This window comes from Eretmochelys imbricata, chromosome 1 (genome assembly GCF_965152235.1).
Source record: "Eretmochelys imbricata isolate rEreImb1 chromosome 1, rEreImb1.hap1, whole genome shotgun sequence".
Classification (NCBI taxonomy): Eukaryota; Metazoa; Chordata; order Testudines; family Cheloniidae; genus Eretmochelys; species Eretmochelys imbricata.
This window is the reverse complement of record NC_135572.1, coordinates 253,962,305-254,034,393: the sequence shown is the minus strand read 5'-3', so window position 1 is coordinate 254,034,393 and position 72,089 is coordinate 253,962,305. Positions and strand designations below refer to the sequence as shown.

The 72,089-nt window shown below is 43.4% G+C and overlaps 1 protein-coding gene across 1 annotated transcript; it reads left to right on the top strand.

Moving 5' to 3' along the window:
- The first annotated feature begins 37,619 nt into the window (after positions 1 to 37,619).
- FAM180A (family with sequence similarity 180 member A) lies at positions 37,620 to 68,544 on the top strand. The gene is made up of 3 exons (XM_077807523.1): positions 37,620 to 37,695; positions 67,074 to 67,177; positions 68,200 to 68,544. Exons 1-3 carry the CDS (start codon positions 37,620 to 37,622, stop codon positions 68,542 to 68,544), a joined length of 525 nt encoding a protein of 174 aa, XP_077663649.1.
- Positions 68,545 to 72,089: the final 3,545 nt, after the last annotated feature.

Genomic DNA, 72,089 nt, shown 5'->3' with positions numbered 1-72,089 from the left:
CTTTTTGAAGGTGGATTCACATGAGTCCCACTTGTAGACCAGGCCTGGGGCAGTCCCCTGGTACTAGCCATGATTACTCAGCAGTTCTGACTTAGCCTCAAAATGCTGTTTAGCTATTGAATTCCACTGTCACTGCTCCTGGAGCGAACAAAGTCCAGTCTGAAGCTATGTCTGCACAACAAGTGCTATGAGGCACCACTGCAGCTATGCCACCGTAGCGTCAATGCTTGCTACCATGATGGAAGGGGGTTTTCCATTGCTGTAGTAAATCCACCTCCTCAAGAGGCAGTTGCTGGATTGAAGGAAGAATTCCTCCATCAGCCTAGCAGCGGCTATCCCAGGGCTTAGGCTGGTTTAACCGTCTCTCAGGGGTGTGAATTTTTCACAGCCCTCAGCAACGTAGCTGGAGTTGATCTAAATTTTCAGCCTTAAATAATACTTTGAGTTATCTCACAACCGAAACATTTCAGAGAAAACAGATCTAATACAGCAAACCACTCTATATCCATGTCTGCCTCACTTTGCTGCTTACCATTCCCTCGACCTGGGGAAGTCCCAACTTTTTCAGACATCTTCTGTAGCACCTCTTTCTGTGTCAGTCTGCCCCGCCCAGATGGTCCCAAACAATTGAGTTCCGTTCTTCTTCCGAGAAGACTTTTTAATTGTTTATAGCTGTTTGACCTATTAGTTCCCAGCATTAGCAGAACAGCTGTGTCAGTTCAGCCTAGTGCCTGGAACCAGGCCGTTATCCTGCCCAATAGTTGCTGGAGGTTGCTTAGCTATAGTATTGTGTTTTCCTGATTGCTTTTCCCCACAGCCCCCCTCTTAAAAGAGATTGATCTGTTTATACAGGAAAGTCTTTGGAAAGAGTGAATTAGGGGTACTGTGAAAGTGGTACCGATTATAGAAAAGCTGAGAGAATCCAGACTAAGATGGTTTGAGGACCTAAAAAGAAAATTGGAAGAATATAAAGGAAACAGGGTGTTAAACTTAGGCCTGGTCTACACTACAGAGTTTCTTTATAAGCATCTGCACTAAAATGTAGCTCTCACTGATGTAACTCACCCACTACACTGACTTAGTAAGTCCACCTTGACAAGAGGCATAGCGCTTTAAATCGCTGTAGTTAGGTTGACGCAGTGTCAGTGTAGACACTGCATTGCTTACATCTGGCTCCTGGTGAGGACGTGCACCATGACACAAGGAACATCGTGTGGATGTGTAAAATCTATTCAATTACTGTGGTGGTTGTACAGCGACATAATTTAGGTCAACTTAATTTTGTAGTATAGTCGTGCCCTTAGAAGTGGAAGGTAAGAGAAGGGTTGGAAGACCCAAAACTAGATGGATGGATGCTATACAAAAGGATTTGATTAGCTGAGGAGTTTCCAAAGTGCTGCCTCAAGGCAGACTGGAATGGAGTAAAAGTATTCAAAGAACCAACCCCAGGTAGATGGGACTAAGGCTAGAAGAAAATAGAGGAAAGTCTTATAACCCAGTGTATGATAACTTCATCTCACTGACCAATTCACATACAGTATTTGTAAAATTATTACATCTCTGTAGTCTTAGATTACATAGGAACTCCATGTCTGTCACTGTAAGAACAACTACATATATTTTAATCCAGCATTTCTCAAATTGTGGGTCAGGACCCCATTTTAATGGGGTCGCCAGAGCTAGCATTAGACTTTTTAGGATCCAGGGCTGAAGCTGAAGCCCAAGATCCACCCCCAACTCGAGTGGTGAGGCTCAGGTTGTGGCCCCCTCTTCCCTCCAGCCGGGGCGGCAGGGCTAGGGTTCCGCTCCCCATTCCCTCCCCCATCCCAGGGTCATGTAGTAACTTTGTTGTCAGAAGGGGGTCACGGTGCAATGAAGTTTCAGAACCCCTGTTCTAATCAATAGATTACTCCTGTCCATTGTATAAAACTGTTGTCTCCTTTGGAGTCTGAGGGTATGTCTACACTATGAAATTAGGTCGAATTTATAGAAGTCGTTTTTTTAGAAATCGTTTTTATATATTCAAGTGTGTGTGTCCCCACAGAAAATGCTCTAAGTGCATTAAGTACATTAACTCAGCAGAGTGCTTCCACAGTACCGAGGCAAGCATCGACTTCTGGAGTGTTGCACTGTGGGTAGCTATCCCACAGTTCCTGCAGTCTCCGCTGTCCATTGGAATTCTGGGTTGAGATCCCAATGCCTGATGGGGCTAAAACATTGTCGCGGGTGGTTCTGGGTACATATCGTCAGGCCCCCGTTCCCTCCCTCCCTCCGTGAAAGCAGCAGCAGACAATCATTTCGCGCCTTTTTTCTTGAGTTACCTGCGCAGATGCCATACCACGGCAAGCATGGAGCCCGCTCAGGTAACCGTCACCATATGTCTCCTGGGTGCTGGCAGATGTGGTACTGCATTGCTACACAGCAGCATCAACCCATTGCCTTGTGGCAGCAAACGGTACAGTAGGACTGGTAGCCATCATCGTCATGTCCGAGGTGCTCCTGGTCACCTCTGTGAGGTCGATCAGGAGCGCCTGGACAGACATGGGCACAGGGACTAAATTTGGAGTGACTTGATCAGGTCATTCTCTTTAGTTTTGCAGTCAGTCCTATTGAACCATCTTATGGTGAGCAGGCAGGCGATACGGATTGCTAGCAGTCGTACTGTACCATCTTCTGCCAGGCAGGCAAGAGATGAGGATGGCTAGCAGTTCTACTGCACCATCTTCTGTCGAGCAGCCATGAGATGTGGATGGCTTGCAGTCCTTCTGCACCGTCTGCTGCCAGCCAAAGATGTAAAAGATAGATGTGGTGGATCAAAACAAGAAATAGACCAGATTTGTTTTGTACTCATTTGCTTCCCCCCCTCCCCCGTCTAGGGGACTCATTCCTCTAGGTCACACTGCAGTCACTCACAGAGAAGGTGTAGTGAGGTAAATCTAGCCATGTATCAATCAGAGGCCAGACCAACCTGCTTGTTCCAATAAGAACAATTACTTAGGTGCACCATTTCTTATTGGAACCCTCCGTGAAGTCCTGCCTGAAATACTCATTGATGTAAAGCCACCCCCTTTGTTGATTTTAATTCCCTGTAAGCCAACCCTGTAAGTCATGTCATCAGTCGCCCCTCCCTCCGTCAGAGCTTTCTGTGCGGACGCCATACCAAGGCAAGCATGGAGGCCACTCAGCTCACTTTGGCATTAGGAGCACATTAAACACCACATGCATTATCCAGCAGTATATGCAGCACCAGAACCTGGCAGAGCGATACCGGGCGAGGAGGTGACGTCAGCGCAGTCACGTGAGTGATCAGGACATGGACACAGATTTCTCTCAAAGCATGCACCCTGCCAATGCATGCATCATGGTGCTAATGGGGCAGGTTCATGCTGTGGAACGCCGATTCTGGGCTCGGGAAACAAGCACAGACTGGTGGGACCGCATAGTGTTGCGGGTCTGGGATGATTCCCAGTGGCTGTGAAACTTTCGCTTGCGTAAGGGCACTTTCATGGAACTTTGTGACTTGCTTTCCCCTGCCCTGAAGCACATGAATACCAAGATGAGAGCAGCCCTCAAAGTTGAGAAGCGAGTGGCAATAGCCCTGTGGAAGCTTGCAACTCCAGACAGCTACCGGTCAGTTGGGAATCAATTTGGAGTGGGCAAATCTACTGTGCGGGCTGCTGTGGTGCAAGTAGCCAACGCAATCAAAGATCTGCTGATATCAAGGGTAGTGACCCTGGGAAATGTGCAGGTCATAGTGGATGGCTTTGCTGCAATGGGATTCCTTAACTGTGGTGGGGCCATAGACGGAACCCATATCCCTATCTTGGCACCGGAGCACCAAGCTGGTGAGTACATAAACCACAAGGGGTACTTTTCAATAGTGCTGCAAGCTCTGGTGGATCACAAGGGACGTTTCACCAACATCAGCGTGGGATGGCTGGGAAAGGTACATGACGCTCGCATCTTCAGGAACTCTGGTCTGTTTCAAAAGCTGCAGGAAGGGACTTTATTCCCAGACCAGAAAATAACTGAAATGCCTATAGTTATTCTTAGGGACCCAGCCTACCCCTTAATGCCATGGCTCATGAAGCCATACACAGGCAGCCTGGACAGTAGTCAGGAGCTGTTCAACTACAGGCTAAGCAAGTGCAGAATGGTGGTAGAATGTGCATTTGGACGTTTAAAGGCACGCTGGCGCAGTTTACTGACTCGCTCTAGACCTCAGCAAAACCAATATTCTCACTGTTATTACTGCTTGCTGTGCGCTCCACAATATCTGTGAGAGTAAGGGGGAGATGTTTATGGTGGGGTGGCAGGTTGAGGCAAATCGCCTGGCTGCTGGTTACGCGCAGCCAGACACCAGGGCGGTTAGAAGAGCACAGGAGGGCGCGGTACGCATCAGAGAAGCTTTGAAAACCAGTTTCATGACTGGCCAGGCTACGGTGTGAAAGTTCTGTTTGTTTCTCCTTGATGAAACCCCCCACCCCTTGGTTCACTCTATTTCACTGTAAGCTAACCACCCTCCCCTCTTCCCTTCGATCACCACTTGCAGAGGCAATAAAGTCATTGTTGCTTCACATTCATGCATTCTTGATTCATTCATCACACAAATAGGGGGATGACTACCAAGGAGGAAGGAAGGAAAATGCCACACAGCACTTTAAATGTTTACAACTTTAAAATTTATTGAATGCCAGCCTTCTGTTTTTTGGGCAATCCTCTGTGGTGGAGTGGCCGGAGGCCCCCCCACCGCATTCCTGGGCGTCTGGGTGTGGAGGCTATGGAACTTGGGGAGGAGGGTGGTTGGTTACACAGGGGCTGTAGTGGCAGTCTGTGCTCCAGCTACCTTTGCTGCAGCTCAACCATACACTGGAGCATACTGGTTTGATCCTCCAGCAGCCTCAGCATTGAATCCTGCCTCCTCTCATCATGCTGTTGCCACATTTGAGCTTCAGCCCTGTCTTCAGCCCGCTACTTACTCTCTTCAGCCCGCCACCTCTCCTCCCGGTCATTTTGTGCTTTTCTGCACTCTGACATTATTTGCCTCCATGCATTCGTCTGTGCTCTGTCAGTGTGGGAGGACAGCATGAGCTCAGAGAACATTTCATCACGAGTGCATTTTTTTCTTTCTTTCTAATCTTCACTAGCCTCTGGGAAGGAGAAGATCCTGTGATCATTGAAACACATGCAGCTGGTGGAAAAAAAAAGGGACAGCGATATTTAAAAAGACACACTTTATAAAAGAGTGGCTACACTCTTTCAGGGTAAACCTTGCTGTTAACATTACATACATAGCACATGTGCTTTTGTTACAAGGTTGCATTTTGCCTCCCTCCACCGCGTCGCTACCCCCTCAACCCCCTCCTCCCCAAAGCTAACAGCGGGGAACATTTCTGTTTAGCTACAGGCAAACAGCCCAGCAGGAACGGGCTCCTCTGAGTGTCCCCTGAAGAAAAGCACCCTATTTCAACCAGGTGACCATGAATGATATCTCACTCTCCTGAGGATAACACAGAGAGGTAAAGAATGGATGTTGTTTGAACGCCAGCAAACATACACTGCAATCTTTGTTGTACAATGATTCCCGAGTACGTGTTACTGGCCTGGAGTGGTAAAGTGTCCTACCATGGAGGACGCAATAAGGCTGCCCTCCCCAGAAACCTTTTGCAAAGGCTTTGGGAGTACATCCAGGAGAGCCGTGAATGCTAGGGCAAAGTAATCCTTTCACATGCTTGCTTTTAAACCATGTATAGTATTTTAAAAGGTACACTCACCGGAGGTCCCTTCTCTGCCTGTCGGGTCCAGGAGGCAGCCTTGGGTGGGTTCGGGGGGTACTGGCTCCAGGTCCAGGGTGAGAAACAGTTCCTGGCTGTTGGGAAAACCGGTTTCTCCGCTTGCTTGCTGTGAGCTATCTGCAACCTCATCATCATCATCATCTTCCTCATCCCCAAAACCTGCTTCTGTGTTGCCTCCATCTCCATTGAAGGAGTCAAACAACACGGCTAGGGTAGTGGTGGCTGAACCCCCTAAAATGGCATGCAGCTCATCATAGAAGCGGCATGTTTGGGGCTCTGAGCCGGAGCGGCCATTTGCCTCTCTGGTTTTCTGGTAGGCTTGCCTCAGCTCCTTCAGTTTCACGCGGCACTGCTTTGGGTCCCTGTTATGGCCTCTGGTTATGGCCTCTGTCCTTCATGCCCTGGGAGATTTTGACAAAGGTTTTGGCATTTCGAAAACTGGAACGGAGTTCTGATAGCACGGATTCCTCTCCCCATACAGTGATCAGATCCCGTACCTCCCGTTCAGTCCATGCTGGAGCTCTTTTGCGATTCTGGGACTCCATCATGGTCACCTCTGCTGATGAGCTCTGCATGGTCACCTGCAGCTTGCCACGCTGGCCAAACAGGAAATGAGATTCAAAAGTTCGCGGTTCTTTTCCTGTCTACCTGGCCAGTGCATCTGAGTTGAGAGTGCTGTCTGGAGTGGTCACAACGGAGCACTCTGGGATAGCTCCCGGAGGCCAATACCGTTGAATTGTGTCCACAGTACCCCAAATTCAACCCGGCAAGGCCAATTTAAGTGCTAATCCACTTGTCGGGGTGGAGTAAGGAAACCGATTTTAAGAGCCCTTTAAGTCGAAAAAAAGGGCTTCATCCTGTGGACAGGTGCAGGTTTACAATCGATTTAACGCTGCTAAATTCGACCTAAAGTGCTAGTGGAAACAGGGCTGACTCTAAAAAGTGCTTAGTTGAAGTATCAGGTTCTTTTGCCTGTACTACTCAAGAAGCCCCACCGTACACTTATATGAACTCTGATCTTGGGGGACCATCTGCATGTGAAAAGGTAGTTTAGCCTCCATGCTGATAAAATACAGGGGATTCCCCATAGGACTATGAATCAGAGGGATATTTGTGGTTCTGCGTTTTGTTTATAACGTACAAAAAATAATCAGACCTTTAAAAGTCCCCGTGTTCTCCCCATGTCTCTTGCTCTCATGAAAACACATTCTGATTCTTTTACTAATGTAGCACCAATCAGTTTCCAGGAAGCAACTACCAGTTTTGTTTCTTTTGGGCTTATTTTTTGTTTTAGCTAAACCCATCTGTTTATCTTCCTAGTCCAGTCTAATTCCTGCAGAATTTAAACTGATTGTTCATGCACTGACCTCTCATGAGGGCTTGTCTTTATTGCAACTGTGCGCTCCAGTTAGTACACTCTAGTTACTCCACTCAAGCTGCCTAGCTCAAGTGAGAGTGACTGCCCTGAAGAGGCAGATTAAGATTTTTTGGGGCCCTGGGCACAAAAAACATTTGGGCACCAGTACCGGTTGGGGAAGGGGGGCCATGCCCTCCCATTTTTTAACATGGACACAGTAGCCTCGGGCAGGTGCAGAGCAGCAGCAGCATGGGAGTAGTTTCGGGGGAGCAGAGGGGCATTGCCCCCCCAAAACTCCAAGCCCTAGGCCAGAGGCTACAGGAGGAGCAGTTCTGCACGTGGTTACTGTCTCGGGCACAAAGGGCAGCAGGGGCAGCCTATCACCAGGAGCACGAGGAACCTGGTGAGGGCAGCCTGGCAGCAGGAGCCAGGTGCAGGCACTGAGCGAGCCTTGTTGGAGTACGGTGGCCACTGAGACTGGAACAATAGCAGCAGGAACTGCACCAGAGGAGCCCTTCCTGCCTGGCTCCTCACTGTCTGTAACCTTCCCAGGGCTCCCTGGTGCATCCCAGCCAGGGCAGGGCCTCCTCTCCCTGCAAAGTGTCTGGAGATCTGGGGAGGGGGCAGGAGGCTGGACTGGAGCCCCTGCCCGTGGGTCCTACCAGCATCAGCATGCCCCGTGGGGCGGGGACTTGGGCCAGGGACAGCTCTTGGGCACCCCAGCCCCTGCCCAGGGCAGGTGGAGGGTCTGGGGCTCCCCACAGTGGCCTGGGCTCCCTGGGTGACTCTTAGCACTGTCTGGTTTCAGCTTCTGGCCTCGCCAGGGGGCTGGGCCCCAGGGAGAAGAGGAGGAGCAGAGGGCAGGACCACAGTTCCAATGCTGGTACCCCACACTTCTACCCAGTTTCCAGTGCTCTTGTGGTGGCCCCCAAATTGGCCAGACCCCAATGGCCCATGTGTTAATCTGCCACTGCTGCCCTGCAAAACACCACTGCAGCTGCACAGAGTGATCTGGATTAGCAGTTGATGGGTTGTTACTCCGCATGTCTATGCTGCTAAAAAAAGATATATTCATAACTTGGGTTAGCTGACCTGCACTAGCCAGCTCTGTTTAAAATAGCAGTAAAGACACAGCAAATTGGCTTTTAACTTGGGTTAGCAGCTCAGCTGCAACCCCAAGCTCTCCTGTAGTCTTTAACTTGAGGTGTTCACCTAAGTTAAAAGCCAACATGCCATGTCTTCACTGCTATTATAATATAAGTTGACTAATGCAGGTCAGCTACACTGAGTTAAAAATACATCTCTTTTTGCAATCCAGACATATCCTCAAGCTGCTGCACTCCCAACTCTAGTGTCAGCTGTGCTCCAGCTTCAACCCACCCATCCCCAATGGGTGAGCTAGTTTGAGCTTAAAGCACCCCTTAACTTGAGCTAATAATTTTTGTGTATGGACAGTAGTGGGGTTAGGGACAAAACTCAAGTTATAGCTCAAACTAACAATGCAGTGAAGACAAACCATCAGTCAAACATCACAGAAGCTTTCCCACCAGCCCCTTCTTCAGGGCAGGCACTTTGTATGGTGTTTACCATAACTGGGCCTTAGTCTTGGTTGGAACCTCTAGTAACAATGCAAATCATAAATAACTTGACTAAGTCCTGGATGGAACAGAACTTCAAGGTCTGAGGCTAATACTGGAGAACTGCAGCCCAGAACATGGCCTCAGAGTAGGAGAATCACATGAGGTCACCCTGAGACAGACAATGACCAGGCAGAACCTCTTTTTGTCTCAATTCCTCCATATCTAGAATGGGGATAACAAAACTGTAGTGTATAGGAACTGCATAATAACCTACTAAATAGTCTGTGAGCCTTCTAGTGGGCCTAACTGTCTTCCTTGCAGAAGCTACCAGAACCTAACAGAGCAGGACTCTATATATGTAGCTAGGCTGTGTATGATTGTATATAGTTAGTAAACATGGTTATTTGGACTCAACTGTGTCTGTGTGGTTTCCTCATATTCTAAATGTTGTGTAAATAGCAAAGACAACACGTACGCATCTTTGTAAAGCATTTTCAGATATACAGTATATGTAAGCCCTGTGGCCTGGAACCCTAGAAAATAGGTAGCTCAGTACTGATTCTTATTGGTGAATTGGATGGCAAGGGGTTAGACTAGATGACCCTTGTGGTCCCTATTAACTCTATGGTTCTATGATTCTAAGAGTAGCCCAGAGCTGCTTGGGAACTCCAGGCAGTCAGGGGCTCCATTGTTGGTGAACAAAGGGAAAGGGCTGAATGGGTCCAGCCTCATTTGCATTTCAGTTATGTGTCTGTTTGGGGCATTTTGGTTAAAATACAGTTCAGTCTTGCATTTTGGGGAAGTATAATGCTATTATCTCTGTTGGGGAAAATGAAAGGCAAGAGATCTGCGCCTAATGTGCCTGGCTGAGGGGTCACTCTGATCATATTACAGTCCAGTACAGTTGGGTAAGGGATGCTGGAGCAGACTCACGAAAGAGTGATGAAGGAAAAGACTTCTTTTATTAGGAAATTCTGTCTGGTTGCAATGATTCTGTTAAAGGTTACTATGTGCACTATGGATCACTTTCTGAAGACTTAGTACAGAGATAGTTTCAAGCCAGCAGATGGTTTTGAGATGGAAGGCTGAGCTGAGGTTCCTTCAAAGTAGGTAATGGTGCTCAGGTAGCTGGGGCTTGAGCTGCAGCTTGTCTGAGGGACTCTGGTGTGGGCTCCCTGCTATCCAGCAATCAAAGCTGAAATCACTTCAGCTGTGTCAGAGGGCAGAGCCCCTGATGTCCAGGCAGCCCTGCTCTTAGTGGGGGTGGAGATTGGCTGGCCTGCAAGAATTCTTGGACTCCACCAGCCCTGCACAATGAAGGGTGAGTGGGGGAGCTGGGAAGGAGGGAAGTGACTAGAATGCGTTAGCCACTCACAAATACAAGAGGAAGACTGAGGTTGGGACTCCTGGAAAGATACCCTGGTTGGGGAGAGGGAGTTTTGTTAAATAGATACTGTTAATTTATTGATTGCTGGCTTGCCCTAGTTTGGTCTGTTGTGCCCCTCTTCCTGCCACCCCCAAGTTCTCTTTGTTTTAAACCTGGGAACTCAGTGCTTGTGAATGGGGAGTATAGACACTCAAGGGTGCCCAGAGTGTATATAGTTTCTCAGGTTTCTGGACAGGGACTCAGGCAGCTGTTCTTTAAGTTTTCAGAAAGACCGCCTAGAAAATTGAACCTGGCTCTTTTTGCTGCCAACTATGTCTGGGTTACATAAGGATGGAAATGTTATATAAGTCCCCAGAATTGCTATAACTATACAAGCCTTGTAAATGTGGCACCATACTGAGCAGAATGAGCTCCATGTAATAATTTCATTATTTCACTTACTATTGAAAAGCGCTATATAAGAGCTAGGTTTTATTATTATTAATTATTTATTCCTACCTGAAAATATTTTCTTCTAAGCCTCCTTCCACTGTATTACTTTCAGGGGTGCTTGTGTAGTTGCAATAAACCAGTTCAGTCGTCAAAGGATCCTTTCCTAGAGTGCTTAGTCAAGACACAAAACATTACACTTTAGGAAGCCACTTACTAAGCCTATGGTTAAGGCCAGGCTGAGAGTTGACAACCACTTTTGGGTGTTGGTTTCTCTATGTACTGTCTCTTGGAAAATCAGTTATGATAAAAGGCATGAGTAGAATTAACACACTCTGTTATTAATCAGCATGTTGGCACATTATCCCCTCTGATCACAAGACGATATCAATGGTGAACCTAGCCAAAATTCCTCTGATCACTGTAGTTTAAAATGTTTAATGTTGGGATAAAACTGTAGCCTGTCTTCTGTGAATACCCTTTTCTACTGCAGAGGGGTCACAAGACAATAGTCTATTTTCTACTCATTGAATTTTTCTACTTATTCTTTTATTTAGCTTCATAAAAAGTAATTTTAAAAATCAGTTTACTGGACACATGAAATGTGCCATCTGGGAGTGAAAATTGACCTGGAATGTGGATGGGGCTTCAAAAGAAAACTTGAACATTTTTTTTAAAAAAAGGGGGACATGGGGGGGATTTGAAACCTAATTCTTCATTTTACCACATCAATAGTGAAAGCAAAAGGCTTGAGGGGGGTTGCTGCTTCCAATTAAAACACAAAATGAGGAAATACTTGAAGGTCAACCACACTAGTGAAATATAAATAATGACCTAACTGCCAGATGAAGTCCCATTTTAGTTTATTTGCTGTACTTTGTTCTAAATTTGTTGTGATGCTTGATTCAGAAAAGCTTGCTGCTAAGAGGCCTTATAAAGATTGTTTTTGTTATGGAACTTAAATTTTGTAATAAAGGCAGTAAGTTGATTTTTACCAAGTGTTTTACTGGGTTCCACAACCATGTCCTCTTGAGGTTAGGATATGGGAGAGTGACACATGTTGCCATGACTTCAAAGCCCACAAAAAAGTGTGAATAAGAAAACATTGCCCTGCTACTATTTATGGGAAAATGCAGTGGTATGAAAAGTGCTCAGTTGATTATGCGTCTCATTCACTGGCATTATCAGAAAAGAAACCCAAAGCTATCAACACGATATTCAGTAGAATGCAAGAACAAAAATCCTCGGAATGGAGAGGAAGTAGAAGGAAAGAATGGCCTAACATACAGAGTTTAGCACAGCACATCTTTGGGTTGACTTCCATAGGCCAGTTGAGACAGGTTTTTAACCAGGTCTGCATTTAACCCTTATATACCCCATTTCATTCTGAAAGCTCTGAAAATGCCTTACAGCTAATACATTTTGGGATCACTTCAGTCCTCACTATAATGCAGCCATCTCTGACATGGAACTTAAAAGCCACTTGTTGACATAAACACGACACTGGAAGAGGATAAAGAACCACAATAAGAATTTTGTTAGGCAGAAAGTAATTATCGAGATAGTAATTTCGCCAGGCCAATGAGATTAGATACCTAAAGTCTTACAAACAGTGCCATGGGAGCTGTAGTGGATAGGAATTGGGAATATCCCTAAAATAGTGGTTTTACTGGTCACTGGTTACAAGGCCTGGTGCTGCCTCAAGAAGCTTTAAATTTCATCCCTGTTTCATTGCCGCCCTGGGACTTGCAGGTGTGTGAATTGGCTGAGATGCAAGTTTGTCATGGCCATGGCCACTATGAAAACAGATTCACATCTTCTCTCCTTTTGCCCATCCCTACTCTACCTCTTTCCCACACTGGAATGCCTGCATAGCTGACGTTGCAAAGAGGTCTTTAGTCTGCACTATGTCCCCATTCTCCCAGCCTAGCTGAACGGGCCTGGGCAGTTCTTAATTTGTAATGAAAGAGATGCCGGGAGGTCAAGCAATTTTTTTACTTTCGTAACTGCTGTGGCAAGCCCAGAGGTTGCCAGGGCTATGAACTATCAAGCTCAAAGGACTGGGCTCAGCACTGGAAAGCCCTGGCACAAACTGAGCACTTGGCCTGGGTAGTGATGTATTGGGTCCAATGTGACCTGCCTAATGTCGTAGCTAGGAATTGTACCTAGATCTCCTGAATCCTAGTCCAGAGCCTTAACCACAATTGCATCCTTCCAAGTTATGGTAGCCTCAGTATAGCTTGTTTAGAAGTGTTTAGTTTCAACACTGTTTATTGTGCTTTGGCTGCTGCAGTTTCCTTGGCTCTCAGTTTAACATTTCACTTTTCTCTTACTACAAAACGCAAACAGAATAAATTACCACAAAAGTCCTAATATACCAGAAATGTGAAGTAAATTCTCTCTCTTTTACTGGGCCTAATGATTTCAGTGCAACAAATAAAAGGAAGATTGGCTTTTTTGCATGTCCAAGTAGATGGACAGTTAATTAACTTGAAATACAAAACATAAGGCGTCTCCCTTAAATAGTGTATCCATCTGAGAAAAATACAAAGCAAGCATCAGAACATGTACTTGCTGCCTGCTGCCGTTTCTTGGTGAGATGTTTCTGCTCTTGCCTGACACAACCCTCTTTGGGTCAGAGGCCAGGCTAAATACAGCAGCGCTGTTTGGGAAATTACCAGGCAAATGGAAATGAATGTTGCCTTTTTGCACAGTTATTAGAGTAAGGGCATGAAGCCAAACCCCAGGTCCAAACAACCTTGGATTCCAGGGAATTTGAAATTCAGGTCTGAACTCTGCTGCTCAGTGCATCACTATTATTAATTAACAATTGCTTTCTCATTACCAATCGCTGAGTCATTCACTTGATGTACAGAGCTCTTTTCTGTAGTTAGCCAAGGAATTATTGATTCTCGAAAACCTTGAGTACCATCAGATGAGGTAAGGGTGGAAGAAAGAGAGCTCTTAAAAAAAATTCTGTTTGAGTTACAGGTCATTGAGATTACTTTGAATTAAAGTGCTCGGGCTCAGCGCTTGTCTGAACTTGAAACACTGCAGATGCCACCTATGCTGATTGGAGGTTGACATAGGTAATCTACCCCTCAGAAAGGTGGTAGCTAGGTCGATGGAAGATGGGGGGCTTAGGCTGGCATAACTACGCCACTGGGGGGTGTAGATTTCACACCACTGAGTGATGTAGTTAAACTGACCTAATTTTCTAGTGTAGACCAGGCCTGAGTAATGAAATAGATCACTATAAGCTTTATTAATTATGTCAACATGGTGTGAGGGTTCAATAGCACTATTCAAACTCTTAAGGCCTGATTCACCCCTGCCTTTCACCTTCTGTAGTCATTTACATCTGTGCAAAGTGGATGTAAAATGCTACCAATTCCAATGGTAGTGTTATACACTTATTTTGCACAGTTGTAAATGACTCCAGAAAGTGCAAGGCAGTCAAGACTCAGGCCTCTGTCACACTGCATGCGGGGCAGGAATTTAGATTGTCTGATGGTGAGTCTCTTCATTAGTTGTTCCAAGGTCCTGGTCCAAATCTGGAGGGAATGTCCCCAGAAAACTACATTTGTGTGTGTTCATGTTCTTTTTAAGGCAATGAGCTCAGCAGAATGCCTTTCTGTCTTGTTTAGGTGTGTGTTGGGATCACACATTTGTGTATTCTGTGCTGTTGTGTCCCTCTTATGAAATTTATTTTCAAATTAAACATGCATGGAGCTTCATTTTTTGACTCTTAACCTTTATCTTGCAAAGTGTTAAGTCCCCCACATTCAGAAAAGTCAAGCATCCCCTCAGGGTCCTCCAGATATTATGAAATATCAAGAGCATATTTGCATGGACTTGGTATGTCTGACACACGAGTATGTATTTGGCTAGATAATTTGTGGTAGTGGACATGTTCTACTGATCTCAGTGTTCCTCAATTTCAGTAAGGACTACTGTTTACATGGGGGATGTGGGGCAAATGGAACAGGAGACTAAGAAACCATTGGTACAGATTAACAAAGGATATGGTAAATTCTCCATCTCTTGCAGTTTTTAAATCAAGACTGGATGCCTATCTAAAAGATCTGAAAGAAGATGGGTGAAGTAGTATCCTTACTGGACCAACTTCTGTTACAAAAGACACTTCTCAGCGCTCTTCTTATTGCTACAATAAGAATGCAAACAACATCTAAAAGATATGCTGTTATTTAACCACAACTCATTGGAGTAGATACAGGAATCACTGGGTGAAACTGTGGCTTGTGCTATGCAGGACATCAGTCTAGAAGACTAAATGGTCCATTCTGGCTTTAAAATCTATTAAGTAAACACTAACAAGAATGTCTAATGCCTATTTTAACATTTTACTGCTGGTTCTCAACCACACACCTCCTTTTCTATTGTTGTTCCATTAATTGTTAAGATACACAAGTATTTAGAAGCACAGCAAGTTCATTAGGGACAAAATTAGAAAGACCAAGGCACAAAACAAGATCAAACTAACTAGAGACATAAAGACTAACAAGAAAACATTCTACACCTACATTAGAAGCAAGAGGAAGACCAAGGACAGGGGCGGGGGAAATAATAACAGAAAATATGGAAATGGCAGAGGTGCTTAATGACTTCTTTGTCTTGGTTTTCACCAAGAAGGTTGGGGGTGATTGGTCATCTAACATAGTGAATGCCACTGAAAATGAGGTAGGATCAGAGGCCAAAATAGGAAAAGAACAAGTTAAAAATTACTTAGACAAATTAGATTTTAACTCACCAGGGTCTGATTAAATGCATCCTAGAATACTCAAGGAGATGACTGAGGAGATATCTGAGCCATTAGCGATTATCTTTGAAAAGTCCTGAAAGATGGTAGAGATTCCAGAAGACTGGAAAATGGCAAATATAATGCCCATCTATAAAAAGGCAAATAAGAACAACCCAGGGAATTACAGACCAGTCAGCTTAACTTCTGTACCCGGAAAGATAATGGAGCAAATAATTAAACAATCAATTTGCAAACACCTAGAAGATAATGATGTGATAAGTAACAGTCGGCATGGATTTGTCAAGAACAAATCATGTCAAATCAACCCAATAGCTTTCTTTGACATGATTACCATTTTCCCCCATCCACAAGGCTTGTTGAGATGGTATATCTTGAATTTAGTAAAGCTTTTGATACTGTCTCACTTGACCTTCTCATAAACAAACTAGAGAAATGCAACCTAGATGGAGCTACTATAAGATGGCTGCAAAACTGGTTGGAAAACAATTCCCAGAGAGTAGTTATCAGTGATTCACAGTCATGCTGGAAGGGCATAATGAGTGGGGTCCTGCAGGGATCAGTTCTGGGTCCGGTTCTGTTCAATATCTTCATCAATGGTTTAGATAATGGCATAGAGAATACACTTATCAAGTTTGCAGACGATACCAAGCTGGAAGAGGTTGCAATTGCTTTGAAGATAGGTCAAAATGATCTGGACAAACTGAAGAAATGGTCTGAAGGAAATAGGATGAAATTCAATAATGACAAATGCAAAATACTCTATTTAGGAAGGAACAATCAGTTGCACACATACAAAATGGGAAATGACTGCCTAGGAAGGAGTACTGGGGGAAGGAATCTGGAGGTCATAGTGGACCACAAGCTAAATATGAGTCAACAGTGTAATACTGTTGCAAAAAAGTGAACATCATTCTGGGATGTATTAGCAGGAGTGTTGTAATCAAGACATGAGAAGTAATTCTTCTGCTCCACTCCGCGCTGATTAGACCTCAGCTGGAGTATTGTGTCCAGTTCTGGATGTCACATTTCAGGAAAGATGTGGACAAATTAGAGAAATTCCAGAGAAGAGGAACAAAAATGATTAAAGGTCTAGAAAGGGAAGATTGAAAAAAATTGGGTTTGTTTAGTCTGGAAAAGAGAAGACAGAGAGGACATGATTACAGTTTTCAAGTACATGAAAGGTTGTTACAAGGAGGAGGGAGAAAAAGTGTTGTTTTTAACCTCTAAGCAATGGGCTTAAATTGCAGCAAGGGAGGTTTAGGTTGGACATGAGGAAAAACTTCCTAACTGTCAGGGTGGTTAAGCACTGGAATAAATTGCCTAGGGAGGTTATGGAATCTCTATCAGTGGAGATTTTTAAGAGCAGATTAGACAAACACCTCTCAGGAATGGTCTAGAGAATACTTAGTCCTGCCATGAGTGCAGGGGACTGGAGTAGATGACTCCCTTCCAGTCCCATGATTCTATGATTATGGGGCTGTCTCTAGAGCACTTGGTAAAGAACAAGTGTGTTAGTTCAGGATGTACCTGGAACATTCAGAAGCACAATATATTGAAACTTGGGAATCTAACAGACTATGTGGCATTGCAGCAAGTGCATAGTATGGGAAATACCTAGAATATTGGGCACAGTGGATGTGCAGTGTGTCATGATGTATCTGGAACATGTAGGAGCAGGAATGAAATAATTTAAAAGAATAGGTACCATCATACTTCATTTACGTCCAGTTCGCTTTGTGGACATTACACTGGCTTTTTAATTAGCTTTTAAAAGTATACATTGTTTCCAGACAGACAAGGTGAGTGAGGTGACTTCAGTGGATCAACTTCAGTAGGTGAAAAAGACAACGGAAATTGGTCCAATAACAGATATTAACTCACCCACCATGTCTGTCTAATATTCTGGAACTGACACAGCTACAACAGCACTGCATACATTATTTCTACTCACTTATTTCAGTACACGTTACAATTTTGGAAGTTTAATAAGTTCCAGCTGATACAAAAGGCTCACTTACTTGTCTTTCTCTTTTTGTTTTACCACAGTACACTTAGGGTGACTTTTTGTCTCAGTCAACTCTTCATAAAAGGGATAATATCAATTTGCAAATCTTAATGTAGTAATTTTTTACAGCCCAAACACAGAATGCAGATCATGTTTTGTGACTAATAAAATATTTGAAATCAGGGCATTTTGATGTTTTAATTATAATTGCAGTGTTTCTCAGGAATTAGACTTAAGTTTTAATGAATGTGCAAAATATGTGTTTTTATCCGGTGCTTGAATGAGAATTCAAATAAATAGCTTTGTTGTTCTATAAAAGGTTTTCTCAAGAGGACTTTAAACTGACAGGAGACAAGTGTATTGATTCTAAAATAATAGGAACACGAGATGTATTTATTTTGTAAAGACAAAAAATAACATTCAGACTGAAATCTAAATTAGTCTTAATCCACTGTTAAAGTTCAGAATTGCTCGGGAGCCAGGAAATGCAGTGTTAAGATTGACATCTCAGCCTTAACTCTGCCCCCATCCTCGTCACTTAAAATTTAGGCCCACTTCTCCTCTCCCACCAGGTTTACACTAGTGTAACTCCATTGACTTCAAAGGGAATTACTTCTGACCCACAGCCATGTAAGTGGGTGGAGAATCAGGTCTTTTACCATGATGAAGTATTTGACAGCTAATATAGTTTACAATATAACACATGCTGGAATCTGTAACACAACCTTCCCTGCACCCTCCTTGCATGGCTAAAGTTAACTGGAATATTGGCATTGACCGTAATGGGACGGATTAACCCCATTGACTTCACCGGTGCTCTTTAAGAAACAGGATACTATCTAACATGAGCAAGAATGGCAAAATCATGGCTGAAGTGATGAGAGGTTGACATGAGGCTACTTGAATACAGGTGATACCTATAATTTCATGTGAGTTAAAAATGAAGGTGACTGTCATTTGCATCAGGCTATGCAAAGAATGGGAATCCCTCAGGCTCCTGGCACAGACCCCCCAGCTAGGTTAATTTAGAGCATCTCTGATATATTTAATTAAAATATCCTGGTATACTTCCCTCTTCTTGTTTCAGCTAGCCCTGGTTGATGCCTGTAGCCAATACTTGAGGTGTGGTGTGTGTAACGCTAACAGGGCATGGGATGTTTCCTAACTTGAGACAAGCTAATGTAAAAGTCCCATGCTGCCACCTGGCTTCACAGATTCTTGCCTGGGAGGCTAAAGAAGGAAGCAGATGTGGATCTCTTTGAACAGTCTGGTGGCTGGGATTTGCTCAGAGCAGAGATCTGAGCAGGTCTCCTTTCTGCTATAAGCCCCTCCTGTCTGCTCCCCTCACAAGACCCTCTATAATTGGGGTCTACAGGGTCCTTACAGAGCCAAAGCATATAGGCTGCCTATTTTGTTAGCTCATTACGTTCCTTGAGGTGTTCCTGCTCTTAGCATTTTTGCAGCTCTAATGAATTTCAAAACATGCCAGTGAAGGAACTGAAGGGAATATTTTGTTAATAATTCTCATCCTTTTACACCATCAGGGAATTATCTATTCCAGCTCACTGATTTTGCTTCTGTCTGCGGGACCTTTCCTGTACTCTGATTCCACTTTGATGAAGGGAGGAGGTGGAAGTAGTTTCATTACTTTTGGCTGGTGGGAAACAGATGCCATGAAGCCCTGTGTTGTCAGCACAACTGTATCGATGTGCCTGTAGCCACCCTCTTAGCTCTTAGTCAAGGATTGTCTTACGAGTAGGCAGTCTTCTGTTGAGATGAAAGGATTCGCTAATGATTAGCGATGCTGATTCTAAAGGCTTGAAAGTCCACTAAAAGTGACAGGAGAGGTCTCACCCAAGTGTGTTAATGTTTGCCATAGAACTGCCTGTTAAATTTAACACCAGTTTGCAATGTGCTAATAGAGATAACCTTAAAATTCAACAAAAACAAGGAGGAGTCCTTGTGGCACCTTAGAGACTAACACATTTATTTGGGCATAAGCTTTCATGGGCTGAAACCCACTTCATCAGATGCATGGAGTGGAACATAGAGTAGGGAGGTATAAATACACAGCATATGAAAAGATGGGAGTTGCCTTACCAAGTGAGGGGGTCAGTGCTAACAAGCCAATTCAATTAAAGTGGAAGTGGGCTATTCTCAATAGTTGACAAGAAGGGGTGGAAATCACTTTTGTCATGCTAATGAGGCCAATGTAAACAAGGTGGCCCATTTCAAACAGTTGACAAGAAGATGTGAGTATCAGCAGGGAGAAATTAGTTTTTGTAGTGACCCATCCACTCCCAGTCTTTATTCAGGCCTAATATGATGGTGTCCAGTTTGAAAATTAATTCCAGTTCTGCAGTTTCTCCCATCTTTTCATCTGCTGTGTATTTATGTCTCCCTACTGTATATTCCACTCCATGCATCTGCTGAAGTGGGTTTTAGCCCATGAAAGCTTATGCCCAAATAAATTTGTTAGTCTCTAAGGTGCCACAAGGACTCCTTGTTGTTTTTGCTGATACAGACTGTCACAGTTCCTTCCCCACTCTGAATTCTGGGGTACAGATGTGTGACCCTGCATGAAAGACCCCCCTGTGCTTATTTTTACCAGCTTAGGTTAAAAACTTCCCCAAGGTACAAACTTTAGCTTGTCCTTGAACAGTATGCTACCACCGCTTTAAACAAAGAACAGGGAAAGAGACCACTTGGAGACGTCTTCCCTGCAAGCCCTTACACCCCCTTTCCTGGGGAGGCTTGAGAATAAACAAGTTGAGCACAGACCAGCTTGGGTTTCTTAGGACCCTAAGAACCCAATCAGATTCTTAAAAAACAGAACTTTATTAGAAGAACAAAACAAAGATAAAAGAGACACTCTGTAAGATTAAATGGAAGATAATCTCACAGGCAGGCAGATTCAAAACATAGAGAATCCCTCTAGGCAAAACCTTAAGTTACAAAAAGACACAAAAACAGGAATACACATTCCTCCGGCACAGCAAATTTTACAAGCCAAAAAACAAAAGAAAATCTAAAGCATTTTCTATCTCGCTTACTTACTAATTTTACAGGAAATTAAAAGCTTGCATCCTTGATCTGTTCCTGGCAATGGTATCACACAGACAGACAAAACTCTTTGTCTCTCCCTCCAGATTTGAAAGTATCTTGTCTCCTCATTGGTCATTTTGGGTCAGGTGCCAGCGAGGTTACCTTAGCTTCTTAACCCTTTATGGGTGAAAGGATTTTGCCTCTGGCCAGGAGGGATTTTATAGCACTGTATACAGAAAGGTGGTTACCCTTCCCTTTATATTTATGACACAGACTAGCACGACTACCACTCTGAAATTTAAAATTCAAGTTAATTGATAATGTCCTATAGATTATTTTGGTTAAATCTGCCATCATCAGTCATGAACTTATTAGTTTTTCCATTGAGGCATCATGCAATGCTGTTTGTCATGCTGATCATAATTGCCTTATTTTTACCTTGTAATCCCCACAACCTGTCAGTTGTATGTCCCTGTTATCTCTCATCTTATGCTTAGATTGTAAAGTCCTGGGGACAGGGACTATCTTTTTGGTGTGAGTTTATACAGCACCTAGCACAAGGATGCCTAAAACACAGCCCTACGATTATGGCATGGCTTGTCCTTCCCATGGCTTTTGCAATACAAATAATGCTATTTATTTGCTGAGCACTGATGGTGCGTTCAGTCTAGTGCAAATACAGTATTCGGGGATGCTTGAAATCGAAATCATTAGACTGATTAATCTGTTTGTGAGGCCCATTGTTCTATCCATAATCTGTCAGACAGTGGAGTTTAAAGTGACTCAAAATCTCTTCTCATTCAGATGCTATCTCTACAACCAGTACATGTTAAAATATCATCTGACAATTGAAAGAACTGGGTGAGTGGAAAAGGCATAAAGAACTCCATGATAGAACATAAACAGAAAAATCACAAAACAATACTTGCACATCCAAATGCACAGTAGTCTGATACTAGGAGAAAAAAAATCCCACTACAATGATGCAAAGACTGTAGGACAAAGTATGTAAATATTACCTACGGCACAGATGAACAAAATCTCTCTCTCTTTCCTAGCCTGAAGGCTCTCCTGGTTTTTCCCTACAAGACAGCACTAGTCAAAAGTTTTTGAAATTCAGAAAGAACCAGAGGGAAAGGTATAATTTTCGTGCCCCTCTGCCTTTTTCAACCAACTATAAAGCAGTTTCTTCTAAAGCAGCTCTGCTCATTAAGTTTTATAATATAGCCCTCAAAGTCTGAGTCCTCTTCCTCCTCCTCTAGTGTCAGTAAAGTCTCTGCCCCTCTAACTTCAGTGGAGCCAGGATAGTAGCCATCTTTTCTTTTGGTGTATTTAGTAAATGTTTTCACATTTCAATTCACCCTTGCTTGAGTAATAGTAAAGTAAGCATTTTCTTTCTGTCAAACAATTTAACCTTTGGCATACTTGATTTCACATAGTGTATGTTAGTTCCTTGTAAACCTTTTCCAGTGTTTATCCAAATACTGATTTATCTGTCACCAAAAGTTTCCTTTCTTTTTACTATGCCCGGGTGTCGCCCTCATATGCGTGCATGTAAATTTTTCCCAATTTTTTAAATAGGGCCTCAGATCTGCACGCAAAATTTTACTCCTGCAATTAATTGTGTGCAAAGTTTTGCATCCACACCACAACTCATTCATTCTTTTGCCTGGGCCTCAGATTGTGAGTGCTGCTATTTATTGTGGTTGCACTATTTAATGGGCAACCAGTTTAAAAATGAAACTCCCGAATTCATTACTGTGTAGACTTCCTTAGAACCTCTGTGAAACAATGCTTCATTACCATGTAAATAGCAACAGCCCTTGGGCCCAGGCTAATAGTCATAACTAAGGCATAATATTGAGAATATTATATTAAATTCCCCAAGATTTATATAACAAATGCAATTTCATACCAGGCAGCAAAATACCCTGCCAACTGCCATAGTTATGGATGCTAAGTATGAAAGGCCTTATTTCCCCACCACAAACAGCCAGCTTAAAGCAAAATATAAAGCTCTCCCTTTAAGAATAAACAGGGTACACTTAAAGGGGATTCCCAGGCTGCATGCCAAGTCTGAGGTTTTGAAGAGTTCATTTGTGGTTGTTTTCAGTGCCTCTCTCTCTCTCTGCCTAAATGCTCTAATTAGTTTTATCCATTTAAAAAAAGCTCTGAACCAATATGAGGCTTCTAGCTGTGGTTCACTGTGGTTTCCTAGACAGCTTACCCCTGTGAAGGACAAGCCATGCCACAATCCCAGGGCTGTTTGTTGGGTAGAGACACATCCCACAAACTATTTTTCCAGGGTTTCCTGATGCCGTAGTTTGTTGTTGCACAGATAGCTGCCGTGAGGACACTTGGAAAGTCATCCACGTTCCCCTCTTAGCCAATAGAAATATGCTTGCGGTAAAAAATCCACAACACTGAGGCGCAGAGGCAGAAAATGGCTGGGAGGATGGGAAAGAGGTAACCTTGGAATGATGAGATGCAGACAATGGCCTTCCCCTTCTTTCAGAGTTGTGGACACCCAAGGAGAGGAAAAACTCAGAATAATAGAGATAGAAGCAAATAGAACATGTGGTGTGTGTGTGTGTGTGTTTACACAATTGCATTTATCAACCATCTCTTGCAGTTATTTTAAATGGTTTTGCTGTTGGGAAGCAGAACTTTCTGCTGTTTTACAGATACTGCCTACAGGCCCCAGCTGAGAAGGGCCCCCATTGTGCTAGGCACTGTACAGAGACACTATAAGTCAGCTGCTCCTCTGAAAAACTTACTATCCAAATAAAAACATTTTGCTTTTCCCTGTCATAGTGTTAAGGGCAAGGCAAAAGCTACTTACATATCAATAGACTTTGGATGAAGCCCTAACTCCTTTCAGCTGAAAACCTGCTTTCCAACAGCCCAAAGAGGAAAAAAATTTCCTTTTTAAAATCTGTGCTTCTTGTTCAAAAAAATCTCAAATTGATCTCAAAATGACTTCAAGTTAATCCCACCACTCTGCCACCATGTCAAGGTTCCTTCCCCACTCTGAACTCTAGGGCACAGATGTGAGGACCTGCATGAAAAAAACCCTAAGCTTATTTTTACCAGTTTAGGTTAAAACTTTCCCAAGGTACGAACTATTTTACCTTTTGCCCTTGGACTTTATTGCTGCCACCACCAAGAGTCTAACAAATATATAACAGAGAAAGAGCCCGCTTGGAAACGTCTTTCCCCCCAAAATCCTCCCAAACCCTATACCCCCTTGCCTGGGGAAGGCTTGATAAAAATCCTCACCAATTTGCATAGGTGAACACAGACCCAAACCCCTGGATCTTAAGAACAACGAAAAAGCAATCAGGTTCTTAAAAGAAGAATTTTAATTGAAGAAAAAGTGAAAGAATCACCTCTGTAAAATCAGGATGGTAAATACCTTACAGGGTAATCAGATTCAAAACAGAGAGAATCCCTATAGGTAAAACCTTAAGTTACAAAAAGACACAAAAACAGGAATATACATTCCATTCAGCACAACTTATTTTATCAGCCATTTAAACAAAACAGAATCTAATGCATATCTAACTAGATTACTTACTAAGTTCTAAGACTCCATTCCTTTTCTGTTCCTAGCGAAAAACAACACACAGACAGAGAGTTTCTCCCCCCCTCCAGCTTTGAAAGTATCTTGTCTCCTCATTGGTCATTTTGGTCAGGTGCCAGTGAGGTTATTCTAGCTTCTTAACCCTTTACAGGTGAAAGGGTTTTTCCTCTGGCCAGGAGGAATTTAAAGGTGTTGACCCTTCCCTTTATATTTATGACAGAGCCTAAGGTGGAAGAGGGCTTTCAGATTTAGAGTGGTGTGATAGGAAACCCCTAGAAAAAGCAAAATATGAATTTCTTAATTTATTTTTCCAGGGGACATTCAATGAAACTGAACGGCAGCAAAGTTAAGGTTGACAAAAGAAAATACTATATCACTCAGTACACAATTAGCCATCAGAACTCAATGCCACATGATATCACAGAGTTTAGCAGGAATCCCGAAGAAAGATTAGACATTTATGTGGATAATAGGAATATCCATAGTTATAATAGTAAAATGTTTTTAAAGAGAGTTTTGGAAGGAAAATAAACTCATGAGTCAAAGCACAAGTCAACCTCTAACCAATGGAGGTTAGGCAGAACCTTTCCTGGAGTCAGTGACCCATAACTACCTTCTTGCACCTTCCTCTGATGTCACCTTGTGCTGGTGGAGACAGGACACTGAATTAGATGGACACAGGTCGGATCCAGTGTGGCAATTCCTCTGTTTCTATATAAAACCTGATTTCCCAGGCTAAAATCTCATTAGCAGCTAAATGTCAATATTGGGGGTGGAAACACACGATCATGTCGCTGATGTTAGATGTGCAAAGAGTGACTTTAAGGTCAGAGAAATGCAGCACAGTTCTTGCCGGCATAGCCACTCGCAGGCTTTTTGCATACCTGATAGAACATTGGCCTGTGTACCACAGGGGTCTTGATTTGAGCCTTAGTTCTGGTAAGGTGAGCGGGTACACACAGAGCAATCCTGGCCACTGAAGAGAGTTTAAATCCATTTTGCTTCATGGCTGCTAGCTAGCAGGCAGACTAATGGACCATAGCCTCTGCTTCAGCATCTCCTTGCTCTCCCTCCACCGCTGCAATCAAGCACAGATGAAAACATGTCATTCCCCACCCAAGTATTGTTAAGAGACCAGAAAACTCTGGTTCTAATCCTGCATACCTTATTCATCAGGATAGCCCTTACTGGGAGAGGAATCCCATTGGCTAAAATGGGACTCCTCTGATAAGTAAGGACCCTTGGCACAAACAAAAAATGCAGGATCAGACCCTATTTTTCTAGAAGAAAATCTGAATAGCTTCAGAGCTATTATCTCCCTGGGACCCATTTATCTTCCAAGCGACATTCTGGTTTCCAACTATTAGACCACAGAATATGCACATAGATGAAGGGGGGAGGGGGGAGAAATAGGAGGAATGAAAGAGTTTCTTGTTATAGAGGCAGTAATCTGAAAAATCTGTAAAGCTGCCTTCCTCTTTTCCCTTTGTTGTTGTATGTTTCAGTAGCCCAACTTGGTGGTTGGTGTTTTCCATTAGGCTTAGTGTCAAAATAAAAATGTGAGATAGTGGGTAAAAAAGGAGAGAGGATCAACCATCTTTATTTTATAATTTCAAAAAGGATTATGTTAAATTTTTGCTTCTCAAGTTGCTAATGTTTCCATTTAATCTCACTCTGAAACTGGCCAGCATCTGTTTTAGCATAATCTCTCTGTTGTTTTGACTGAAATAAAGCACAGACATTAGAATGATCCCTTTAATTTTTTTTTCCAGATTTACTGGTCAGATAGAAAATTACTAAAAGGTCATACTACGGGTATCAGTATACACCATATTTTTGGTGTTGATGTTTATTTCAGTGATCAAAATATTAGAACAGATTGAAATTGGTTTTACAGTGCATCTTTCCTACACCATTTTCCCCAAGTGTTTTACAAAGCCATGAGTTAAAGACTGATGCAGAGACCGTGCATTCAGTAATAGCTCCTGCACAGCGTTGATTTCAGAAGGAAATATGTTTATTCCCTACTCTTTTTGAACAATCACGATAGGTCACCAAAGCTTGTGCTAGTATCAATAATGTCACAGCTTCATTGACTTCAATGGAGCTGCACCAATTGACACCGGCATAAAATCTTGCCCAGGATCTTTAACGTCCAACTTGAAACCCACCAGAGACTGGACCACAGTTAAATGTCACATTTAAAGGATGGCAACAGTGCAGCAGCAATTTAGCATGGCACGTCATGGGTAGCACTGGGTGTGAGACCAAGTCCTGGAATGGGACTGACACCACATCATAATGGCCTAAAGGAGAGAGTGCTACCAACTCGGCCACACTGCCACTATGTGAGTATATGGAATATGAGTGACAAATGGATTTCAGAGGTTCAGTAGGGGTGATCAGCAGGGATATTGGCTATCGGAGGATACACAACATCATATGCATAGAAATGCCTTCTGAAGTATAAAAATGCATGCACACATTTTTAAGGGGCTGATTCAACGCCACATTTCTCTGGGTTACACAGGTGTAACTCCATTTACTACTATTGGTTTAGGCAGTGGGCATCAGACGTGTACTCTAACTGATCTTGTTATCTGTTTTGGAGTATCTGGGGTTAGGAGACATCTGTATTTTTGACCAGCTGGCAAATACTGACATTCAATTCTCTAGCCGCAGAGAGTGGATGCACCACTGGTGGGGCTGACGCATGAATGTAGAGAAGGCAGGGGCAGTTTGCATTGCACCGTCTGCCAAGGTAGCATCATGGTTATTTGTATTTGTTTCCCATCTCCAACAGTACTCTTCATTCTGGCTCAGACCTTTGCTGCTTTATAGGAATTCTTACACTTTCCCTTCTCTATAGAAGCTTGTATCTCTGTTTGTTTGTCGCACCTCTTTTGCTGTGCCTTGCTCCCAGGCTTAGAGTCTGCATTCCAACCTTATGGGAATTCCCCCACTATGTCATCATCTTCTCTTCTGCTCTCCTTATCTCAGGTCTGCACTGCAGCATTACAGGTGCAATGAGAGTTATGAGAAGAGTTATGAGAGACAGACCAGCAATTTGCTTTTGCATTTAATGTATGTAGGTAAAGCTAGCCTTTGTTAATTTAACAAAGTGGTGGAGTTTAATGCCATGATATATAAATCCTATATTCCTATATAGATATAAAATCGCCACTACTTTATATGGACCCTGACATAGCAATGTTAGTTTAAAGAGAGGCCAAAACTGGAACCATTCATCCAACCCTCTGCTTAATTCCTCTGAGCTTTGTGGGCTCAGATAAAATGAGAACCAGATCCAAACCACCTCTGGCTTGATTTTAGAGCACAAAACCCCACCTGATGAGGTTTTTCAAACCTGGTTTTGCTCATCTTATCTCCACTTACGAGGACATAATACACTCCAATAATTTCCCTTGGATTTGTCCTGTTTATAAGAACACTTTAAAAATTGAGACACCCATTTTCCCTCGTCTTCTTTTTAAATATACTTTTGTAGTATACTTCCTGCTTCCTGTTAGTGACTTTTTCCTACATTTCACTTGCTATAAAGCAGGGTCAGCCAGGCCTCCCCTATCATTATGTATTATTTGTTTATTTGTATTACAGTAGTACTTAGGGTAATGGACCAGTGCCCCATTGCACAACAATTGTGATTAGTTCAGCTTGAAAATACAAGGGGACACTGCAATTATCTTGCATTGGCTAGTGCCCTTAGTGTACTAGAGGTCTTTTCATGAGCCTGGTGCTAATCAAACTGTTCTGGTGTCTTGGTGCATGAAAATTCAGTATACAATGCAAAGAGCTGCTGAGGTAGTTTGAAGAGAACAGTGAAAGAGGATGCAAGCTGCAAGGAGGGTAGAGTAGCCGCTGCAGTACGAGATGTTCCATACTACTGTACTTTCCACGTATAAGAACGCCTTTCATTGCTGCTAAGGGTGTTGCTATAAGCACTATACTATATATAAATACTAATTCCACAGGAAAAAGGGAGGTGGGATTTGCTGTTTTTTCCATTACATCTGCTTTCAAGCTCTTGTGCCAAACTGAGGGTGGCTGGGGAGGCAGAGAGAGAATCTGTGTCAAAAATAAGTTAGCCCACACCCTTCTCAGCAATGTGAAAGGTGATTTGGGGGTGTTGCCCCCAGTGGATTGCAGCACTGACCAATGAAACCTATTTGCTACTAAACTAGTCAGTTTGGTTGCCATCACAACAAAACCAGCCAGTTCTTTGAAGGGTTGTGAACACACAGTATGACATGGCATACCACTTTGAATTTCCCCTGAGGTGACATGAATTATGGCACTAGGCAGTATATTCACCCTTTAGGAACTGAGCTAGTAAATGTCCAGCTCTCTACCTCCAACTACTTCTGCTGTACTAGTGACTATACTGGACCAAATTTGGCCTTGGTGTGAGTGAACGCAACTAGAATGTCTATAAACTTGGAAAATTCTGGGTTAGAACTAGGTTAATCATGTCTAATAAATTTTTTAAAGAAATGTAGCCCTCTGCGTACACATTAGCCATTGAGAGATTTAGATTTTTACGAAACTTTCATTATTAGAAAATGTTTCTATAAACACGTTATGCCAGATTCTCCACCAGCCTTTGGCCCCTCCAACAGGCTTTGGCTAGCCTGCCACCACAAAGGGGCCATGAACCAGGTGTGCCTCTAGCTAGCAAAAGATTCTCCCATTATGGGGTATCTGAAGTGATGATATGATCCCCAAGAGAGGGGAATCCTTGGGCTGTGTTAAACAGCCAAAATGTTTAGCTTAGCTTAGCTAAGGACAGGCAGAGGTTGCAACACTCCAGCTGCCAGATGGTCTCTTTGATGCTGTTGTGTTTGAGTGTACTTTAGAGAAGCCTTCAGCCTGCTCCACATTGTGCCAGACCCAGTAACCCATAAGTGGCTTAAAGTGACCTTTGCTTTCCCTCACTTCAATTGTGTGCCATGCTGAATGGCTCTCAGCCACAACCACGAATCTAGCCCGCAATGTCTACATGACTAGGTCCTCATGGTGTCAGCCAAGCAGCTGAAGGCTATGAGCTACTATGCATTTCATTTTTGTTTATCAAAGATAATCTTTGTATGCCTGGGGGGTGGGGAAGAAGAGAGTATAGATTGTCTTGAACTGTCACTTTTCACTTCATGTGCACAGGGCACTGATTTATAGTTTAGTCTGTACAGTCAGCGATATCTAATTGCTGCTGACCACCTTTCCACTTCCAGGCTGCCTGTGTTTTCCCTTTGTTTCTTGCTGTCAGTAGGAGTATGAGATTTGGCTGTAATCATCCTGATCATCAAATTGCCTTTTCTCATGGGGTGACCAGAAACCCTGGAAAACTGGAATGCTGAGGAGGGGTAGGGGAAGGAAGGAGTAGCCACCTGTGGTCACTCTTCCCTGATTTCCCAAAACCCTTCCTGGCATACCTGCCTCTGAGACCGATGTCCTAGTTTTTCATTTGGAAGAGCTGGTCACTCCATTCTTACACCAGTGAGCAGATTTACATGTGGAATATCAATCAGTCTGCCCTGGATTAGAATTTAACCTTTTTTAAAAATTCCTTTTTGCCTCTGGGAACCTTCTGGGTCTCTAAATCCAAAGGCACAGGGTTCTTACAATTAATTGTACTACTGTAGCAGTGAAGGACCTCAATCGAGATCAAGGATCCATTGATCTTGGCATTGTATGCCAAGTAGAGACAGTCTCTGGCTGAAAGAGTTTACAGTTCATTTAGACAAGCAGACAAAGGATGGGGAATAAAGAGTTTTGTCCTATGCCAAAATAAATTTGTTAGTCTCTAAGGTGCTGCAAGTACTCCTAGTTTTTTTTCTCCTTCTTATGTTACAGATGGGGAACTGAGGCTGACAGAGTCAATGCGTTAGTCGAGGTCACACGGGAAGGCATGTGGCAGAGTCAGGAATTGAGCCCTGGCTGCCACTCCAGGCCTGCCACTCTCATGATATAATCTGCCACTAAACTGACAGCCTCGTGCTATACACACAGCACTTTCCTTCTCCATCTCCCAAGTGCTCCTTCCGCTAGTTCAATGGGCTGTCTTGAATCTAGTGCTGTGTTTGCTGCTGAGCAAGAAAATAAATAAAGCTTCCATCCCATTGTTTCTGGTAATGAGACTGTACTTGTCATTCAGTATTTCTCTTTGCTCTAGAAACGGCACCAATTGGTCTGCTTTTCTGTTCTCAAGTCCGGTTTTCTTTGGGTTTGAATTTAAAATGTATGGTGGTGTTTTACTGAAGAGAGACTTCTGAGGAATTAATCCTAAATCCCTCTTCTGCGCATGTACAGGGCTGCGGTTGACTTTCTGGAATGAAAGGCAGGAAATTCTCTGCATAGCTGACCTTTCTTTATGATTTTAGCAGTGGTTTGAGGCACGGCATTCTTGTCTGCTTCAGTCTGGCTCTCACCCTACAATAGCACTACTGATAGCGTTTTCTCTCACTTAACTGCAATTCATGGCCTTGGTGTTTACATTGGCTTCTTGCCATTGCAACCCACTAGCCCCCTGTAAAGAATCTAGAAAAGCAAATAAGATTTTGGAGACTTTTAAACTTAACAGACAAGGGTAATGCTGTATTGTACGTTGAAGTCAATGGAGATACAACTATTTACTTCACCTGAGGGTCTGGCCCAGAGGTCACAAATAAGAGTTAGCTGTGTATATTTTACATAGCGGTGGAGAGGGAGACCAATCAGCCACTTTTTCTCCCTTCACCATCAGTCACTTGCCATAATGAGTAACTCTTGCTACTGTACCTTCAGCCTCCCCTGTCTTTGCTTCCTGTTTGTACTAGTGTCGCAACTGCCATTTTGGCTAACATCCCAGGAACTGTACCAGGGACCTTTAGGGCTCAAAGCATGAATTTCTACAGCTTGAGCTAAAGAGCCAGGCTCTGTAACTGAGACTCACATCCTATGTAAATTGGGAACTTGGGTGGTGGTGGGGCAACATAATAGCTCTACACAAATTGGGGTATATTTGAACTGTGCCATGTTCCTCCCTTCCGGAGGCTATTAATTTTCTCAGACCTAATGTCTCCTTGTCCAACGGATAACAACACTGAAACATAAAGTTAATTCCAGGCCAGAGTCAGCAGGCTTCCCAGAAGTTCTTGCGAGATTTTTGCCTCTGGTTATTGCAAACAGCTGTAAACTACAACAGAAATATTTGAGAGGCTAACAAGAGCCATTACAGATAATGAGAAGCCAGTAATCGCTCAGCTGACAGTAATCTGCTTCTGAAATAACCTTTTTTCCTGAAAGTCAGTGAACTGTTATTTGAAGGGGGAAAAAGGATGACTTTGGTGGGGCTCCTGACTAGAAAGCTCCATAGTGGCTTGGTTCAATCACATTTGGCTTTTGGGGCTTGGCATTGGTGTTGTATGTGCTGGTACTGGAATACATGGGTGTGCCAGAAGAGCAGTTGGCAGTGGCCGTGGTAGTCACAACTCTTGAGTGCTATTCTCACCTCTAGAACTAACTTACTTTGTGAGACCTTGAGCAAGTCATTTAACCTGTCTGTGCCTCAGTTTCTCCACCTGTATAATGGAGATGATGATGATGATAACAGCCTACCTCACAAGAGTGTGTACAGACTTGTTTAATGTTTGTGAAAGTGCTTTGAGATACTCAAGTGAAAGGAGCTTATATAAAAGTACCAATTATTGTGATTATTAGTGACCCAGTATAAATGGACAATGTCAGAATACTAGCATGTGGGAGGCACTGTGGTCTAAGGAACAGGGCCCTGGATTGGGATTCTGGAGATCTCTGACCTTGGGCAAGTCCCTTCACCTCTGTTTGCTCTGTTTATCTATCTCGCCTTTTTAAGACTGCAAGCTCTTCAGGACAGAGGCTGTATCCCACTGTGTGCTTATACAGCACGTAGCACAATGGGCCTTAGCATATATGGGTCATCGTAGACAGTGGCATCTTCAATGTAAATCCCTATCCAATAATGCCTGTGGAATTTGGATTCATCTGAAAGCAAGGTGGTCTCCTATGGGCCCTACCCAGTGGGAACAGTCAAGCTTCAAGGGCTGCCCCTCTCCCATCAGATTGTTTGTGATGGTTGGTGCAAGCAGCACAGAGAGCAGAACATCATCAGGCTGTGGGGATAGATGCCAGATTTCCTCCTTCACTGTAGGAAGCTTCTGCTTCAGTACACGGAAAAGCAGCTGGCAGCTTCTTGGATGTCCCCGGCTCACCTTTCATTCTATTGCTTCTAGTCCCAGAACACAGACTGTGTTGGAGCACCAATGTATATTAACAGTAATTGGTAGCACTGAAGCTGGTATACAGGAACATTTGTCCCAAATGTAAAATGGATTCTCTTGGGCTCCAGTAATACTGTTGCGAGTCCCAGAAATATCAAATTTCCTGCACACTCCTAACACCTGCCAGAGCTAGAAGCTTGGCACATCCTCTCCCTCTCCACCCTCCCCACCGCCCTGGGGCCTGAAGTCTTTCACAGACACTGGGAAAATTGAAAGACTCTCAATCTCAACAACTGACCAGCTCTCAGGAATAAATTATTTGTCCCTGACTGCTTTACAGCTCTAAATTTAGGGGAATATGCTAAACCTTTATTTCAGTATAATTGTCCACACTAGGGAGTTGCACCATTTTACCCATATCTATTTCTAAAGCAGGACAAAAACTGTGTAGAACAAGTTTCAGAGTAGCAGTCGTGTTAGTCTGTATTCGCAAAAAGAAAAAGAGTACTTGTGGCACCTTAGAGACTAACCAATTTATTTGAGCATAAGCTTTCGTGCATCCGATGAAGTGAGCTGTAGCTCATGAAAGCTTATGCTCAAATAAATTGGTTAGTCTCTAAGGTACCACAAGTCCTCCTGTTCTTTTTGTGTAGAACAAGTTGCACTCTCCTGTGTCAAAATTTTTTTTAAACCAGATCTCCTCTGGTGTGACTTCTTTCTTCATAATGGAATATCCTCAAACTGACTCCACCTCTGTTGTAACATTTTCCTGTTTGAAAATTTCAGGGCAAGATAGGGGGTATAACTGTGGTGGATGATGGAGACTTGCCCCAGTTTTAGCCACTAGTGTAGCTGCACTGGTTCAAACCCTTAGTACAGGCAGGGTAAGCTGTGATTTGCATTAGGCTAGAATTGGAGCAAATACCCAGGACAGTCATTAAAATGAATAGAAGATGTGTGGCTATGTTTCCTGTGCTTGTTTGAAAACTGGTTTATCCTGAGGTTTCTTAATAGCAAGGATGGTGTGTGTGTGTGGGTGAGAGAGAGAGAGTATGTGTGTGTGATACCTAATCTCATACTGATTGTTGGGACAATTTATACATTTGTACAGAGTAATTTACACTGGTAGCATTGGAAGGAGAATGGTTCCCTTATGTGCTATTTTTAGGCTGGCACTTCATAACTACAGCTGCATTTTCTTCATTAAAAAACACCCAATTCAGAGATGACAGGCAAATGTGCATCATTTGCGGCCCTATTATAGAATCAGATCTGAAGCTATTTAGAAAAGCTGGACGAGCACAAGTCCATGGGGCCGGATGTGCTACATCCGAGAGTGCTAAACGAGTTGGCGGATGTGATTGTAGAGCCATTGGCCATTATCTTTGAAAACTCATGGCAATTGTGGGCGGTCCCGGACGACTGGAAAAAGGCTAATGTAGTGCCCATCTTTAAAAAAAGGGAAGAAGGACAATCCTGGAAACTACAGGCCAGTCAGCCTCACCTCAGTCCCTGGAAAAATCATGGAACAGGTCCTCAAGGAATCAATTCTGAAGCACTTAGAGGAGAGGAAAGTGATCAGGAACAGTCAGCATGGATTCACCAAGGCAAGTCATGCCTGACTAATCTAATTGCCTTCTATGATGAGATAACTGGCTCTGTGGATGAGGGGAAAGCAGTGCATGTGTTATTCCTTGACTTTAGCAAAGCTTTTGATACAGTCTTCCACAATATTCTTGCCAGCAAGTTTAAGAAGTATGGGCTGGATGAATGGACTATAAGGTGGATAGAAAGCTGGCTAGATCGTCGGGCTCAACAGGTAGTGATCAATGGGTCCATGTCTAGTTGGCAGCCGGTATCAAGCGGAGTGCCCCAAGGGTCGGTCCTGGGGCCAGTTTTGTTCAATATCTTCATTAATGATCTGGAGGATGGCGTGGATTGCACCCTCAGCAAGTTTGCAAATGACACTAAACTGGGGGGAGAGGTAGATACACTGGAGGGTAGGGATAGGATACAGAGGGACCTAGACAAATTGGAGGATTGGGCCAAAAGAAATCTGATGAGGTTCAACAAGGACAAGTGCAGAGTCCTGCACTTGGGATGGAAGAATCCCATGCACTGCTACAGACTAGGGACCGAGCGGCTAGGCAGCAGTTCTGCAGAAAAGGACCTAAGGGGTTACAGTGAACGAGAAGCTGAATATGAGTCAACAGTGTGCCCTTGTTGCCAAGAAGGCTAACGGCATTTTGGGCTGTATAAGTAGGGGTATTGCCAGCAGATCGAGGGACGTGACTGTTCCCCTCCATTCAGCACTGGTGAGGCCTCATCTGGAGTACTGTGTCCAGTTTTGGGCCCCACACTACAAGAAGGATGTGAAAAAGCGTCCAGCGGAGGGCAACAAAAATGATTAGGGGACTGAACACATGACTTATGAGGAGAGGCTGAGGGAACTGGGATTGTTTAGTCTGCAGAAGAGAAGAATGGGGAGGATTTGATAGCTGCTTTCAACTACTTGAAAGGGGGTTCCAAAGAGGATGGATCTAGACTATTCTCAGTGGTAGCAGATGACAGAACAAGGAGTAATGGTCTCAAGTTGCAGTGGGGGAGGTTTAGGTTGGATATTACGAAAAACTTTTTCACTAGGAGGGTGGTGAAGCACTGGAATGCGTTACCTAGGGAGGTGGTGGAATCTCCTTCCTTTGAGGTTTTTAAGGCCAGGTTTGACAAAGCCCTGGCTGGGATGATTTAGTTGGGGATTGGTCCTGCTTTGAGCAGGGGGTTGGACTAAATGAACTCCTGAGGTCCCTTCCAATCCTGATATTCTATGATTCTATGAAAGGTGTTAGTGTGCTCAGAGAGGCTTGCCAGGCTGAACAAACACTGCACTGGGAAAGTGAGCTTTGCAGTGAGGTTGGGGAGAGTTTGTGAGCTCCGAAAAAACGGATCCAAAGGGGTTCAAATAAATGAATCATTGGACAAAAGTCCAAGATGAGCCTAACTTTAATAAATCTATATTAAGTCTAGTAGAAATCTCAGATGATATAATTTCCCCTTATTTCTGACCCTCCTACCCTAAATATACATTAAACAATCTCACTCTCCGGCCCCATCTACACTAAGGGACTTTACACCAGTGTAGCTGTACTGATGTAAGTAAATGGTACAGCTGAATTGATACCAACCTGTAAACTCCATTATGTACTATGCTGGCCTAAAAGAGGGTTTACCCCAAATCAATTTATTTTCTGGATTAAGCTGCATAGGTGTAAAATCCATTTTACACTGGTGCAATGCATTTACATTAGGGGTTAAATTTCCTCGGTGTAGACGTGCCTCAGACTCTTACCACTGTGCAACTTACACACCCAACCCTTTGCCTATCATCTCTGAATTGGGGCCACTAAGAGCCTGATCCACTACTGCATTATCCCTATTTTACATCTGTGATTTCAGTGGTGTTATACTGATATAAAACTGGACCAACGCAAAGATGAATTGGGCCCTCAGAGTCAAAGCTGATGTTCATTGCCACCCCTCACACAACAAGGTTCCAGAAGAAAGGAGGGTTGCAAGACAAGCAATTAACAAGAGAGTGTAAGAATGCATGAGTTACAGTCAGTTATTCTCTGCTTTACTTTGTCTTCCATCTCCTTGGCATGTAAATTACTCCCTTTCAGTCACATATCATTATGTGAGTGTAAATACATCTGAGAAAGTCTGCATCTAGGAAAATTGGAATACAATTTACACCACCTTAAACAACACTACTGAATTTGCCCCATTGTCATTTTCCCCGCCTCCCCACCCCCTTTTCCTTTACAAATAGTTATAACAGTTTGCTTGAATTTGGTACTTGGGCTAGGGAAGGAATTGTAGCCTTGGCTAGAGCATGGTATGAGAGAGACCAGGGCTGGGCAGGTTTCCTCTATGCAGGCCTGCCATGGACATCACTCCTGATTTGAAGTATCCTCTCCTATTCCTTGGCCCTTCCCTGTAACTCTGCTAATCGATGAAATCTGAGCTGGATTCTCTTCTCATGTATGTCAATTTTACCCCAGTGTAACTCCACTCACTTCATTGAAGTTGCTCCTGGCTTACATACGTGTACACGAGAGAAGAATTAGAGCCACAATCTATCTCTGATGAAGTGAGCTGTAGCTCACGAAAGCTCATGCTCAAATAAATTGGTTAGTCTCTAAGGTGCCACAAGTACTCCTTTTCTTTTTGCGAATACAGACTAACACGGCTGTTACTCTGAAACCAATCTATCTCTGTGTCCATCACGGATTTCTAGGCACTAAATAGAAAATTGAGACGCAAACGAATATTTGTATCACGCATTGATCATCTCTTAGTATCCGCATCCCACTACTACTTCCCTCTGTCCTGATCCGTAGCAACCCCCTGATATTTCAATCCTGTGTGATCTCAGTGCACCTTAGTCTTGACCTGAAGGGTGGTGATGGACCATCCTACAACTCTGACAGTATACCTCATTTTTCTTTACCTGTATACCCCCATTTGTTTCCATTCTGGGTCTCTCCTGAGTAGAATCTTTCAGTGATGCCAGATTCAGTGTATTTTGTAGTATGGACCAGCATCATCAAGGAGGCAACTATCAAATACCTTTTCACTTCATGAATGGTGACTCCTTTAGACACTTTCCACCCAAATACACCCTGACTGATGCATTTCATTATTATTTTATTTATTATTATTTATTTGTATTGTGGGAGTGCCTAGGAGCCCCAATCATGGACGAGGACCCCTTTGTATTAGGTGCTGTACAGACACAGAACAAAAAGATGGTCTCTGTTTCAAAGAGCTCACACTCTAAGTATTTTATTTTAGTGTTCTCTATAAATGAGCAATGCCTGTGAATCACAGTGGCAAAATGTTCCTTCAGTGAATATGCCTCACTCCCTGTATTATGCATCCAAGGAATGCAGCACACATCACCACAGAGCTGGCTTTTAGCTGAGCTACATTTTAGCATATGCCCATGCGCATAGCAGAGAAAAAACCTACAGAACAACCATTTAATAGTGTTCTTTCATAAAGTTGCTCCTGTCTGTTTATTTGACTTTAAAAAAATGGCCCTTCTAACAAATGGAACTTGAATACAAAAATGTAATGACATTTACTCTCTCAGCTGCCAGCAAACTCACATGCACCATGAGTCATTCCAGATGTGGATAAAAACAAAGTGTGCCTATGAAAGCAAGTTCACTGATCCCTAGGAGAGTTGGTTTAGGGGAAGAGCTGCTACATTGACTTCAGTTGCACTCAGGAGAACAGACAGGTTCTTCCTTTGGGTTGGGGAGGCAGCTGTCTCTTCCTGAAAAGGAAGCCAGGAAGCAAATAGCTAATATATAGATCTAGAGAGAGATTTTAAAGTAAAGGATGCATTGGAAGACTTTGCTACTGCTGCTTTTCTGTTACAATGCTCATGCCACTGTGAGCCCGAGGTGGAACAGAGGTAAGATTTAAATATTACAAACAAAAAACCATTGATGGGAGAAAGCTGAAATTACAGAATGGTTCTGTTATTTTTTTTTTCTTTTGTCACTCCCAGCTCTTGAATTTTTTATTCCCATTCACAGCAGGTTAATTTTAAAAAAAATCTTCTCACTTTCTTCTCCCTTCTATTAAAATAAAACTAGAGGCATCTTTTTCTGGACATGAAATCCAGACCAAAAGCATTGCCATCCACAAGGGGCATGATTCTATCTTCTTTCCTGGGCAGGTGTTAGGGGTTTAAAAAGAAGAAGCTACATGGGTCAAAACTTAAAATACCTGCAGGATACAGGGCACCTAAGTAATAGGAACTCTGAGACTGCGGGACTAGCATGTTTCTTATACAGAAAGCTGTCAGTATGAAGCTACATGGAATTACCTATGTATATTTATACTTTTTTTCAGTGACTTACAAAGTAAAAAGAAAAGGAGGACTTGTGGCACCTTAGAGACTAACAAATTTATTTGAGCATAAGCTTTCATGAGCTACAGCTTTGTATGTCCAGCCAATTCAGGAATTACCCTATGTGGCCCCATCCAGTATCTTTACTAATTATTTTTTAAAAACTTTCTCTTTTTCTTTATTCTCGCCACTGGAATTTGGTTGTGGTCCTGTGACTGCTTTGGTAGCACGGTCTGGAATGGGGAAAGGAAACACCTCCTAATGGAATTTTTTGGGACTGAACCTAAACCCACAGACTTTTCAAAGGAACTTTGGCACCAATGAAGTACAAGTTCAATTTATTATTCAGTCTCCTCTCCTCCTTCTGTGGGCTTGAGTCCTTTCTAACTGCGTCTGTGCTTTATAACAAGAGTTGGATTTTTGAAGGAGCATCAGTGACTGAAGTTGGATGACACTTTAACTCTTCTCTAGGAGGCAGCGTTGCCTAGTGGCTAGCGCACTGGGCTGAGACTTAGAAGACGTGGGCTCTAGTCCCAGCTCTGTTACTGGCTGCAGGGCATTGAGTAAGTCTCTTCTGCTCTCTGCCTTAGTTTCCCCTTCAGTAAAACGGGGATAGTGATATTGGTATCCTTTGTAAAAAGTGCTTACAGATATACCAGTGAACAGCACTGTACAAGGCATTAGCTCATCTGTGTGTCACGCTGATAAGAAGGGGGTAAAAGGGAAATAACAATTATGCATTGCTCTTTGAAATAAATCCTACCTCTGGGTGTATCGGGGCAGGGAAGTTGGGCATCTTGTCAGGACCGATGTCTTTGAAGTAGAGAGGACAAAAAGAAATCCATCCATTGGTCATGAAATTACTGAGATACATTAATGCCCTTCTTTGTTTTTATTGATTCATTTGCTTTAATTTATCAAATTCATGTAATTACTAAAGTCCAAGGATCATGAACAAAATGTGGAGGGAAAAAGAAGAGGGCCCTGTTCTTCCCCTAGTAGCTTTTAGAGAGTGGTAATGCTGAGAGTTTCAACTCCATTTTCTGGCAGACTTTTGGGGCAAGCATAAGGGTGGCACTTCCTGGTGAGCACTACAGAAAAGAAGTAGGAGATCCAACTCCCACCTGCTGGTGTAGGGGTATCAGCTGGAGGCAAGGGGCTTCAATGGGGAGGACCCGCTGACTGTTCACTGGCACCTGGCCCTCTCAGCTGCAGGAGCTGTTTCCAGGCGCTCTTGCTACCATAGCTGCCCCAGGAATTCCTGCCCTCTCCCACACTCCCCCATGAAATACCAACATGGCAGCCCCTCCCTTAGCAGAAACCTGAGAACAGAGTGTTGAGCCTTACATCTTGCCCTAAAGGTCAACAGACTTGGGCTCTGTTAAAGCAGTGGGGGAACCCAGTTTCAGTCAGGGGCCTTCCAATGAGAACATCCTGTCCTCAGTCCTAGATCGGTAAACCTGGACACTGCTAGCTTGAACACCATCAGCTGTTAAACTCAATGGCCATGACTATGAATGAGGGCAGGGGGTTGGGGTGAGAGCTATCTCAGATGGCCAGGACCCAAACCATTCAGCAAAGCCAATAACCTGCATGGCATCTGGAAGTGAACAGAGTGATGGAATATGCGAGTTGCGGTTAATACCTCTTCACAGAGAAGCAGGCACCTTCCAGCATCTCCTGTAGCTTTCTAGTAGTCTTCCAGGGTGCCCCATGGTGAAGCCCATTTTGCAATCTAGTCTCAAAGGGACAAAGGCATGGATTACAGTAGCAAGATCCTGATGTGAGAGAAATAGTTGCAACCAGATGTAGAGAGGGGAGGGAAAAACCCCCTTGGCCACCAATCTCTGTTTGGGTGTAGGAGCATCTGGGAGTCCAAAGGCAACCCTAATTTATTAATCTCTTGAAAATGTATGGGGAAATTTGTATCAAACATGAGGACAGGACACATCCTTACTATACACTCAGAATCCTTCTCTCAACCCACAAGCATCACCTCAGTCTTTTCTGGGTGAAACCTCAGCCATCTAACTCTCATCCAAGTCCTGATCTAGGCTTGGCACTGGGTATGCAAAGGCAGCACAGCACCTGGATCTGATGAAAACCTAGAGCTGCATATCATCTGCAAACTGACCAGTAGCACAAATTATTTAAAGCAAACACTACCTCACAAAACAAAAAGTCCCTCGTTAGTTTATAGTTGGCCTTTGCAGTAAAGATAAACGTTGGAGGTTTGGGTAAAACAGGACCTGGATCAGAATCCCACTGTCAAGGATTTGGCCAATCTCTGCTCCAAGGTAGTGATGGGCGAAGATGAGAGACATTTAGTTAAATCTCTGAACTTTGAGAGATCTTATAAATGGAACCTAGGATCTGAATCACACTGTAACAGAGCACTGGACCTTAGGTGCATGTGCACACCCAAATGAACCTGTTACAGCCTCTAAGCTCTTGTGAGCACGTGACCTGTAGGAACCCAAATCTAAATCTTTCTTCCCCTGCAACAGGGCAGTAGCGAGGAGAGACTCAGGGAAGCCTTAGGGTGGGTCTCTCCATAGAACTCAGGAATGGCTATCAAAGGGAGATATCATCTCCTCTCCCCTCCCAGCTGTGGTGTAAACTGGGTAAGCCTTAGGAGGTTAGTACTCAGTATCTTGAATTTATTTGCTCTTGTTTTGTAGTGCTTGTTTAAAAATAAAGCCAGACCTGAGGAAAGGGTCTTGGGCTGAATGGGTCTTGGTTGAGAGCTTTATTCTACTTCCCCCTCCTGGTGAGTTTGATCACTGGTTGGTGTGCACCATTCTAGTCTGGACTTTGCCAAAAACCTTTCCTTTCTTCTTTCTCATCCCTATTCTACAGTAATTTTTGTAGCGCCATATAGAATATCACACCCACTCTGCCTCATGTACCTGCCCAAATCCAAGTGTGAGATGGGGAACCTTACAATGCAGGACAAAGATTGACTAGAAGTGACACTCAGAACAGCCCAGTGAGGAGCTTGAATGGAGATGAGGCATATTTCTTTTACACATCTGAAGTTTTCTATAGCCTCAATTCCACTGCCTGGCATTTCTGATTTCACTAATTTACTCTGAGAAACAGCAAGATAATAACAGGTCTTTTGCAGCAAATGTAATTTTGGATCCATAATGAGTGATTCCCCCCCGTCATAAGGTACAAATAAGAGGTGTGATTATTACAGATGAGCTTGAACCAGAACTCTAGAGCTTCATAGATGTGCAAAGTGGCAGCTTCCAGTAACTATGGAAACCATGGGCCAAATTCTGTTGTTTTTTTTTCTGTCTATAAACCAGTATAAATCTGGACTAACTCCATTCACTTCAGTGTAGCTGAGAGCAGAATTTAGCTCATTATCTGTATTCTTGGAATTACTTGGTTTTATAGTAAAAACCCTAAAGCCAGATTTGTTTGCACATTTCAATTCAGTTAGTTTATATATTAGCTTTCAGAGCTTCCTGATCAGAATCAAACACCACACAGCCAACGAGGTGTGTTTGTAGTGTGGTCCTCTGGTTGGTGAAGATTCAATATGATTCCTCAGGGGTGAGCTTCCTTGGACAGTGAGGAAGCAATTGTGTCTGTAATTTCACCCACCATTGAAGGCTGGGGAAGGAGGAATGGAAAGTGTAAGGTTGGAAGAAAGTCAAGGTTTTCTCACTTGGTCCATACACATTGCTATAAATCTCTCCTCCCACTCTCTGCAAAAGTGGATCATCTACAATTCCATAACGCTATAGATGTATTTATTCCCTGGATACATTTCTTGTGTTTGCCCCTGGGGAGAAAGGATCCCCGTCTATCTTGATTTCCCCAGAACAGTCCTAATTCTTAGTGTTTCATCTAGTGTTCTGGCAATATAGGTATTGAACCTGAGTGAATGGCCATTGTTCAAGTCACTCCCATTTTGAGTTACATTCTGCCGCCTATAGTGTTGCCACAGCTGCAGACAACTGGTCACTTTCTGGAGCCAAGTGGGAGGGGGAAGTGTGTCTATGCCCAGCCAGCCATTTCACGCTGGAGGTAGGGTTTAATTCTTCATCTGATCCATGACCGGAGGCCCATGCCAGGTCCATGGTGGTCCTGCCACATGTCTATGTATTCTATCCTGGCAAGGGTACAAGGTGAATCACCAAAACTTTTTATATTACTCTTCTCTTTCCCACCCTGCCCCATATTGCAAATGAAACTTTGCCCACCTCCTTTTTGCAGCAGCCTCTAGGATTCCACTGCTGACAGTAATACTCATCACTTCTGACTTGGATGGTGCAAGCAAAGAGAATCTGGCTTGAATACAACATATAATTACCACACAAATGGACATACACACCCAGCAGCCCCACGTGTACTGGGTCATGGCTTTGGCTTGTATAGAACATGATGATGATGATTGTAAAAGGTCTGGCCCAAGAATCAAAACAAATCACACCAGTTGGCCTTGGAACAAGAGCTTTTTAAATGCAGTGTCCTTTTCACTTGCTCTGATTTCCATAGAGTAGTTATCTGATTCATAAAAAATGTATACAAAACTATGAAGGATTTGAAATATTATGAAACTTGGCCAATTCTATATGCTCATGTGTAAAGTTTTCTCCTTCTTACACAGTAAAGAAAAGACTTTCCTTTTATCTAGCTTCCATGATTGCCTTGAAGAGTGCCTGGATCCCATATTATTTTGCTTGTTTGACATTATTGGGCTAAATTTTTCACTAGTGTAATTCCACTGAACTCTGTGGAGTTATTCCAGCAGAACGTCTGGCCAGTTATATCAGTGGCTCCCACCTATCCTGAATTTCATGGGTTTATTCCAATTCTCGGAGGTCTATGCTTGTTACAAGTATCTGGAGTCTATTAGTAGTGACAATGCAATTCAAAACACCATGACCGTGTTTAAAGAAAGCAGTGTGGGCTAGTGGCTAGAACATTGGACTGTGACTCAGGAGACCTGGATTCTACTCCTAGCTCACCACTCGGTGACCTGGGGCAAGTCACCTGACCTCTCTCTGTGGCTCAGTTTTCCCATCTGTAAAATGAGAATAATGATTCTTCTTCTCCTTTGAAAAGTGCTTTGAAATGTACTGATGAAAAGTGCTATATAAGAGCAAGTTTTTAAAATTTTATGGCATACAAACAGTGTCTCTACAAACACTTACTAGACTTAAATAATAGACTTGAAGATTTAAATAAAGAATAAATAAATTTAAAATAAAGAATGGCCAAAAGCAGATAGAGTGAGTACAGAAAAGAAAAGAGAAGAAAAGAAAAGAAAAATGGGGTGGGGAATGTATTTTCAGGTGGACTCTGAAAACAGAGTGAGAGTTGATGAGGTGAAGATCTTCAGGGAGGCTGTCCCACATGGCAGATGGTTCAGAGGAGAAGCCTCTTGCACCAGCAGGGGTGAGAATGTGAGTTTGTAAAGAAACTATTGCAGAGGGAGCAGGCAAGGGACTAAAGAGATCCTGAGGTAGAGGTAGAGCAAGCCCAGACAAGGTTAAAAACAGGCCAGATCCTGATCCCCATTCAGGCCACTTTGTACCACCCCAGCAGCAGAAAGTATTGGAAAGCCAGTGGACTTAATCCTTGGAGAGTTTTACTTTCACAGAAAATCTCCTAGTGGTGTAGAACCGGCATTGCAGCTCTGTACCAACCCCCACCCCAGCATGTTGCTGGCTCCCAAAACAGCGGGGCTGTGGGCAGCCAGATTTAAGTGAGAGAAGCCTTTGTTCCAGACAGGTGGTAAAGGCTGCTTTAAAAAAAAAAAAAAAAAAAAGGCTGGTCGAGCATTCAATGCAAGCCTGTTGCAGATGAATCAGATCATTTCCATCAGCCTTGCACACATATATGGGACACCGCTGCTAGAGACAGGCCTGCACTAAAACCCTGGAGCTACACACAAACTTTAGGAATGTTTTGGTCTGGGTCTGAAATGTGTGGATCAGTCTAATTTCTTGTTTAAAGTTCCATTTACTGAGTGCAATCCCAGCCTCACTGAAGTGAATGGGACTTTTGCCATTGATTTCAATGAAGTCAAGATTTAACCCATTATCTGTTACTCCATGTCCCATAATAAGCGAGAATAATCAAAGACCTCCAGCACGTGCATGAGCAATTGCTGGGAATTTCTAAAGGTGTCTTCATCAGCAGTGGCTTTAGCACTTTTGAATGCCACATGTGTGGGGTATATGGGTATCAGAAGGTAGCAGGAAAAGGAGGAGTTGTTCCATGGTATCACAGAATGAAGGAAGGAATGTTTTCCCAATCAGCATTGAGTATACAGACCAGTCTTACCTGAAGACATGCTTTGGCACAAGCCAAAGTCCAAAATGATAAACTTCCATACAGATTTCCTCCTCCCGTCATAAAGAAAGGCAGGAACATTAGGCACACTTTCCACCCACCTTTCTCCATCCAGTTCTCCTCCCCACCACTTGGACGTAATAATAACTAATCATACTTTGTACTTATATATTGCTATAACAGCTTTTCCTTGGAGAGATCCTCCCCATGGGTATTCTGCCTTTCTGCCTGCTGTGTAACTGTTGGATCTAAGACATGGTCCCTTGAACCAGCCTCAGTCTGTTACATAACATGGGCTTACTAACCCATTAAGTGGCTTAACCTTTAAGAAGGAGCAGCTTTTATCCCCTCGGAGGTTCCAATGAGAGTTAGTGCTGTAATGATAGCCTGGTTGCTATTGTCTCATCATCAGTGTGGCAGTGATGGTGGGAATTGAGTATTGGAATTGGGACCCGGAAGATGAATCTGTGAAAAAGAAAAGAGTAGACTAAAATAAAAACCATTGCTCACTTTCGTTCCCACAGAAGGTTCCTTCTTTCATTAAAGTATATGCTGGGGCATTTCTCAGCCCAATTGGCAGCTTACCAACTCCCTCGAGACCAGCACTCCTTCCTTTCATTGTTTTGGAATTCCTCACCAGCCACAGTGAATTAGGTCACCAGCCACAGTGACTCAACATTGCACAAGCATCTTTGCTTGGAGGAGTCAGGTGGACTGTCTCTCCCTTCCCCGCCTCCCAAAAAAGCTGGGTGAGGAAAAATAAAGTTCCTGAAGGCACAGGGCATGTTTGCTAGGCTCGAGACTCAGGTTGGATTCCCTGGGGAGTTCAAGTGGCAGGAAGATGCATTTCCAGGCCAGATACGCAAAGCTGCACTGTGGTGGAACATATATTGCCCACACCCTCGTTATACTTGGGGAGTAGACTGCTGGGATTACATGATGACACAAAGTATTTGCATAGCTATGAACTTGTAAAGCTGCACTGACTTTGACCTGGAAATCTGCATGCATGGGTGAGACATGGGTTAGAGTATCCAGTCTGTGGGCTTTAGGATAGCATGGAGCCAGTGTTCTGGTTTCTCCATTGTTTTGAAAATGGATATTGTCTTTCCAAACTGGCAGTGCTTATATGAGCCAGAGGGGGGGAACCACATACCTATCTATAAAATGGACAGGCTGGACAAGGGGAGTTGGGGAAAAGGCAGAAAATAGATACACAGAAAGACTAGAGGAGGGGCTAGAGGCAAAAAGAAAACAGAGCAGGTGAGAGGACAGTGGATAATGCATGAAAATAAAAGGGGAGGAAAAAATAGAAGATGGAAGGAGAAACAAAGAATGTGATAAGTATGGAGGGTGGGAAAGATTAAAGCATACACAACTTTATAGTTACGGCAATTGTAACCCACTGGTCAGTATGTTAGGTGTTCCCCTTTGAGCCTAATCTACAGAGGATGTTGGTCTGTTACAGATGCACCCTGTTCCTTCCCACGGGAGCCTGCTTCTTTAGCTTAAGATGTAGTGACATCTGTTCTTAGGTCTGGAAGTCCCCTGTTCATTCCCTTGTGTTGGCCATGCTGGTAGATGTTGCACAACATTGTTTATTCTTATCCCGGGAGAGAAGAAAAATAGTTGTTTCCTTGAATTTTTCTTCATTAAATGCAGCTTGTATTCTTGTGGATATTGTATTAAATGTGGATTGTCTTCCTGTGGGTAGTGTTTGTGTCTCTATCACCCAGCTAAAATAGAAAATTAATGTTAATACATGTAACTGTGCTATTTATTGCTATTGTCCATGGTTTGGCACTGGACAAACACCATTTCCAGTTACTCACTACCTTTTTCAGAGTAGCAGCCGTGTTAGTATCCACAAAAAGAAAAGGAGGACTTGTGGCACCTTAAAGACTAACAAATTTATTTGAGCGTAAGCTTTCGTGAGCTACAGCTCATTTCATCGGATGCATCGAAAGCTTATGCTCAAATAAATTTATTAGTCTCTAAGGTGCCACAAGTACTCCTTCACTACTTTTTAAAATTGCAATATCAATGTTTAGAACATTATGCCATAACTGGAACTGTACATTTCTCATAATTGCAGGAACTTCTGCTTTGCTAGACCTGCATGCGAAGTTGGCAGAAAGTTCTGGTAGCCAGTAATTATTAAAACACAAAGGGTTTTCTTTTCTCTCTACCAAGTTTTTAAACAAACAGAACCACGAGTTACAGGGGACTGAGTTAGTATAGTCTCTCCTTGGACTGGAAAGTTTAAGGATCAGTTGTGTCTGCACAGAAAAGAAAGGAGAGAGAAAAGGGCACAAGGTTTTTCTTCTCCCATGGGCCCCAGTAGAGCGGTTGGGTACAAATGGTGCTTGTGCTCAGGTAGCAAAAGGACTATGGAAATCTAGTGTTAACTCTCCAGAGGGGACAGGAAATGGGTAATAATGTCATGGCCCTGCTTCTATACAAATCAGCAGAGCTAGCCCAATGTGGAACAGAGGGCATGCTGCATCCTGTCAAAGGGAGCCTCAGTGGCTGTGCTCCTGGTTTTAATGAGTGAACTGCAGAGCTGTCAGTTGTCCTCCATCAAACCCACTAAGATCAGTGAACAACAGAGACCTACTTCCTGGAAGTTTTTGAAGCTCACTTCTGCATGATCTAACACAAAAACTGCCCCTCACTCTCTCTCATCTATCTTTGTTCACTCTCACTCACGCATTGCCCCGTCTCAGCTCAGAACCATCTCAGCTGCACAGGGCCAGGCTGGGTTTTGCAGAACTCTGAGCAAAGTGTGATGTGTGTGGAATGAGGCTGTCTTCAGTAGCCCACGTAATGCAGTTGGAGGGAGTAGCTGGCAATTGAGAGGATCATGGCATGCGGCACTAGGGGTCTAGATAGGAAAATGTGTCAGTTGTTAGTTGGGCATGTTGACTAGGCTGCTTGTCTTTGTTAGACCATAGGGTGTTGCATCTTCCATGCAGGAAGGCAAGACTGTAAGTGGGTGTTGCTAAGAGATCATTAGCGTGTTGGCCAAAACGGAGTCTGTCACACAAGCAAGTGCCTCTCCACTGAAGTTGTTGCAAATCAGTGCAGCTGACTGAACCTTTGCAGCCCTACCGGTGAGTTAGAAAAGAGTTGTGTTAGCTCTTCTAACCTCATATTGGCTGGAAAGAGCTGTTTGCATTTTTTTAATCTATTTGCAAAATGCAGTGCATTTTGTGTGTGGGTATGTGCGCGCGTGGTGGTGATGTTAATAAATACTTCAGGGATCATTTTCTAAATACAAATGATAAAAATAATCCAGAAAACTACAAATCACCATCTGAGCAACCTCTCACTGACAAACTGGTATGCACTGCTCAGTCTTCTTATATAGACACATAGTATTAAACCAGTGTGCATAGTCTGGTGCTCATGAGCAACTCAACAATAACAAATCAATGTCCATTGTTATTTTATTTCTTTATTTGTACTGTAGCAGAGCCTGGAAGCCCCAGTCATGGACCAGACCCCCCTTGTGCTAGGCGCTGTACAAACACAGAACATAATGACACTGCCTGCTCCAAAGGGTTTTCAGTCTAAGTAATAATCCAGTGTTCACGGGCAGCCCTATGTAAACAATTCAGTGAGCATATGAGATGATGGAAAAACAATCCTCTAAGGAAGCACATTTGAGCTGGAAGGCTCTAGGCAGTTATCATTAATGAAAGGATAAATAACATTAATCAAAGTTTTTTTTCCCCCTAAAGAGGAAGGGATTACGTTCTTTTAAATCCAGGCTATCTTATTCAAGGCTTTTTTCAGCCATTGTACAACTTCCCTAGCTCTAATAACCTTTAGAGGGTGGGTGGATATCAGGGCTGCATTCAATCCGTAACACCCCAGAGTCTGCTTCATGGGGAAGGAGCAGTCTCCTGAATTTGGTCTTCCTAATTTTATGACATCATGCCATTATCATTTTGTCCTAAAATATTTACTTGGATCATTTTTCTGGAAGCCAAAATCCATTTTACAAGTTCAGTGCAACAAACTCCAAGGGAGGAGTGACTTGGAGAAGGGGGATGCCTATCACGGAATTGAACACACATTGACAAATGCAGCAAAATCCACTCCGGCTGAGAAAATGTGAGATGGCACCCGCAGAGTGAAGTGTTGAGACCCTACAATTTTCATTTGTTTCATGGGAGCAGTAGGTGCTCAGCAGCTTTCAGGATTGGCCCCATAGATGGATAATTGAGAGAAACACAACACTTAGCGAACATAAACCTCAGCTCCTCCTCTCTGTGCTCCAGAGATGGCCCTTGGATGCCAGGTGAGCTTGGATGCCAGCATCTTTGGGTGAGCTTGCTTTACTCCACATATGGCAAAACACGATGAGATTTGTAGTGCAGTGTCTTCACGTAAACTTGACCAATGCTGACTTTAGCGGGGCGATGCCAGTTTAGTTCATCTGAGGATCTATCCCAGAATGTCTAGCTGGCTTTAGCAGATTGCAATGCACCTTGTTTGAGCTGGCTTGGCTTTCTGCACTCAAAATCCTAATAGCAACCCCAGTCTTACTTCATACTTCAGCTTTCACTCATTGGGCTATGAAACCAGACATATCTGAATATTCCAACTTCAGAGCAGTGTGAAATTTATTGTGGAGAAAGGACAGCCTTGTGGCTAAGGCACTCCACTGAGACGCAGAAGAGAGGGATTCAGTTCCTGGCTCTCCCACAGACTTTTTATGTGACCTTAAGCATGTCACTTGGTCCAGTGTTTCCAAAGCAGAGTATCATGGGAAGGGTTCTAGATAGATCACAGGCCCAGTGCAAAGGGGAGGACCTGGGGTCAGGGGGATTGGAAAGCCAGCCTGCCCAGCATTCAGCCCGCAATGTCAGGTTCTGTCCTGTGGGGCTGACTCCCAGCTCCAGACATTGCGACCAGGCACACAGGTTCGCAGCACTGCTCAGGTTGGGCCCAGCCACCACTTAGCACTGCAGTGCCATGTGCCAGGTTTCAACATCACTCATTCAAATCTAGCCCAGCTGACCCGAGCAGGGAGCTGGGCCCAGCCCTTTGGGACAGGAACCACTGCTGCAAGTGAGTGGGGGCAGGTTCACTCTTCAACCTCCCCTCTGTACTGGGCAGGGTACTAAGGTTGCAATGGGAGGGCACTGTTGAGGGTGAGGTCAGTGCCCCCTCAGTGCGATGAGGAGCAGGCAGAGGAGGTGAAGGATGCTGGCTGATGATTTTGGGCCAACCCCCATTAATTTGGACTTTGGGAGGATTGCAAAAAAGATAAATGCAATTGTTAGTGTCACCTAAGAAAAAAAAGCTTTGGGAACTATTGACTTAATCTCACTGTGTTGCAGTTCCCCTTCTGCTTACATATTTTATCTCTTCTTCCCCTCCTTTGTCTGTCATGTGTGTTTAGGTTTTAAGGTGTTTGGGGCGGGGACTGTCTGACTATTCGCATGCCCAGCATCTGGTACATGGGTCCTTGATCTTGGCTGAGGCTTCTGTATTATAAATAATACATTTCAAATTCAACTTTCAAGCTTTTACTACATTTTTTGGCAATACTCAAAATGTTGGTGAAATTCCACTGGTGTGCCATAACATGCATACACTTTGAAATGTGTTTGAGATTTTACATATCTTTGCAGTCACCATCTGTTATCCCATCAACATCACTTTCATGCCAGACATTAACGAAGTTATGATGAAAATTTGATAGAATGGACTCTCTTATTCTGATTTTTCTTTCAAATGGGCCTCACCTCACACCTCTCACTCTGAGTTAAGGACTTGCAGGTGGTTCTTACTCTTCAGATTTTTCTGAGCAGCAAAATAGCTGTACAATTCCAGTTCATAAAACACATTTACATCAGTCTTCTGCTCCCACTCTTGGGAAATACATGATGCTTTGGAAAGACTCTGTTTCCAGGGACAATTGATTTCCTCAGTTAAAGGATACTATAGTCCCCTGCAACTTGCTCACTGGACAAGGCTGGTTTCTATACTTTCCCCATCTAGCACATCTTTATGTCATTAAGAAAACTAGCAGCAGATGCACAGACATGTGGAGATCAGCAAACATCTGGAAAGGCAGCTGTGCTCTTCCTATTTCTGAAACACAAGTAAAATCCTAAAGCAGGAGAAAGAAAAGAGGGATTAATGTTTTCTCATTCTACAAATTTATTTGAATTTGTAGAGAGCGGTGAGAGGGAAGGGGGAACAACTCTGGTCCTTCCTAATCAGAGAAAAAATCAGCAATGTAAAGGAAATCTCTCGCCAGCTTTGAACTTTGTGTATTGATACCTGATATTACTGGAGATCAGCTTTCCCCATCTGTGGATCTAGTAATGGGTAAGTACTTCATAATAAACTATTTATGAAATGAATTTTGCCTCTATTTCTGTTCACAAATAGCATGTGGGTACATTGTTAAAATTCTTAATTTATTCATGACATGAAATTATTCACTACTTTCTTTGGCAAATAATTTCTGGAGCCAGGTTCTGCTATTCTTTCTTACATTAAATAATAGCTTGGTGATCTCAGTGAGACATCTCATAGATTAAGGTACTACTCAGTCTGAGTAATAGCATCTGGCTCTTGGTCTGCAGATTATCTATTGGTAAATTCATAGATTTAATGGCCAGAAGGGACTATTAGATCTTCTAGTCTGACCTCCTGTATATCACAGCCATAGAATTTCACCCAGCTTCCCTTGTACTGAGCCCAATACTTCTGTTTGGCTAAAGCATATCTTCCTGAAAGGCATCCAGTCTTGATCTGAAGCCATCAAGAGATAGAGAATTGGCTACTTCGCTTGGTAGTTTGTTCCAATGGTAAATCATCCTTGTTGTTCAAAAACGTGTTTTATTTCACTGGAAACTTTTGAAATCGATGTTGTGTTAGTTACCTAATTCCTGTGGTATTGTTTCTGTCCCATAATTGGATGTCTGATGGAACTAACTAACAATAGTGCAAATTTAAAATGGAATATTTGAGTGCAAGATTGCAGTTTGTGACTCAAAATCCATACTGTTGTCTGCCTAGTTATGCAATTCAGAATAGACTTTTGATTAATTTTTGAGCATTCACAATTGAAATGAGCTGGGATGTGTGCATGTGTGTCCACACACACTAACAGAGCGTGTTCACTGGAATATTCAAGGGAAATAACAAAAAGGGAGAAACGCAGCAGAAGTAAATTCACTGAAAATTCAAATAACTTTTAATGGCAACACTTTCCCCAGCAATACGGGGAGCAGAAGGAGCAGTAATAGCTTTCGGTGGCACAATGCACAAGGGAGTCTGCGTGGTAGGGGTGACATCAAAGGGCATGGAACCATGCAGATTCCAGGCTGTAACTTTTCCAGGCTGGGCACTCCCCTTCAGCCCCATTAGGTGTCCTGGAATGACCATAATATATTGCATCACAGCATGAGTTTTACCATACCTGCACTGGAAGTCCTTCATCCAGAGCAACTCTACCAGTGCACCAAGTGTGTCAGTGAATCAGAGAGTGTTGCACAGCTACTATCTCCCTTACCCACCAGCGGAGTGAGGAAATCTGCGTGAATGACTGTATATAACTGGGTGTAAGGGAGGGTGTCATAAATATAAAGGGAAGGGTAAACCCCTTTGAAATCCCTCCTGGCCAGGGGAAAGCTTCTCTCACCTGTAAAGGGTTAAGAAGCTAAAGGTAACCTCGCTGGCACCTAACCAAAAAGAAACAGCCAAATGCTGTTCAGTGGACCGAAAAGTGTCAGAAGGCCTTTAACAAGCTTAAAGCGACACTCATGTCTGACCCTGTACTAAGGGCCCCAGACTTTGACAAACCGTTCCTAGTAACCAAAGATGCGTCCGAGCGTGGTGTGAGAGCAGTTTTAATGCAGAAAGGACCTGATCAAGAATTCCACCCTGTAGTGTTTCTCAGCAAAAAACTGTCTGAGAGGGAAAGCAACTGGTCAGTCACTGAAAAAGAATGTTACGCCATTGTCTACGCTCTGGAAAAGCTACGCTCATATGTTTGGGGACGGCGTTTCCACCTGCAAACCGACCATGCTGCACTGAAGTGGCTTCACACCGTCAAAGAAACTAACAAAAAACTTCTTCGGTGGAGTTTAGCTCTCCAAGATTTTGATTTCGACATCCAACATATCTCAGGAGCTTCAAACAAAGTGGCTGATGCACTCTCCCGTGAAAGTTTCCCAGAATCAACTGGTTAAAATCGTCCTTGAGATGTAGAAAATATTGTTAGTCTTTATGTACTTGGTAGTATATTTAGAGATGCATGTGTCTTATTAACTCTGTTTTTCCTAGAGCTCCAGGAAGAAATCCCAGCCAGTGTTTCACCCTAGCTGAGATTTGGCGGGCGTGTCATAAATATAAAGGGAAGGGTAAACCCCTTTGAAATCCCTCCTGGCCAGGGGAAAGCTCCTCTCACCTGTAAAGGGTTAAGAAGCTAAAGGTAACCTCGCTGGCACCTAACCAAAAAGAAACAGCCAAATGCTGTTCAGTGGACCGAAAAGTGTCAGAAGGCCTTTAACAAGCTTAAAGCGACACTCATGTCTGACCCTGTACTAAGGGCCCCAGACTTTGACAAACCGTTCCTAGTAACCACACATGCGTCCGAGCGTGGTGTGTGAGCAGTTTTAATGCAGAAAGGACCTGATCAAGAATTCCACCCTGTAGTGTTTCTCAGCAAAAAGCTGTCTGAGAGGGAAAGCAACTGGTCAGTCACTGAAAAAGAATGTTACGCCATTGTCTACGCTCTGGAAAAGCTACGCCCATATGTTTGGGGATGGCGTTTCCACCTGCAAACCGACCATGCTGCACTGAAGTGGCTTCACACCGTCAAAGAAACTAACAAAAAACTTCTTCGGTGGAGTTTAGCTCTCCAAGATTTTGATTTCGACATCCAACATATCTCAGGAGCTTCAAACAAAGTGGCTGATGCACTCTCCCGTGAAAGTTTCCCAGAATCAACTGGTTAAAATCGTCCTTGAGATGTAGAAAATATTGTTAGTCTTTATGTACTTGGTAGTATATTTAGAGATGCATGAGTCTTATTAACTCTGTTTTTCCTAGAGCTCCAGGAAGAAATCCCAGCCAGTGTTTCACCCTAGCTGAGATTTGGGGGGCGTGTCATAAATATAAAGGGAAGGGTAAACCCCTTTGAAATCCCTCCTGGCCAGGGGAAAGCTCCTCTCACCTGTAAAGGGTTAAGAAGCTAAAGGTAACCTCGCTGGCACCTGACCAAAATGACCAATGAGGAGACAAGATACCTTCAAAAGCTGGAAGGAGGGAGAGAAACAAGGGGTCTGTGTGTCTGTCTGTATTCTGTCTTTGTCGGGGATAGACCAGGAATGGAGTCTTAGAACTTTTAGTAAGTAATCTAGCTAGGTCCGGGTTAGATTATGATTTCTTTAAATGGCTGAGAAAAGAACTGTGCTGAATAGAATAACTATTTCTGTCTGTGTATCTTTTTTGTAACTTAAGATTTTGCCTAGAGGGGTTCTCTATGTTTTTGAATCTAATTACCCTGTAAGGTATCTACCACCCTGATTTTACAGGGGGGATTTCTTTATTTCTATTTACTTCTATTTTATTAAAAGTCTTCTTGTAAGAAAACTGAATGCTTTTTCATTGTTCTCAGATCCAAGGGTTTGGGTCTGTGGTCACCTATGCAAATTGGTGAGGCTTTTTATCCAACATTTCCCAGGAAAGGGGGGGTGCAAGTGTTGGGAGGATTGTTCATTGTTCTTAAGATCCAAGGGTCTGGGTCTGTAGTCACCTAGGCAAATTGGTGAGGCTTTTTACCAAACCTTGTCCAGGAAGTGGGGTGCAAGGTTTTGGGAAGTATTTTGGGGGGAAAGACGCGTCCAAACAGCTCTTCCCCAGTCACCAGTATTAGTTTGGTGGTGGTAGCGGCCAATCCAAGGACGACGGGTGGAATATTTTGTACCTTGGGGAAGTTTTGACCTAAGCTGGTAAAGATAAGCTTAGGAGGTTTTTCATGCAGGTCCCCACATCTGTACCCTAGAGTTCAGAGTGGGGGAGGAACCTTGACAGAGGGTCTAACTTACACTATCTTATGTGTCACCTCTGAACAGTCCACCACAGCCCTCCAGTGCTGCAGTACATATGAACCCAAATGTCATTAGTATGGGGCTTGAACTCACTGCTCTCTGGCCCAGAGGTCTGCTGCTTGCAACTGCTAAGGTAAAAAGGTGTAGGTTTGAAAAACTTTTTCTAGGGACCTGCCCTTTCCAGGGAGCAAAGGGACAGAATGAAGTTGCTTTTCAGAGCTGTTAGGGGTCAGTGGCTTTGTTGGTATGGTTTTCTTGGTTTCCATTGTTCCCGTTCCCTTGTTTGTTTGAAGGTTCCTCCTCCTTGTTTTGTTTGTGCTGAGCTTCCTACTAAGTCCTGCATGCAACATCCTCAGGAGCACCAATATCCATCTGCACTATCTCCCTCCCTCCCTCTCTGCTCCTTGCTGCAAGAAATGAAAATAGATTACATCACTGTACAGTCCTGTATGTATTCATCAGTGCAGAGAGATTTCAAGTTCTTTTTTGGATGGCTTTATGCCTGCTAATGGCCAGGATCACCCAATAAGGATGGAGATGAAAGATGGTCTTGAAGTTAAGGCATAGGACTGGGATATAGCATGGGAATTGCACCCACAATTTTCTGTTAGAGATTTTATTGTGTGACTAGATGTCTCTGGGTCACAGTTCCCTATCTGTGAAATGGGGATAATATTTCCTTTTTCCCCTATTTAAACAGAGATTATCTCTTACTATGTATTTGCAAAGTGCCTAGCACAGTATGGCCCCAACTTCTTAGGAATACTATAATAATATATTCTGCATGCAAACCTGCACTCCTTTCCTTCACTTTTAGTTTCTTTCTACTGACTTCCTTCTCTTCATTTTACTAAGGCAACATGACTTCCCTACTGTACAAGCCACCTTTTGACAGGCCTGTCTCGTGTGTGACACAAAAGATTTCTGTAGGGTACCCCTCTCTTTATAACTAGGGGAGGAATGAATGACACAGGATACTCTTCCATGGTGGGAGGTGTCTGGGACTCTCTCAGGTGAAAAGGAGCGACTGACATAGTTTCCAGCTGAATGAACATTTCTCCAGGTGCATTCTAGTTGCCTCAGAACAGTGTGTTCTTTCCTGCTCAAAACATTTCACCTGGAACAGATACAGGTGAATACTCTGTGTGTGTGTGTGTGTGTGTGTATATCTATCTATCTAGATAGAAAAAATCACACAAAATCTCCAGAAATACCTCTCTATTTAAACTACAGATTGGAAAGGCCTTTAAATCTCCCCAAGTGATAGACCCTACCATGTTATCACTAGCACACAGGAAAGGATTTGCCTCTCCAACCAGTTCTACACTGAGGTTGCTCTACAGTGCATGACTTCTGATCATTTTCTTTGCAGGCAATAACACATCTCAGGGGTTCCATTGCAGAACCTACTTAGTGACCTATGAGGCCTGAGATGATAGAATGGGAAGGAACACCTGGGCTAGAAGACAGCTTTTAGCAAATGGGCTCTTCTTTGGTGCATGGTACACAGATTAAAGGTAATCTGAAACAATAGTAAAAAGAAAAGGAGGACTTGTGGCACCTTAGAGACTAACACATTTATTTGAGCATAAGCTTTCGTGAGCTGCAGCTCACTTCATCAGATGCATGCAGTGGAAAATACAGTGAGGAGATTTTATATAGACAGAGAACAATGGGTGTTACCATACACACTGTAACAAGAGTGATCAGGAAAGGTGAGCTATTACCAGCAGGAGAGCCGGGTGGGAGGACCTTTTGTAGTATAATCAAGGTGGGCCATTTCCAGCAGTTGACAAGAACGTGTGAGGAACAGTAGGGGGCACTACAAAAGGTTCCACCCCCTCCCCCAGTTCTCCTGCTGATAATAGCTCACCTTACCTGATCACTCTCGTTACAGTATGTGTGGTGTGACAAAGTTCCTGCTCTACTTTGGTGGGTCTTGCGCTTATTGGCAGATTTGCTCACCTTGGAGCTTCACGGCAGCCCTCAGCTTGGCCGTTTTTCTGAACCCACAGTCCAGGTCGACTCCTCCTGTATCTGACCAGGAGTTGGGAGGTTTGGGGGGAACCTGGGCCCGCCCTCTACTCTGGGTTCCAGCCCAGGGCCCTGTGGAATGCAGCTGTCTAGAGTGTCTTCTGGAACAGCTGTGCGACAGCTACAACTCCCTGGGCTACTTCCCCAGGCCTCCTCCCAACACCTTCTTTATCCTCACCATAGGACGTTCCTCCTGGTGTCTGATAATGCTTGTACACCTCAGTCCTCCAACAGTCCGCATTCTCACTCTCAGCTCCTAGTGCCTCTTGCTCTCAGCTCCTCACATGCACACCACAAACTGAAGTGAGCTCCTTTTTAAAACCCAGGTGCCCTGATTAGCCTGCCTTAATTGATTCTAGCAGTTTCTTGATTGGCTGCAGGTGTTCTAATCAGCCTGTCTTAATTGTCTCCAGAAGGTTCCTGATTGTTCTGGAACCGCCCCTGTTCCCTTTCCCAGGGAAAAGGGACCTACTTAGCCTGGGGCTAATATATCTGCCTTCTATTACTCTCCTATAGACATCTAGCCTGACCCTGTCACAATGGTAACGCCCATTGTTTCACGTTCTCTGTGTATATAAAAATCTCCCCATTGTATTTTCCACTGTATGCATCCGATGAGGTGAGCTGTAGCTCACAAAAGCTTATGCTCAAATATTTGTTAGTCTCTAAAGTGCCACAAGTCCTCCTTTTCTTTTTGCGGATACAGACTAACACTGCTGCTACTCTGAAACCTGAAACAATAGTAATTACTTAGATAACTAAAGAATTATATAGTTAATTTTAAACAGCTTTTAAAATAGAATTTCTCTTAAAACAGCATAGAAAGTTGCCTGCTTTTCTCATGCATTCCCATGGCAGTTGCATTTCCTGTGTCCTAACCTACAAAATCAGACTTTCAATATGGCAGCTTCATTTTTGGATCTTATTGAAAATAATATTAATTAATAAAAAGAATAACCAACTTCTAGGCCTGCCTCTAGCCAACAGAACAGAAAAAAAGATAATTGTGTTTTTAACTCTTGGGAGCTGAGTCTAAGATGGTGGGCATTTATATAAAAAACTAGATCAACAGATTCTATTTGCTTCTGGTTTCTTTAATTACTGATTTAAATTTTTCTGTTTTTGTTTTTGCAATTATTGTTTTCCTTCATAGGGGATGGAGACTTCATACCCCCAAAATGGGGGCTTTACTGCATGAAGGCCAGTTTCTACAGGTCTTTGTGTAGCACTTGTCTTTAATGGAGTTACTTGTGTGAGTTAGTGCAATTCCATGTAAGGGCTACAGAAACTGGTCTTTAGTAATATGCTGCATTTTCTTGTCTTTCTGGTTCAATCCAAACGATCTTTTCTTTCTTTCCCTTATTTGTATCCCTCCTCCAGCAATTTCTCTCCCCATTTCTCTTCATGATGGGTTAGTATTAAATAATTTTTAACTTGGGATTTTGGATTGAGAAGGCAAAATGGCAAGAACTAAAAAGAAGCTATGCCTGACCACACTCCATTGCAATGCTGGTCAGACAAAGTTCAGGTCCTGGCCTGACAGCCAATTGCATGTGTTCTGCATTCACTTTCCAAACACCCTGTGGGACTGTAGAACATGCATCCTTCTGGGGTCAATGGAAGTGCTGGTCAAGAAGTAAGGAAGGATGGGAATATTGCAAACAAGTCTGCTCATCTCTTATTAATACTGATCCAGTCATCATAAGCTTGGTGGATTTCATTACTTCCTTCACTGCCCGCTGAACATCCCTCAACACCATTCTACTCAGCAAGAGGCAGCCCTTCTGCGACCAGGTGCAGGGCAAGCTCAGCCACAGACGTACACTAGGTAGTTGCCCAGGGATGCAAAACATCTAGTGACTCTTGATTGAGCAATTGCAGGGCTGTGAGGTGCACATATTTCACAGTTAACTTGAAGTGGCAATAACTCTGGATCCAGGTCTGACTGATCAGGTGTTATTCTATTAATGGAGTAACTCAACAAAAGGACTACAATGACTATTCCTCTAGCAACAACAAAAATACTTTCAAACATCAACTATTATGGGTCTGACTCAAAATTCCCAGAGGCAGGCATATTCAAAGGTGACAGTGAGATAAAAACTTTAAGCAGCACGTCCTGGATTTGAGTCTCACAGCAAAAGTTCTGCTCATCTCTAATGTCAATAGTATAGTGTCCTAGTGGGGTGGACATTGTGAGATAAACTACTAGATATACCTCAGAGGAGCTACTAAAGCAAATTCTCTTGTGAACTTTTCCGGTGACTTCCCAATGGCCCTTCTGAAGAAGCTAGAGAATATCTCAGTGAACTTCCCTGCAGTCGTCTCAAGCAAATAGGTTTTACTCTCCCAGGCTCTTTGTGAGCTCTTACTGGGTTCATGATGGCTACTGCATTTGCCTGCATAGTCCCTGCACTGCCAGTATCCAATTCATTTGCTTTGTCAAGTGCTTGGGATTACCTGAAATTAAAAAAAATGCTGATTTACAATGTAACTCTGTTCCAGGAAATAAAATAACCTTTCTCAGCTCAGAACTCGGGATTGGCTGAGCTGTAATCAGCACAGAACCCAAGGGTAGGAGGCAATGGTGGCTTTAAGCTACCTTTGTGCCCCTTTTCCCCAGATCCTAGGACTGACAGTCCTCATTGCAAGTTACAACAGCCCTCAGGGCTGCCAGAATATGCACCCAGGAGCAACAGACCCCAAGGAGCCATTCTAGCTTTTGGTGACCCAGAGCTGCAGCAGCACTGTTAAGGCTATGCCCTGGCAACCCCCTGTACTGGGGTTGGTAGAGGGTTGGTGTAGAGGCAGCTATATTCTATGCCACCTGGAGATTCCATGATCCCAGCGAAATTTCCAAATACCCAGTTAAGCTGACTTTCCACAGGTCTTGCACTACCAGAGCAGTAAGCAGACAGAACAAGGCCCAGGATCTGGCCTTCTATTTATGGCCCTGTACATGGTGACAGCCAGAAACAGCAAAAAGCCACAACTTCAAGCAAACAATAAAACATGGAAGAGCTCATCAGGCACCTGTAACCAAGCATGCACTTTCCCACTACCAGTGCTGGCCCTAGGTTTTGAAGGACTACAAATTAACTCCTGGGGGACTCCATCCAGCTTCCACCCAAACCCTGACCAGGTCAGCCCAACTCTGTGTACTCTTGGCCACTGCTGGCCACATCCGTTTGTGAGGCTCTGGCAATTCATTGCTACAGGTACAAGGAGGCCCAGAGGTAGAGCCGAAGTACAACTTTCCTAGTAGGGACTAGAGGAGGGAAACTAGGGTAGTCAGTTGTTGTCATTGGGACCACATGGGGACATGGATGGACAATCAGAGATAATACTCTAGCTCAGGTGTGTGCATGGAATGTGGGGTGTCTTAAGGTAAGCAAACATATATTTTGCATGAGCCGCCTCCTGTTCGTCACCAGGAGTCTGGAGTGACTTTAGAAGTAGTCCTGATTTATCTTCAGCTGTTAGCACTAAGGAAACCTCCTTGAGAAACATGTAGAGAGTTGCAGCTTTAGGACAATGGCAGTAGGAAAGCTGCTTTATCTAACCAAACTCGAATGCTAAAGTGCTGCCTGGAATTTTATCTCCTTGGAGCATTCCAACAGGATTTAGGCAGAACTGTTACCGCTCCTCTGAGTTAGAGGGGGAGAACAGGGAGGCATGGAAAGCTGTCCCAACTTTGGGCCAGTTCTGTTCAAGTTGGTGAATGATGTTGCAGACATCCTCCCCCTGTAACAGCAAAAACCACTGTGCTCTACTGGGGAAATCACCTCCAAGAAGAGCATGTGGTGTTTCTCCTTCTGGCCTCCTTTGGGTTTATGACTGGGAAAACAGATCTGTTTCTGTTGGGTACTCCCTACTGTGGCAGTTGCCAAGGTGCTCCCTGGCTCACTATAGCCCCTCTGAGAGAGTGAGCTGGTGATAACCTCCCATGGCCATAAATTTCTACCCTAAAGACTTTTCTACTCCAGCAGAGGCTATCATAAATAAGAGCTGATTTGGGCACTTCATGTTTTTTTCTTATAATTTATTTTTTAGTAAAGTGAACAAATGAGACTATTCAGAGTCTAGAAGATCTTCCTGCTTTTCAGTAAAAAGAAAAGGAGTACTTGTGGCACCTTAGAGACTAACAAATTTATTTGAGCATAAGCTTTCGTGAGCTACAGCTCACTTCATCGGATGAATTCAGTGGAAAATACAGTGGGGAGATTTATATACACAGAGAACATGAAACAATGGGTGTTGTCATACACACTGTAACCAGAGTGATCAGGTAAGGTGAGCTATTATCAGCAGGAGAGCAGGGGGGAAGAAACCTTTTGTAGTGATAATCAAGGTGGGCCATTTCCAGCAGTTGACAAGAACGTCTGAGGAACAGTGTGTGTGTGTGGGGGGGGCATAAACATGGGGAAATAGTTTTACTTTGTGTAAAGACCCATCCACTCCCAGTCTTTATTCAAGCCTAAGTTAATTGTATCCAGTTTGCAAATTAATTCCAATTCAGCAGTCTCTCCTTGGAGTCTGCTTTTGAAGTTTTTTTGTTGAGGAATTGCCACTTTTAGGTCTGTAATCGAGTGACCAAAGAGATTAAAGTGTTCTCCAACTGGTTTTTGAATATTATAATTCTTGATGTCTGATTTGTGTCCATTTATTCTTTTACGTAGAGACTGTCCAGTTTGGCAGAGGGGCATTGATGACACATGATGGCATATATCACATTGGTAGATGTGCAGGTGAACGAGCCTCTGATAGTGTGCTTTTCAGTGTGTGTCTTGGGGAAGGACACAACAGCACTACCCAAAAAGACTTTATAAAATGCATTGGTTTCAGGAATATTATCAAGATGAGATTAAAAATAAGATAACATTTCTCTGTATTGATTGGTATAAGAGAAAACTTCAGAAACCAGTCTGCTCTTGGATAGTGGCTGTCTATTACAGTTATCTATTAAATATTTCCTTCTTGTTTCACCATATCGGAGAGATAGGGTCTGATCCAGAACCCACTGAGGTTCAAAAGAATGACTCCCATTGGGTCAGTGTCCATGGGTTTTATAATCCAAAGCCTATTGAAGTGAATGGGGAAAAACTACCACTGAGTCATGATCTCATTTGGATTAGATTCTTATTTTGCAGTCCTGAAGACTGGAAACAGTATTATGTTCTCCCTGCAATAAACATACATTGGCATAGTGCTCACCAGTGTCAGTCTTGGGGTTTTGTATGATTTCTTGTCTGAAGGAAAGGGAAATAAATGGATAAGATTCACGATGGTAGTAAGAGAATGATTTTTGTATTTGTGTGATTTTGCTCAATACTTATTTTGTGTTCAGATCACTACTGGGATGCAAACAGGGCGAGCAGCAGTCTGGATTTGAAAGAAAAACAAAGTATCTGTCGGTTCGGGCCAGTTCTTAAGTGAACCTAAATGGAATTTTGGAAAAGGGAGAAAAATATTTATCACGATACTAATGAAATCCAGGACACTCCTTTAGAAATAAGAAAACAGTCTTTAAGAAAACTTTTTGAATATAAAAGTCTATGACTAAAAGAGAATCTATTGCAAGCTTAACTCTTGGTGGTACAGTATATTTAAATATCTAAGCAACGGTGACCCACCATGAGTTACAAGTTGGCAGCGCAGTTACCAAATAGACTAATGCAGAAGCAGCCTTCATCAAAGTTTGTGGGATAGTTCTTAGAGGGAAGCTGTGGCAATTCCATCTCTTGTGTCTTTTTAGAAGTAGATGAGATAAAGCACTAGGAAATGTTCTGTATGAAACAGTCTTGTGTGGGAAGGACTGGGTGACCAAATAGGGCACTTCCGTCTCTAATTTCTAAGACCATGCACACCCACACCGATACCCTAGGACATGAGAGCCTGCATTTGGTGAGAAGGGGAATGTTGCCCAAGACGCACTGTTGAAAAGTGATCTGGGAATCTCTTGGTCTGTCATACCCCTGGCCACTTTGTCTGTCTTGTCTATTTAAATTGTAGGTTTTTCAGGATAGGGACTATCTCTTATTATGTTTTGCATAGGGCCTAGCACAATGGGGCCCAGGTCTTGGCTATTGTCTCTAGGCACTATAATATAAATGGGGGTGGGGTGGAGTCTATAAGAATGTCTCCATTGACTTAAATGATTGTTGGATCAGGCATTATATGACTGCATTGATCAGAAATCCCCTTCCTTCAGATGGTCACAATTTTTGTGGATGATGTGAATCAGCTGCATCATCATCATAAAATGATACATATTGCTATGATATAAATACCTAGTAATGCTACAGGAAACTCCTTTGGGGCAAAAACTGGAAAAGAGATGGTCACAAATGGTCCTGTGCTATTCTTTGATACTGCACAGGTAACTCATGTCAAAGCTATAAGTGTAGGAGGAAGTCAAGTCAGCAGAAAAGTTTCTAGATGAGTTTATAATAATTAAATTCAGACTTCCTTGTGACTGGCTGGCTGCAAATCTTTCTCCATCTTGATTTTTGTGCTAAATTTACAAGCTCATAAACACTGAGTAAATAAAACCAGAAATCCCATTCTGTAAATGCATACACAAACCCTGAAGGAAATGTAAATCACTAGGGTTAGGAGAATTTGAAGTGTGCATGTGTGTGTGTTCGAAGATGTGGGTGGTTAGGGGTTGAATTAAAATGCTGAGCAAGAAAAAATAAAAATATTAAAAAGGAACACAAAGTTTATGAAGATAGAAAAATGTTTCTAAGAACTGTAGCAAAGGTTTAATATCTGTATTTGGGGCCAGGTGAACAGTTCAGAAAGTTAATGCAACCTGGCTCATATAGAGTGGTTTGCAGTCTCTAAATATATACAAGCCTTTTGTTTGCAAATGTATCATGTTCAGGCCTTGGCCCCGTTATATCTCACAGCCTACTAAGCAATGTCATCCTGGTCAGTTGTTGGATAGGAAAACATCAGGAAGTGCAGCTAGTGATTCAGTAAGAGGCACTTTTCTAAGGGTGTGTCTACATTTCAAACTGGGGGTGAAGATTCCAGCTTGAAGAGATGTACCCATGCTTGCTCTGATCAAGCTAGCATGCTTAAAGATAGAATGTAGCCACCATGACACAAGAGGTGGGAGGGGCTAGCCACCCTACGTACATACACACCTTCAGGGCAGCTAGTCCCTCCTGGTGCCCCCACCCCTGCAGCTACACTCTATTTTTAGTGGGCTCGCTGGATCAGAGCTAGCATGGGTATGTCTCCTAAAGCTGTGAATTACACCCCCTAGTTCAAAGTGTAAACATACCTTAGATCAGCACTGTGCCAATTTCCTAACATCGAGAGCCTTGCTTGTGGAAGTGATGTCTTCTGGATGAGTTGTAAAATAAAGGTATTGATCATTCTTAGCTAGATTCCAATGTAATAATCCACCCACCTAAATTCTCCCTGTGCACTTTCAGTTGGCAATATCATCCTTCACTTCCTTTATCAAAAGCTGTTGTACAGTATTCCTGTTAAATAGTTGTTGCATTTCTGTGTGGGATAAGTGAGGTCTATATATACATAATTGGTATAGTGCCTGGGAGATAGTTATAGAAGTAAGGCACTATTACAGAGACATGGAAGTGATTCAATAGTTATGGATCTATCCAGAATTCCAATCTATTTTCTATCCCCCTCTAACTTTGAATTGCAGGTAGTGATAAGTCTGAAAAATATATATGCTTATAATAGACTAGGAGAAAATTTTAGTTTCCCCTGGAAACTTGAAAACTAAAAGATAAAACATCCATCCAGCTGTGTTTTTAAGTATTATAGCAATGTCTTAAGATACTTGGGTCACCTGTTCCACAACATAGGGAAAACTCATGAATACAAAATTTCACACCTGTGTAGATGTTTCTATGCATGGGAAAGCTGCCATGGAAAGAATGCCTAAAAAGTTATAAATGAATCTTCATTATTTTGACTGGATCTCTGCTAGCTGCGTGGCCTTTAACATTTTAATTGCCCAGTGATTAAAGTTTTGTTTACTTAGCAGACTTATCCATGGATAAGTCCATATTAGATATATGTAGGCTTGGCAGAATTCAATTTTTATTTTTTATAGTGTTGAGAGATAATATCAATGTTTACTTTTAAACATTTTTTTAAAAAATAATATATTGATTTAAATGTTCACAATTGTGGGAAATTATAGATTTTAATTTTTTTTCTTGATTTTTAATTTTTACATTTGCAGGACTTTACCACCAGGGTGTGGGGGTCAGACAAAGGGGGGAATCAGAAAATAATACATGACAGAAATGGACATTCAAAAAGTTAAAGCTTTGTAACTGTTAAAACACAAATTGTTAAGATCGTATGTCAAAATATACAATGTAAATATCCTGAAATCAAACTGGAATAAGTTCTCAAAGCAGCATTTTTCTAACTTCGTCTGTCTGTACGTTTTGATTGCTGTTGATGGAAATATTTTTTGTCAGTTGTGTGTGTACGGTGAAATCCAATCCTTCCAAGCCTGGATATATCATAGACGTGGCTCTCTGGTCTGCAGAGGCGTGAGTGCTAACCACACTGTTTGTCAGCACCCCAATAGACTCAGTGGTAGCCTGCAAGAAAACTATGTGACCTACCCTTACAGTTATCCTAGGTGAAGTCTGAGCAACACAAGGGTTGAGTGACTTCCTGACTATATGTGTAGGCTCCGAACAGGGTGATGTGCAGTGATGAGCTGCCAAAATCTTAACAACCGGTTCCCTATAAAAAGTTCTGATGTAAGGGATGTGCCCCAATATGTATTTTTTGTACCAGTAGGGTTACCATACGTCCGTATTTTCCCGTCCATATTTTCCTCTCAGACGGCGATTTAAGAACCAAAAAGCCTGACCTGTCCGGGAAAATACGGGTGTGTGTTAACCCTGCCTAAAGTTCTTTTTTAAAAAGATGGGCCTGAACTAGAAATGAGTTCCGTTTCACATGTGTGGGTCCCCGCCACTCCCTGGGGGTGTGCTAGGGTGACCAGATGTCCCGATTTTATAGGGACAATCCCGATTTTGTGGTCTTTTTCTTATATAGGCGCCTATTACCCCCTCCCCCGTCCTGATTTTTCACACTTGCTGTCTGGTCACCCTAGAGTGTGCATATGTGTGGGTCCCAGCTACTCCCTGCCCCCCTCATTGAAGCAGGTGTGCAGGGTTACTGCCCTGGGAACTGCAGGGCACCAGTGGACGTGGGGCCAGCTGCAGACAGGGGCGTGGGGCAGGGCTAGCTGGAGGCAGAGGGTGCAGGGCTGGCTGTGGGCAGGGCAGGGGATGCGGAGCTGGCTGGAGACAGGAGGGTGCAGGGTTGGCTGGAGGCAAGGGGGTGTGGGGCTGGCTGGAGACAGGGCAGAGGCTGACTGGAGGCAGGGGCTGGCTGCAGGCAGGGCAGGGGGGTGCAGGGCTGACTGCGGGCAAGGGGTGTGGGGGTGGCTGGAGACGGGCTGGTTGCGGGCAGGGGGTGCAGGGGTGGCTGGAGACAGGGGCTGGCTGCAGGCAGGGCAGGGGGTGCCGGGGGTGCGGCTGGGGCTGGCTGCAGGCAGGGCAGGGGGTGGCTGGAGACGGGCTGGCTGCAGGCAGGGCAGAGGGTGCAGTAGGGACTGGTGCGGGCAGGGCGCGGGTGGCTGGAGACAGGGGCTGGCTGCGGGCAGGGCAGGGGGTGCGTGCGGCAGGAGCTGGCTGCAGGCACGGGGTGTGGGGGTGGCTGGAGACGGGGGGGTAGCTGGAGACAGGGGCTGGTGCAGGCAGGGTGCTGGGTGCTCACGGGGAGAGCGGCTCGGAGCAGCAGGACGCAGCCTAGGCCCAGCAGAGCAGCCGGGCACCCACCAGGCAGCAGCAGGAGCCCCAGGGCCAGGGGTTGGGGGAGCAGCAGCAGCACCAGGACTCGTGCCCAGGGCCATGCGGCAGCCCACATGGCTCCCGCAGCGCAGCGCCCCCAGCAGCCGGAGGAGGAATTACATCACTTCTCGGCCAGAGCCCATCAAAGCCTCAGCGCCCCCTGCAGGGAAGCGGGTTAACAACCGGTTTTAAAACTGCTTCAAAATTTAACAACCGGTTCGCGTGAACCAGTGCGAACCAGCTCCAGCTCACCACTGGTGACGTGTCCTTTCCCTGTGACAGTATTAGATTCCCAAACTGAGGCTCCTTTCTGATCCTGAATCAGAGAGAAAACGTCTAGGTCATATTATTTGTAGTTGTATTGTCGCAGTGCTTAGGAGCCCCAGTCTTGGACTCAGGATGCCATTGTGGTTGCACTGTACAGACACAGAACAACAAGATGGCCCCTACCCCAAAGAGCTTGTACTCGAAATAAAAGCTTACAACCCAAGTAGTCAATTTCTTTGCCCAGTAGAAAATTGTTCCCTACAATATATTTTCTGCAACAGACTGTACTTTGGTTAAAGCTGATACTGAAATGTCCTTGGCTCCCTTAGTGTGTGCTACTCGCTTAAATCTCTCTTCCCGTTGATTTTTTTTCCAGCCACGCTTTTCCCATCTGCTCAGCGGTTTAAGAGATGGTCATCATCAGCCCTCGTGAACCCGGTGCTGCAGAACTCGCTGGATGATGTGAACATGCTTTTTGAGGTTCAGTGTATGGGGGCAATGGGCACCCTTCAGTCTCTATATTGGAATAGTGTCATTGTTTCCCATTCATCACAGCCTCCCCATTTCACCCTATCTCTGAGCTCTGCCCCAGCCTCAAACCTGAATTACTGACCATGTGCAGTCTCTTATGGTTAGTAGCCCACTGTTGGTACCAAACGGAGAGAGACTGGAGACGTATATACTTTTTAAAGTATAAAATATCTCTATTTCAGATTCTAGGTACATGTACATTCAACAAATTAAAATATACCTACATTTGAGAAACTCTCAATTCAAAGTGAACTCCTGATTTAAAACAAACAAACAAAACTTCCCAAGAATTTAAGTCCCCTCAGCCCATAGGTAAGCCTCACATTGGCACCTGGAGTTCAGTAGATGTGACTTCTGTTGGACCAACAGGGAAGGCAAGATCCAGAGCCAATGCCCCCACTGAACATACCCCATTCTCTGCCCCCTAACTGATAACCATATAGTGCCATTTTGATTCCTTGAGCCAAAGCATCAGTGCCAAATGAATCAATGCTTAGTAGCACAGCACCATGCCTGGCAGTGCCAAGGAATCAAAATGAAAAACAAATCTCCCGAGACAGCATGACTATTTCACCTGTACAGAGCAGGCTCAAATCCTCTGTTCGGGTCACATTTGAAATTGATTCTGTTGCTTTGACCCTAGTATAGATTACAAAGCCACTGCATGATTTGCCACAGTTCAGCCTGACTAGATAAGATCCTGAATTATAGAAGGAAGGGTATCATAGGCCAGTATTAATATGTGTTGGTAAGGCAGTGTAGTGGGCCCAGAACTGGAAGGGCAGGAATTAAGGTGCAGTGGTGGAATTTTAGAGGGCAACTTGAACAGTGTCTTTTTACTCTATCCTGGCTTAGCTCTTTGCTTACATTTTACCAAAGAAAAGAAATAAGAACAAGCTCTAAATTAATGTTTACTCTATATATAGACTCTCAGAGGATAAATAGCTTTCTGTGTTCTGATTTTGTACCAGTTTCTTTTAGCTGAGATTGAAATTGACAAAGGTCTGAGGATCTCCATTAAAGATGAGGAGCTGGCTTCGTTGAGGAAGGCCAAAGAATTTGACACTGTCTGCAATGACATTATCCCCAAAAGCATCACAGAGGTTCGTCGGCTGAGTGCCAGGCTGTCTGACTACCCGAGGGAACTAAAGAAAGAAGATTTTGAAAGGATAGTCTTGACCATGGTCTACACAGCCTACAGGGCAGCTCGATCTTGGAAGCACCAGAAGAACTCTTGGGCCGAATCCTTCATCAGTCTCTACAAGGCCCTGAAGCATGACTTGATGTTCTCATACAGCAAAAAGCCATTGCACTGAAGGAGTTTATACACCAAGAATGCAACAAGCTCTGCTGATAAGGGGACACATAGCATGTCCACCACTTTATTCTGTAAACAATTTAAGTCTACGCATAGTTAAGGTTTCAGAGTAGCAGCCGTGTTAGTCTGTATCCATAAAAAGAAAAGGAGTACTTGTGGCACCTTAGAGACTAACAAATTTAAGGATATAAGTTAAGGATTCTTTATTCTCTAGCTCCCCCTAGTGAGATATTGTTATAGAAACATGTTAAACTGGAAAAACATCTTGTCTGCTTCAGTCCCTGGCATCCATTCTCACGTGGGCAAAGAAGAATGTTCTGTTACTGAGGGTGAAGGGAATATATATATATTTAAAGTTATTCCCAAACGATGGAGGAAGGGCACGCTCATCTGGCAAGTTTTGGGTGAAGGTTTAGAAACCCATTTCCTGTTTTGGAAAGTAGTAGATATTTCAAAGTCCCATTAAACAAGTCCATCCCTGGTGTAATATCAACAAAGTTAATGGCTTTATGTCTGGGATAATTTGGGCCTGAGCTGTCTTGGGGGTGGAGGGGAGTTTGCTCTGCTAACTAGTTTGCAAAGCAAGCTTAGAAGGAGAGTGTGCTGAGGAATCCTACCTTCCTGGCTAGAAAAAAGATAGGAGTTTTGCTGCCACCTAATGGGGTGTAAAAAGAGAGAGAGAGTGAGACACAAGCTCACTATAAAATGAAGACGCTTCCTGGAAATTAGAGCTTGGAGACTATGGGAAGAGTAAAATCAGCAATATTCTTGTAACTCAAACTAACTGACTCGCTTCCCAGGTATTGGCAACCTATTTTAATCTCTCGTTCACATACATTGGGTTGAGCCAGTTTTTATTCACAAGAATATTTGTTTGTGGAAGGACACACCGTTATTTGTGTGTGCATTCTCCCCAGAAGAGCTCTCACAGCCAGTCTATAAAGGTCCTTCCATTATTTGCACATGGCTCTGAGCCTGCAATTATCTGTCCATGTGGTGTCAACAGCAGGATCAGAGCCTAGATTAATGTAACAATTACACTTTTCAGCTTGTTCCTATAACTCGAAGTGGCTGAACCAATCTCCTGGTTCAGAACATCCCTGAACTTTGTGAAGGGTGTAAAAATCAAGACTTTTATGGATAATTCATGGGCAGAGGAAAGGTATTCATCAGATAAATTATTTGCAATGAACAGTTCAACCTGTTCTAGTGACAATGTCTTAAGGTTTAAAACAGGTTATACTAATGCTATTTATCTACCTATGTTAGGTATTTCTAGCATGTCTCACTATAGTTTCTGAGCACTTCTAAAAAGCTGTTACCCCCTTAATATTTGCACCTGTGCCCTCTCTCACTTACTCTCACACACTACACTCAGTCTTTCTCTCTTTAATCATCCACTTTACTTAATTTTCTAAACTTTATAAATAGAGACAGGCCCAAACTAAAACCGGCGAGGGAAATAGTTTGGATTTTAAGGGCCAGACTCTGAGTCCAACGCTGCTCCTTTTGTATCACTCAGGCCGTCCAAAAAAGAGCAGAAATCTCCTGCAAGTCCCTTATTGTGGGGATATTCCACTAGGTGGATGATTTCCCATTAAATGTGGAGCCAGCAGAGCCACCTCCTACACTTCCCTCTGTGCAGCTTCCACTGCAGACAGGGTGTTGAGGACAGTCCAGGGCAAGCAGGGGGAGTTATCAGAGGACAATATGCTCTGGCAGTCCTCAGCTGGTGTATGGCCACTGTGGGACCTTCACCTGCTGGTGCTGTTTAGAGTAGCTGGTGCTCTTTAGAGTTTTGCAAAATTATAAACATCTGAAAATAGGGTTTTATAATGGAAAGTGTGAGGCATCTTTAACAACAGGTGTAGCTAATTGTATTTGTGTTTGAAAGAGTATTTAGACACAAAAACACCACAGCTGGCCTACACTTAACACATCTAACAGAAACTTTCCAAATGAAAAGCAATACATACCTTCCACTCCTGTGCCCGGAGCAATGCAACTCATTGCTAGCCAAACTGCCATATGCTACAACCTTTATTAATTAACGCTTCCCCAAAAAGGATGTCAGTCTTCCAGAATGCCCTTTCCCAAACTCCCACCACCACAAGTAGGCCAGCAGATGTCCCACATGTAATGTCTCTTCTGCACCGTTCTGGGAAACCACCCTCACCTATTTCACAAACTTGCGGATTACTCTTTTTTTCCAGAGCGGCATGGAACGGGAGTAGAGGGGAGCGCCCATATATGCCTTATTTCTTAAAAGCAAACACAAACCATCGTTTTTTTCCTTTTTAAAATTACCCTGTTGTATAATTAATTTGCTCACGGAGGGTAATTACCATGAGTGATCACCCTGTTTTTACTCTGTGCTCCTATTCCATTTCCTAGAGTGACATCCGCTGGGAGAGACTGGAACTAGAGCATTCAGGAGCTCCCTCCATAGTCCAGTGGTTCTTCCCTACTGTGACAACAACCAGGACTGAGGCAGTAAGTTTTAAGTAGAATTGACTACACAGAGAGGTCTCCCTCACACCAGGTGATATTATAATGCATACAAGGTTCATCTGCCAGTGAGCATCATAAGCCCCTCAGAAAATTATCTGTACAAACATTGCTCAGAACATCCTACCATTCCCCGTGGATTACTGTACCTTACAGATTATCTTTATTTCTTCACTGTTAAATTAAGTCTTCTCAAGTTTGTTTTCCCCTCCCTTTTGGCCCAGTTTCTGTGGATAATGTAACAAAAGAGAAATACTATTGTGTCACTCAGATTGCCCAAGTTTATTTAATACAGAATCATTAATGAAATAATAAAACTATAACCGAGAACTATTTGACTGTTTGGTGTATTTGTTAAAGGAAGTAACTCCACTGAGGATATGTGGCAACTTGCAGATGTAACATGCCTTTATTTCAGGAGCTGATTTGCTATTTAACTACCCTGCAGCATGCTCTCAGTCCCTGGATATCTTTCAATCTGTGGAGCTCCATCCCCACAAAGCATAACTATTAGAGATGGGCAGGAAACGGGATTTCTGTTCAACAGCAAATGTCAACACTTTGAAACTCATTTTCATTTTTAATTGTTTCAAAAAGGTAAACAATATTTCATTTTCATGTTGCATCATTGTATTATAAAATATTAAATATAATATATCCATATAAAATATTAAAATTAACGTAATAGCAAAAAATGAAACAAAACTGTTTTTGCCTTATTGAAACTAAACATTTCAACATTACCAAAATGAAATGAATCATCTCAATGTTCTTCCATCAAAAAATGTTGAAATCGACACGTTTCGACCAAATGTTTTGATTTCAATCAAACTGCATTTTCTGATGGAAAATTACTCTGTGGGAAATGTTTCAACCAGCTTTGATAACCACACTGCCAGGACATCAGGATAATTCTGGTGGCTGGATCTCTTTCCCCTTACATTAAGAATAATCAAGTGATTGGCCACACAAGTTTTCAGCAGTCCACAATGTTTCACCAAAAAAGGATGTTTGTGGCCTATTGGCATCAAAGAC

Coding starts and splice junctions, on each gene's coding strand:
- FAM180A (XM_077807523.1), top strand. CDS start 37,620: ATGCATTGGAAGACTTTGCTACTGCTGCTTTTCTGTTACAATGCTCAT. Junction 37,696..67,073: donor GAGCCCGAGGTGGAACAGAG/GTAAGATTTAAA, acceptor TTTTTTTTCCAG/CCACGCTTTTCCCATCTGCT. Junction 67,178..68,199: donor ATGTGAACATGCTTTTTGAG/GTTCAGTGTATG, acceptor ATTTTGTACCAG/TTTCTTTTAGCTGAGATTGA.